At 31.5% G+C, this 60,948-nt stretch overlaps 1 protein-coding gene across 4 annotated transcripts; it reads left to right on the top strand.

The window, feature by feature from the left end:
* Window positions 1-3,922: 3,922 nt before the first annotated feature.
* LOC101888335 (uncharacterized) lies at window positions 3,923-40,939 on the top strand. 4 transcript variants are annotated; one of them, XM_059129930.1, is made up of 6 exons: window positions 3,923-5,246; window positions 19,207-19,645; window positions 23,225-23,340; window positions 23,407-23,928; window positions 37,767-37,926; window positions 40,801-40,939. In XM_059129930.1, exons 1-6 carry the CDS (start codon window positions 4,767-4,769, stop codon window positions 40,860-40,862), a joined length of 1,779 nt encoding a protein of 592 aa, XP_058985913.1. In that variant the 5' UTR covers window positions 3,923-4,766; the 3' UTR covers window positions 40,863-40,939. The 4 variants fall into 4 exon arrangements, 3 of the variants coding, with proteins under 3 accessions (XP_058985913.1, XP_058985912.1, XP_058985911.1); XR_009343938.1 differs by lacking the exon at window positions 40,801-40,939 and adding an exon at window positions 40,354-40,553 and having other exon boundaries at window positions 3,924-5,246; window positions 37,767-38,074; XM_059129929.1 differs by lacking the exon at window positions 40,801-40,939 and adding an exon at window positions 40,354-40,553 and having other exon boundaries at window positions 3,924-5,246.
* The last annotated feature ends 20,009 nt before the right edge of the window (window positions 40,940-60,948 follow it).

The raw sequence follows: 60,948 nt of genomic DNA, 5'->3' as shown, positions 1-60,948 counted from the left end.
CGCACGAATTATGTACATAGCAGATAAAAAAGACAAACAAATTTTTAATTTTCGTTAAAATTTCGTTTAACAACCTTAAAAGGCACAACAAAGAGACAAATTACTGAGCACAAAAGTGTTAACTGAGAAATCCGAAAAAAATTCAATTTACCCTGAGACAAAAATGAACAGTTATTAAAGAATTCTCAGAGAAATCACCAATTAATGAGAAAGAACATAATTAAATGTATGGTTTAATGAGAGGCTTTTGTTTGAACTGAGAATGAGAGAGAGAGCTAGGGCCAACTGTTATTTATGTGACAAACCACAAAAAATTGTTAAGATAACCGAAAGTGGATAAACCGCCGCAATGTCGTAAAAACGTCAACGCTTAACGTTGCCGACAACGAACGAATCGAAACACAAGATGGAATTACAAAAAAGGTAAATAAATATTGACTGTGTTTTTCGGTAGTCGTACTCACAAAAAATAGAAAATAAAAAATCACATTAATTGAGAAGAATATAAACAACAACACTCACCGAAATTTAACTTGAATGAATAATAGAGTTAACGCTGCTACTTTTTCATCTAAAACATGGAGGTATATGGGATTTTTTGAATTTGGTGATATTTGAAGCTTTGCGCTAAACAAGGAAATACAGTAGCTCCAAGGAAAATTAGCAAACTATTATTTTTTATGCTATATATGATTGTCATCAAATTCACTACCAGAAGAAACCTATGTTTTTTTATAAGTGTAATAGAAGGAGCCGTAGATAATAGAACTAGCCTACGGTAACCTGTTTCGAACTGAATCTAACTTCACGCGATTGTTGGAAAATGTATTCGGGGAAGTCCCTTAAAGCTAATTTATCACAAATTTAAACGTGTTGTGTAATTTACTGTCGTAAATAGCAAAAAAAAAAAAAAAATAAAAATGGGAAGACACTTAGGACAAGCCACTGTTGAAGTGAGAAATGTAGTATTTAAATATTACAAAAACCATAAATCGTTGAGTGAGATATCTGAGATTGTTAATAGAAGCCGATCTACAGTTCAGCATATCATAAAACGGTTCAAAACAGATGGATGTGTAGAAGATAAGTAAACAAAAAACGGCAAATAATAAAATATTTACCTTGAATGATGAGAAATATGTTTTCGGTATTTCAAAAAGGATCCATTTTTGAGTGCACCGCAGCTAGCAAAAATTGCTGAAAAGGATTTGGGAAAAATATGTTGCCCTCAAACAATAAGAAATACTCGTATACTGCATATGTCGAATAACAAGAGAAGAAGAACTAGACATAAATCAGCAAGCGAAATCAAGAAGTAAAATTGCGATTTGCCAAGGAGCACATATCAAAAGATCTTTAATTTTGGAAGAATGTGCTGTTCACAGAAGAGAGCAAATTCCATCTTTTTGGTTCAGATGGCAGATGGAGAAAGGCAAATGAAGCGCTCCTTGCCAAAAATATGAAGCCTACAGGAAAGCGCGGTGGTGGGTCAGCAATGGTGTGGGGTTCATTTTCAGCCTCTGGGTCTGGTGTATTGGATTTTATTGAGGGCATTATGGATCAGACTATGTACCTTAAGATTTTGAAAGAAAGTTTGCCACTCTGTAAGGAAATGCTCGGCCTTGGCGGAGATTGTTATTTTTGCTATCAAGACAATGCTCCGAAACACAAGGCTTATAAAGTGCGGTCATGGCTGCTATATAATTGTCCCCTCATCCTGGATACACCAGACCAGGGTCCAGACATATGCTTTATAGGGGATTTATGGAGCTATCTCGATGGAAAAATCGGCCAGCATACTATATCTTGCAAAGAAGATTTGAAAAAGAAGATTTGTTGAAAGATTGGCAAAAAATTGAACCCAGCTTTTTCATTCAGTTACACTAAATTTGACGGAGACATTTTTTCTTTAATACCAACTAACAATGCTATAGAGTGCATGATACTGCTTCGAGAAGGATTATATTTAAAAAATATGTATCGGATCCGAGATCCGCTAAATGGAAATGTACGCTGCAAAATTCAATTCATTTGGACTGATATTAGCCACTATTTGCACAGTAAACCCGAAATCGGATTAAGGATATATATGGGAGCTATATCCAAATCTTAGCCGATCTCGATAAAATTTGGCAAATGTATTTACGAGCTCTAAAAGATATCTGGTACTATTGTTGTCGAATGCATATTACGAATGTGAGGGACTTAAACACCATATCGGATGAAACATATATATGGGAGCTATAGCTATATCTGAACAGATTTTCAACAAATTTGATGTACGAGCTTATAGACTGATTTCCGTCAGATGTGCCAACATTTAAGTCATGTGGACTGATATTGGCCATTTGGTGCACAATTAGCCCGATGTCGGTTGAAGATATATAGGGGAGCTATATCTAAATCTGAACCGATCTTGATACAATTTGGCAGAGGTATTTCTGGGCTGTATCCAAACACCATTTTTGTGAGGTACATATTACGAATGTAAGGGACTTAATGAAACACACGTATGAGAGCTACGGCTATATCTGAGTCGATTCTCATAAAATTTGAAGAACTTGTTTGTAAGATGAATTCAGTCGGATGTCCCAAACCGAAATCGATTGAAGATAAATATGGGAGCTATATCTAAATTTGAACCGATTCTCACCAATTTCAATAGGTTTCGGGCCCAACAAATATTGTTTGAAAACTTTCATCTCAATCGGATAATAAATGTGACTTGAATCGGATAATAAATGAAGGACGGACGGGCAGAAGAAGATCCTCAAAAGTAACAATGGGTCTATCTCGCTTCCTTCTCCATGTTACCAATAAATCCACAAAGACATAATACCCTTACCACTATGTGGTGTTGGGTATAAATACAAATCAGATAAAACAATTGAAAGTAAGTTCAGGAGTGGACGTTCCCTGAAACTTATAGATGCACATGAGAGCAAAATTGTTAGAAAGTTAAGAAAAATCTACGAGTTAATGTATCAACCTTAACTATCCAGGAATATGCAAGCGATGCAGACAATAAAAATTATTTTATGAAAAAAAAACACCAATTTCCTGAACGATCAGCTAGGAAAAAGAATCGAAATACGCGATTAGAGTTCGTAAAAATGTTTGCAAATAGGCCACTAAAGTGGTGGATGAATGTAATTTTTGCCGATGAGAGCAAAAATATAATCCTTTTGGATGTGATGTCAAGGTAATGGTATATCGAAAGCCAAGTACAGAGTTAGAGGAGAGAAATATGGTCTGGGGATGTATAGCGGCATAAGAAGTGGGTAATTTATCATTCGTTGATGGAATTATTGATCATTTGAAATATATTGACCTTCTAAAGGCAAATTTACTGACTAGCGCAGAAAAGTTTGGACTTGTGGGAAAATTTAAATATTATAAATGTAATGACGCTTAAAAATCTGCAATAAATACAAAACTGCCCTAAAGTGATTAAAATACCGCCACAATTTCCAAATCTATCCTGGAGACAATACAAGTGTTTACAAATAAAAACCAAATGAAAGATATCCTTCAGTAAGAATGGTGCAAGATTGATCCAGGATACACAATGTCATTGGTAAAATCTATTTCTGAACGTTTGAAAGAAGTTGAGCGACGTAAAGGTAAAACAACTGGTTTTTAAATTTAAGCTGTAAATATTAGTTTTTTTTTTTTAAGATCTTACTTTTTTGTACTGAATTGACATTGTTGTTCCTTAATAAAAAAGTATGTTAATATTAACACTAAACAAAATCTAATTATTTTTATTATTATTTTTTGAAAATATAGTAATGTTATCTAGATGTTCCCTAAAGAACAAATTAAAAAAAAAAAAAACTCGGCAACCCTATTCACATTTTAACTCATATTTTGTTCCATGAAAACGTATGCAAAGTATCAACACTTGTATGATAAAGGTCGACCATTTAACAGTCTAGCCAAAAGAGAAACAGACAGAGAAATAAATTGAGCTAGACACACAGGTAAAATAAATGTTTAACGGTTTACTCACCTTTAAGACGGCCACCAGCCCGTATGGGGAGAGTGAGAGAACTTATAAAGCGAAGAAAACAAAAACAACCCACCGTTGAACCAATTGAACAGAGTCAAGCAAGTAAATACCAAAGCCGAGACCATTGAGTGTGTATGGGTTTTGGCCACAAAGCTTGAGTTAGGTAACTGGTGCTAACAAAATATAAAAAAACAACAACGACAGCGACAGACAAAAGGTCCAACAAAAACAGAAACAAAAAAATAAAATATAAAAATTCAAGCTGCCTCTAAAGCTGGGTGTGACTTTAAAATACAAATTCAGTTGCTGTTCGACACTTAAAAAAAGTAGGCAAAAAACAGAATACGGCTAAATTTCGAATTGAAACGGAAAAACGGTGGATGAAGCAGAAGTGGAAACGGGCCAAAAAAATATTTTGTTAATAATAGAAATAAAAAAAATAGAAAATAGAGAATTAAGTGTGGCAGAATATAATGGAAAAATTATATAACTGCAATGAAAATGTGTTGATATAAAGCTGGAAAACTAAAAAAAGAAAAACAAAAATTCTCCACCAAGTGCCTAAAAAATAATTTTTATAAAAAAATCTGTTACAAATTAAAAAAAGAACCATAAAACGGAACACATCACAACATATTTCACACGTACTTCCCCCTCTCTTTAAGTTCTCACACTCTCTCTCTCTCTCTGTTTGGTCATAAGTAAAGTAAACTAAACTCCCTCTCCTTGCTGTGTTCGCTTCGTATTTGTGATCATGTCCACCAGTGATTTAAATCATACCGTTACTCAACATCCTTTGCAGGATGTTGATTTATCGGAACCCCCAACAAACACATCTCCCTTTGCAAGCAATGAAAATATTTCTCCAGCAACAACAACAACTGCCACAGCAGCACCTACAAAAAATGTGAATAAAGAAAATTGGGTTAAATTCGATGACGACGTCAATGAAGGTATTTTAGGTACCAACAATAAGAACACAAAACATGATAACGAGAATGCAGGCAGCACTGCAACGACTGCAGTTGACGCTGCGTCAACGGCAAACAGGTTAACACCATCACCCCTACCACCACCAACCAATGCTAAGAGAAATTCAGCTAACGTGGTTGCCGCTGCGGGGCCCGCGGCACGTCCACGAACTCCAACTCAATTGGAGAGCGGCCCGATACAACAGCTGCATGTGGCTCAATTGGATGCGTCAACATCACCTGTGCAGCAACAACAACAACAGGTAAGAGGAATTACAAAAAAAAAAAAAGAAAAGAAACACAAAATGTTGAGAATATGAATGAAAAGAATTGAAATGATTAAAAAAAAAACAACGCAAATGGAAAGATAAACAATAAATTGTTTTGTTGTTTTCGTAGAGAAATATTTCTATTATCTCTCTCTCTTCTTCATTGGGAGAGTTGGCAGAAGATCATCATGAGAAATAATACAGATACCATAACAGTGGAAATGTTGTTCTGTTTTTGTGAGGGGCAGATAATAAAAACATGTGCTTCTCGAAATAAAAAATAGGATTGGGAAAATTTGTATAATAATTTTTATTTTCTTGATTGCAACTAATTTATCTACAAGGTGGCGCAAAGGTAAACTTCCGATGTTTTTGGCTGTAAAAAAAAAATTAAAAACGTTAATTCTTCTTGTGGTTTATTTTATTTGGACTTTTAGTTTTTTTTCACCTCAAGTCCAGATAAATGGCGCTGCCACAGTTTATTGTCATTTGAGCAGTTTTTATGGAATTTTCCATCACTTTGGCCAAAACTTCCGACGATAAGTTCTCACATTCTTGACGGATATTGTCTTTAAGAGCTAAAAGAGTCTGAGGCTTGTTGACATAAACCTGCGACTTCAAAAAGCCCCATAAAAAGAAGTCTACAGCGGTCAAATCAGGTGATTTTGCTGGCCAGTGCAAATCGCCAAAACGGGAGATTCACCATTCACAGTAATCATTTCGCCCGTGACTTCTTCAAAGAAAATGACTCCTCCAGCGAAAACAACACATCATATATTAATTTTGAGCAGCTGTAATGGCTCTTTGTGGGTTCCTCGCCGATTTTTAGTGCCCTAGAAGCGAAAATTTTGCTTATTTACGAACCCGCTAAGATGGAAATGGGCCTCATCACTCATGATTATTTTTGATAAAAATGAATCATCGTTTTCTTGGTGGTGATTAAAGATGGCTTGAGCGTATGTTAGACGCGATTGGCAGTCAACAGCTGATGCACCATCTGGACCTTGTACGGAAACATCTTCAAATCTTGCGCCAAAAATTCGCTAAAGACAGTCGACTGTCGATAGCCATTTCAAAACAGAACTGACATTAGTTGCCAATCGTAAAATATGTATATAGCATTCCTGATAGCAGAATTACTTTTGCGCCATCTTATATAAAGTTCGTCGCTGTATTCATTTTCACTCGGCGGAGATGTTTTGAAAAAAACGTATATCAATCGTCCAGATGTCTAGTTGGTTATTAATACCAATCTAGCTTGAGGTTGTTACAGTGTATGTTTTTGTCGTATATATTTAGTATTCTTAGTGTGCTTTCGAGTTCCGGTCCCTTTACTATACAAAATATTTCGTCCAGGTATTTCGTTAATAATCTCGGTTTCGTCGCCATCTTTTCTACGGATACGTTCAATAATAATAATCCATTACTACGTCAGCTATGATCGGCGACATTGGGGAACCCATTGGAAGTCTTTTTGGTTGTTCGTACACCTTGTCTTGATATACAAAGTATCTGGGGTTTTTTATACAAAAAGAGTCAATATTTCCAAAAATAATTTTTTTTGGAATTTTTGGATAGTATTTGTTTATATTCCATTTTCAGCGACTGTTTTTAGTGCTAAATTTATTGGGATGCTGTGGAACAACGACACTACGTGAAATGATATTAATTTTTTGTTTTTTTTTTCTATTTTGACATTGTTAATTTTAGATTTAAAATCTGCACTGCATCCTTAAGGTTTTATCTTTCTTATATATAAAATACTCTTCATAAGTATAAAATACTCTTCTTAAATATAAAATACTCCTCTTAAGTATAAAATGCTCTTCCTTAATATAAAAAAACTCTTTTTAATAGAAAATATTAATTTGTCGTTCTCAAATTAAATAAATTTCTTCTGGAAGAGAATTGTTATAAATAAAATCGTGGCATTTCTTGTCAGCTAACATTTTTCGTGGATCCATACAAATGTCGCTATCGCGGTTTAAGGAACACATATTTTCGTGTTTTACAACTCTGGCTACATTGAGTGTAGCAACGTTTTGGTCATTGCCACGAATTCTTCCTCTTCTACCGGACATTCCATTTCGCTACGAAGAATGATTAATTCTGACTGTATGTCATGTTCATATTGCGTGGTAGGGGTTTTGGTAGATGTCCAGGAACAAGGGTTTCCAGCTTTCCATGGAAACCCTTGTTCCATGTTATGCAAAATGTCTTCTATCATAAAAACATACTCGCATATTTAAAAGTTGTCATCATCTTCCATATAAATTATTTCGATTTAGGGAAAATTTGAGAAATTTCTGGACTTCAACTGCTCTGTTTCAAGAAATATTTTTATACCCTCCACCATGGGTAGGAGGGTATATTAACTTTGTCATTCCGTTTGTAACACCTCTAAATATTCGTCGTAGACCCCATAAAGTATATATATTCATAATCAGCATAAAATTCTAAGACGATTTAGCGATGTCCGTCTGTCTGTCCGTCTGTCTGTCTGTTGAAATCACGATAGAGCACACATTATTTGACGTAGACCTTTGAAATTTGGCACAAGTGTGTGTATTGTCCCTAGGATGGTTGGTATTGAAAATGAGATATATCGGTCCACGTTCTGGTATAGTCCCCATATAACGGTACCTCCCGATATTCGGTATTTTGATGATTTATGCCACATTTTTTCACGGATTTATCTGAAAATTGGTATTTGTAGGTCATGACGGGTCCCTGAGCGTGTGGCAAAACATTGCATGTATAGGTCCACGTTCTGGTATAGTCCCCATATAACGGTACCTCCCGATATTCGGTATTTTGATGATTTATGCCATATTTTTTCACTGATTTGTGTAAAAGTTGGTATTTGTGGGTCATAATGGGTCCTAGGTCGTGTGGCGAAACATTGTAATTATAGGTGCACGTGTTGGTGTAGCCCCTATATAACGGTACCTCCCGATATTCGCATTTTAATGTTTTTTGCAACATTTTTTCTAATGTTCTTTTACCCTAGGGTGGAGGGTATTAAAAGTTTGGCCCGGCCGAACTTAATGTTTTTTTACTTGTTTTATTTAAATACCACAATGGTTTTCCATACAGGACTTACATTCTTTCCTTTGCCCTGAACTTCTATATTTAAATTATTCAATATAATTGAAATATCTGTTAAGAATGCCAGTTTCAATAAAAACTCTTGATCTTTCATTATTAGGCATTCTTCAACATTTTTCAATTCTAAAAATGTATGCCTGAGTTCAAAGAAGCGGTTAAGACACTGTCCGCGACTAAGCCACCTCACTCCTGTGAAAAGTTTCAGATCCGTATGTGTGGCACCCTTTCGTTTTAAGAAACTAACGAATTTTCTATGATTTAATAAGTTATATCCTATACGGATTTTATTTAGAATTTTTCGCCTAGCTTCATTGAGGGGTGTTCTGATATAAATTTGGCAGCAAGTGTAAATTGGTGAATTAGGCAATGAAAACTATTAAAGTCATAATAATTTGTTAAAAGTTGTACAATTACCACCCATGACTTGCTCCGTCTATACAAACTCCAGCTAGAGACAAAAGTTTTTCACTTTTACATTGGCATGCATAGGCTCTATCTTAAATACTGTTTCAAATATGTTATATTCGGCATCTACGCATCTAATACAAATAGCTAGATGAAAAACGTCATATGTATGAAAAAAAGATCACAGATATTTTTTTTGAATTATAGATCCTTGAATTTATGACCCGAGCAACAGTATGCCGACACAGGGGCAGAGATTCAGCAAAACTTATACCATGCTTGATTTTAACCATCATATTATGAGCAATATCCTTTGTTTATGGACCACCCGAAAATGGGTTCAATTGACGTACAATATATAGGCTTATTATCTTAGAAAGGTTTTTTTAATGCCTTATCAACCTGAAATATGAAACACAATATTGGTGTTGACGGTGGGATACTTATGACCCTGAAGATATTTTGTAGATTCTTCAAATAACTCGAAAAATTTTAAAAATTCTTCCGTTCATTTTTTCCATTTCATTTATTACAAATGCAGATTTTCCAATTTCCTTGATGTTTTTGTGGAAACTTTTAAACATAGTGCACAGTGTATTCCATTGAGTATCATTAGAATTTTGTAAAGTTCACAGAGATTGTGTTCGGAAGAGTGTTTCATCTGCATCATCAATGTCGATTAGAAATTGTTGTTCCGTTTCCATTATATCACGCATTTCCGCGGCTTCATTAAAAAAAGTATAGAAGTGTTTCATTTTCATATGCATTTTGGATTATATTTTCAGAATAATAATTATATCACTCTTCAATTTGCCTACCATATTTGCAAAAATGGAAAAATCTTTATTGTTAAATACGTCGTGGACTATAAACCTATGTAAGGAATGTACCGAACATTGCAATCGGTTCATATTTCTAAGTTTTAAATAGGCCACAATGTTGCTTCCTCCGTCACTAACAACAACAATCTCCTTTTAATTCTAATGCAAACTTTTCAAAAAATTCATATATATTACGACAAATGGTTTGCCTATTATGAGGATGGTTTTTTTGTTTTTTTTTTATGTCTTTTATATATCCAAAAGATCCTGTTCGTTCCAATATATTAAAAGGTCTTAAATTTCTGCGGAACCTATGTACGAGCAGACGTGCGTTATCAAATTTTTCGATATCTGATTTTTCCAAAAATTGTGATTTTCGAAATAAAGCAATTTTTTGTTTTTTCTTATTAAAAAAAGACACGTGCTATTAAAAGTGTAACCGCATTCGCCAAAAACAGAAAATGTATTTCAGTATTGCCACATTGCAAAAATATGTGGAATGCATTTTTCAACAGATTTTACAAAATTCCATAATTTTTTTGAACATTTTCAATTCCAAATTTGGTTGAACAGCTTGGTCGATTTGATTACCTGTATTCTTCTTCCATGGTTTATAATGTTACAAACTTAAACGGTGGTTGCATCTAAGCCGATTGGAGCCGAGAAAATTGTCGGCGGCAGCTGTGAAGTTTTTTTCGGCGGCTCGGCTTCATTGCGGATTAAAGTGTCACTACTCGGTTCATTGACTGGAGGATTCAAATTATTGCAATTTTCATTTTCCAAACGGGTTTTAAAATTATGAATTGAAGAATTTTGTCTTTAAACACAAACTAAAACAATGTTGAAGTGTTCCTAACATAACTGTTTTTTTTTTCGTTATGACATCGATAAAATAGCAAAACAAGTTGGTTTTTGGAGGTTCTGGAAAATAACATTTGTTTTTTTCGCCGCCTGTTTCCAGGTCGGCTTTTATCATATGCCATTAAAAATTTTCCACTTTTTAAACGCCAGATATTATTTCGTGCCATTACTTTGTGGACAATTTTGTATATGGAATCATTTTTGTTCATTCAACATTTTTTCAGTTTTGCCATCAAAAAGAAACAGGAACGAATTTTATATCCATTCATTATATGACACTTAATGAAAACATAACAAGCAAATGTCAGCGATAAGAAAACCATGATATTTTTCATCCGTATCGTCGAAACGGAAACTAAAAAACATATTTTTGAAAAACATTTCTTTTTTAGTTTTTTTTTTTTATCGTGATGCTAGGTCAAATGTTTGAACAGATAGTATACAGCTGACAACTCCTCAAATATTACTAAAAAACCTCTCTCTGAGGAGACAGGTGTTTACTGAGTTCTCCAAAAAATAATTAACTAAAAGTTATCGTTTAAATAGAAATTAGACAATTGAAATTAAAAATTAGAATATAGACTGCATGTAAGATTAATTCTAATTTCGAAACTGGAAGGTTAATCACTTTAGCCTTTTGAAGTCATATTTCATTTCATGAGATATTATACAGTGAAGGAATGAAGTCAACATACACCTTACGATTTTAAGATTTTGGCCAATAGGCAACTATAATTAAACAAGCTTATACAAAAATATCAAATATATACTTTGTTGGGTCTAAAATTATTATTTCGATGAGTTGCAAACCGAATGACGAACTTAATATACACTCCATACTATGTATGTTGGGAAGTATAAAAATATGTGAAATAATATTAAAAATATGATTCAAAATTGGCGGGGAAAAGGTCTACCTACAAAAATGAAACAATGCAAACGTTGTAAAAGGGGAGCACCATTTATTTTTCGGCGTTTTTAGTTTAGATGTCTTTGGAAGCAAAAAAAAAAAATAATGGAAAATCGCAAAGAAGCTCATACTTCAGTTAGAAATATAAGAAAAAAGCTACATAAAAAAACATAAATCATACGGAGAAATCGCCAAAACTTGTATTTTAAGCTATCCAACTGCGCAAACTGTAATACGAAAAAGTGGAACAACTGAAATGAAAACGCGATCTGGTAGACCGAAAAAGTTGTCCACACGAGATGTTAGCAGTATTATCTGGAAAGAAACGTTCAGACAAGATCTTACATCCCAGAAGCAGAGTAGCCCATAAGAAACCGCTAATTTTGGGGGGAAACATTGAAAAACATTTTCGTATTTTATGAGAATAACATCTGGTTTTCTATGATAAGACCTTCTGGTCTTCTATTAAGAAGACCTTCTAGCCTTCTGTATAGAAGACATTCTTGGGCGTCAATGAGAAGACCTTCTAGCCTTCTATGAAGAAGTCTTTCTTTGTCGTCAATGGAAAGACCTTCTGGCCTTCTATAAATACCTTCTGGACATCTATGAAGAAGACCTTCTTGGCCTTCTATGAGCATATCTAAAGTCTTTTGTCTTATCCTACAGTCATAATTCATTTATCTTATTCTCATTTGTTTCCCACCAATGTATCTTAATCCTTAGTCCTTCCTTATGTTCTCGTTGTTCCATAGGGATGTGTGAACATTTTTCGCCCAAATCTTAACATCTAGTCGTTATTGGGTTTTCATATTCTAGATTTATTCCTCTTAAATTTCTGACATGTTCCGACAGTGAGTTTTGCCGCACGTTACCTCTACTCCCTTTATGACCTGGTACCCACATGATGAGTATTGATCCTTCTTTAGAATAATTGGTGATCGCCGTTCTACAGTTCATGACTTAACTTTCTTGACTTGGTGGTTGCGCCAAATAATATCCTACTGTCCGTTAGGATATTTATCATACCATTTCAGAGCCTCTGTAATAGCTTGGTTTTCCGCCTGGAGAACCATAGTGTGGTTCGGTAGGCTGAGAAAGATTTCGGTCTCCAGGTCTTCTATATAAAGGATCCTAGACCCATCGACTCCCATAATTTTGGCCCGTCCCTGAAGTAGCAACTTGAGAATTGCATACCGTTAAGTATCCTTTGTTTCACAAGTCTCTACCCGGTATTGGTGTTTTACACAGTGCAACTAATTTTTTGGTACTCTGTCAGAAAATGTCTCCCATAGTGAAATGAAAAACTGTAAAAAAACTAATAATTCATCATTTTAAATCAGGTAAATCTGAAAATTCTATATCAAAAATCGATGGAAGACCAAGAACTACTGTCCATTATATAATTAAAAAAAATTCAAAGCAGATAAAACAATTGAAAATAAGTGAAAATAATGAGATGTGTAAAATATGAAGAGAACCGGATGTTTTTTATGATATTCTGATTATTTTGGTTATTCAAAATTTTGACCCTTGGTGAGGAAGGTACCGGAAGGAATGGACCGATATATTCTATCTTCAATTGTTTAAGGAAAATCGACTTTTGATGATGATTATTTACCACTACCAAAAGTCGACTTTGACTGTAGAATCAGATAAATCCGACATCAGCACAAGCTGCCACAACCACGTATCTACATCAATTTATATTCAAAGGCCGATTTTAATGAAATGTTTTGTATGCAGCCGAATGACTACAGCAATGCCTAAACAATTATTGCTTCAACTCCCCCTGATCTTCATCTCCCTCGACATCAGCCACTTTGAAAACACTTGAAAATTGAGTCATTTAATAAACAAACTGTAGAGAGAGAAAAACACGCAGAACGCGAAGAAAATATTAAAAAAACACATGCTGGTCGATCTGTCTCCTTAAATCATTTCAAGTTTTTGTTTTTTTTTTTCTGCCTGAAATTGTTTGTATTTTCGTAGCTGTTATCTTGGTTATTTTTTTGTTAAAATATTTACTTTATTGTTGTTGTTGGTTTTTATATTGTTATTTGTTACTGTTTTTCTTCTAGGATTGTGGTAGTAGTGTTTTGAAAAAATCAAACACACACTGCAATTATCTTGGCAGCCTAACAGCCGGTTTGTTTTGAGCTGAACTTGACTTCTGTTGTGTGTGTTTTTTTTATTTTTCTAATTTTCTGTTGTTGTTATTTTTGTATTTTGTTGTAAGCTGCTCTTACTTCTGATGTGAATAACAAATTATTGAACGAATGAATGAATTGGAAATATTGTCAAATCAAATTTGCGGTTTTGCATAAAAAATGTGGTTATAACTCTCAAAGTCCAATATATGAGAGTTTGGAATTTTATTGAAATAGCATTGAATTTGTTTAGGATTGAATTGGGATTGAACCAGTGCAGGAATACTTCTTCGATTCATTGAGGTTTAAATAATCTTTTATATAAACATTTTTGTTATTGGGTTGTTGTATTCGCAATATCTCTTCGTTGTCTTAGTTCATTGGCGGATATGAAGCATATAAACGACGTTAGCAGGTATGTCGTCCGATTTATATGAGGTATAATCTTTTACCAAATACAAGTCAGATAAAATCAATAAGAGCTCAGACTGAGAGAAGAATCCAATTTTCCTCGCCGAAACATCAAAATATCATTATGACGGTCTCCAAAATGTTCATTGGATTCGACATTATATCTATCACGCACTTAAAATGGTTAAACTAGAAAAAGAAAGAATTGTTAAATTTGCTCTGAGATAAATGATTTTTCAAAAAATACGGGAACGAAAAACTAGCAAGAATGTCGAAGGTAGGTGGCAATCCCTCAAGATCAATATGAGATCGAATTAGAAGCTGGCAACTCAGCTACATTTTTTAACACTACCAAACATGGCCTATGAACAGAAAGCCCAAATGGCTACTAATTTCGTTGCGAAAATACTTTTTTGGGAATAGATTTCTAATTAAAAAATTAAAAATGTTGTAGGACGTCATAAAAATAATTTTCATTTTGGATAGTAAAATTAAATAAAAAATCAGAAAAAAATTTGTGTCGATTTTGCCGACAGATGTATAGCCCTTAGCCAATGTTCGATGATTATTCAAACTGTTGACCCTCTATGGAGTAGGTTCCAAAAGAATTGGCCAATATTGTCCATTTCGTATCGGACATAAATAAATATGATATAAATATTGCGACGTGCCAGGTTTGGACTATATTCGATACTTCCTTCACTTTATGTGATATATGCGATAATTATTACCAACCTTTGACTTCCAATATCCCCACAAGAAGAAGTCAGGCGGCGTCAAATCGGGCGAACGCGGTGGCCAGTCCAAATCACCACTTTTCGACATCAAACGGCCCGGAAACAAATTCTTCAGAAAATCGATTGTTATGCGACTTGTGTGCGGTGGAGCGCCGTCTTGTTGAAACCAGAACTGCCTCATACGATTTCGACGAATAATTGGTATTACAAAATTGATCGCGACATGATGACCAATAACGCTCCTTATTGATGGTAACAGCATGGCCATTTTCATTTTGGAAGAAAAACGGCCCAATGACCGTTTTCGCACTAACGCCGCACCAAACTGTGACTTTTTCGTCATGAAGAGGCACTTCTTGAATCTCCTGAGGCTTCATCGGACATGATAATTTGTTCCAAAATTGCTCGTTATCTTCGGCCATTTCGATGACTCTTTGGGCCCATTCCAATCGACGAGGTTTGTCCGCAGGCAACATTCTTTGCGTCAATTGAATTTTGTACGGGAACAAATGCAAATCAATGCGAATAATCCGTTGTAAAGTGGACCGAGCCATGCCCAACTGCTGAGAACGGCGTTTTTGGGATGTTCTTGGGGACCTCTCAACACTGGCTCGTACGGCAGCGATATTCTCGTCCGATCGCCTTGGTCGACTTTTATATGGCCTCTTCGGATTAGAAAGAGCCTTACTAGTCGAAAATTTTTCGTATAAACGCTTAATGGTGTTCTTAGAAGGCGCACTTCTCACATTTTTTAATGTTTTAAAAGCACGTTGAGTTTTCACAATTGACTTCTTCTGTTGAATGTAAATTTCAACTATTTCGCGTGGCGTGTATTGGTTCATGGTAAAAATCTGCTTGGACTGACGCTTCAAACGCGGTATGTCATTAAGCGATGCGTTGCTAGATGGGTCCGTCGAATATGGGCAACCCTGTACTGTAATCTTACGAAATGTACTAAAGTTAATATTTGGTGAAGGAATAGAGCTGTTATCCTGAAAGTTGATATAGATGAAACAGTTAGTGTCTGTGGTTAAGATATGAGGTGGTTTTGGAAATGTGTATTGTAATTGTTCAAAAAGTACTAAATGGTACAATATTTGGTACAATTGAACAGATTGTGCTTGAAATTTGAAATTTTGTATTAGGATCGCTGTTCATGTGTAACCTCGACATATGGAGGTAGTTTCGGAATTGTGTACTATAATTGTTCGAAAAGTACTAAGTGGTAGTTAATTGGGTATCGGTTGAAGGGATAGGACTGAAATCCTCAGATTTGATATTGAGCTCTATGTTGGTATCTGGGATTGAGATATGGAGGTAATATTAGAAAAGTACTAAATAGTACTACATGTGGTATTTTGTATTATTAGGTATAGGGCTGGAATCCTCAAATTTGATATTGAGGTCTCTCTTGATATTTGGAATTAAGGTATGGAGGTGACTTTGGAAATGTGTACTATAATTGTACGAAAAGTTATAAATGGTACTAAAATTGGTTTTGGGTAAAGGGATAAAGCTGGGTTCCTCCAATTTTATATTGAGCCCTCTGTTGTATCTGGAATTAAGATATGGGGGTGGTCTTACCATAATTGTATGAAAAGTACTAAATAGTTCTAAATCTGTATCATTGTTTGTGTCAAGGATGGAAAGATGTAGATTGCTTCGGATATGCGAACTAAATGTTACTAAATTTGATATTAGGTGAAGGAATAGAGCTGCAATACGGAAATTAGATATTGATTGCGCTGTTGGTTTCTGTTGGGTTTACATTTGGAGACGTTGAAATAGTTTGGGACACAAAATATTGGATATGGGTCCATTTTGCAGTGGTTTTGCTAAATTCCTCCTGAAAAAAAAAAACTTCAAAATGAAAGATTTTGAAGACTTTTTGATTTAAATGCTGAACATTTTCCATGATTCCAAACTGGAATCTTGAAAATCTGAAAATTTAGTACGATTTATGAAATTTTGAAAAAAAGGACTTTACTGAAAAGAGAACCGACATTAGTGACACCAATAATTCTTGAAGTAAGCCTAAACTCTATATAAATTTTTCAAACTTTATGGTAAGTGATGTGAAATATATCTCAAATTTTGGCACTCCTTTGTATATGTCCCTGGTGAAGACTATTTTTGTCTTTGAGGTGATCAATGTGATGCTTTGCAGGAGAATTTTGCCAAAAATCACCTGACGTTTGATTTTAACCCTCAAATGTGATATTTTTTATACCAAAAGTTAATGAAAATTTTTGTATGATATATATTAGGTTTACATATTTGTTTTGATCAGAGACTCATAATGAAATTTGATTTAGAATATTTCTTTCTTTGAAATTGTTCCAAAAAATTGAAGTCTTAAAGAAGATTTTGCCTTAAAATGGAAACGTCTTACATTAACAGTAAAAACCTAAAAACACATAATTTTCGATTTTAGTATTTAAATTTCGAATGTAATTTTCTTAAAAACTATTGGGCCTGGATTTGTAGTTTATTCTGATATGTATAGTGAAATTTGGTGTAGAATATTTTCTTTTTCAACACTTTTTGTTTAAAACTACATTTTATGTTATTTTATGCCTTAAATCCGAAAAAGGCCAACGGAAAATTGAACAAAGAATTTGGTAATATTTTCGACTTTTTTTTGCCAATATTGATGGAAATATCTTCTTGACATATAATGGAAATGGAGATTTCTTTTGTTTCGAAACTTATAGTGAAATTTGATGAAGAATATTTTTGTCTTTGAGGTGATCCTTTAAAGTGATGTTTTGTAAGATAATTTTGCATAAATACACATGATTTTCGATTGTAATACAAACATGTGTTTTTTGTGTATATACCAAAAGTTAGTGATATTTTTTTATGATATATATTAGGTTTTCACCTTACTTTTGTTCAGAGACTCATAATGAAATTTGATTTAAAATATTTCTTTCTTTGAAAATTTTCCCAATAAGTGAAGTTTTAAGGTAGATTTTGACTTGGAATGAAAACGTCTTACATTAACAGTAAAAACCTAAAAACACATAATTTTCAATTTTAGTATTTTAATTTCGAATGTAATTTTCTTAAAAACTATTGAGCCTAGATTTATGGTTTATTCTGAGATTTATAGTGAAATTTGGTGTATAATATTTTCTCTTTTAACATTTTCTGTCTAAAACTACTTTTTATGTTACTTTCATGCCTCAACTCGAAAAACAACCAAAGAAGATTCTATCAAAAAAGGAAGCATTGTTGCGTTTTTTTGCTAACATTGGTGCAGATCTTTTCATGATATTTTATGGAAATAGAGATTTCTTGTCTTTGGTGACTTATAGTGGAATTTGATGGAGATTATTTTTTCCTTTGAGGTAATCTTTCTAAAATGAGGCTTTATAGGAGAATTTTCCATAAACTCACACTAAGATCGAATTTAACCCTAAAATGCGATTTTTTAATATTTATGAATTCCTGGCGTTTAGGTAAGATGTAGACTTTTGATGTATTCCGGGACCCATAGTAGAATTTTATGACAAATAATTTTGTAGAATATTTTGACTTGCTACGATGCCGTTTAAGAGGAGTTTTTAAGCATATTTTGAAAAAAGACCCATTTGGTGACTAGATAGAGGAGTTAAAATGTCTTGACAAAAGAATCCTGGTATTGTTGGCAGTAATATTGCTGGAGACATTCTGTAAGGATTCCGAAAAATCTTAATTCTTCATTTCTTTCATTTCATTTCTTCATTTTTAAAAATTTTCAAAAATGTAGAAGGGAGGTCAACTTTTTCCCTCTATTTAGATTACTTTGCTATGTAAACTTTTACAAAGCCGATACATGTACCTTCAATTATTAGCTCTTTTTTTAATAATCTTTTGGATATTTCTTGGCATTATCGAAAAACAAATAATTTTATCTCGAAGGATTCATTCAAAAGAGTTTTTGGTCTCCAGCAACTCCCCTTCCCACCACATAAGTGTAAGACTTCAATATGTTTGGTCCCGCCCGTCTATTGGCCTTGCTTTACTTGTTTCATATATTTTTTTCGTCACAATCTTCTTTAACAGCCATTATTTGAGTCTAGACGTGTGGTTGAAAAAGCTTAAAATTCTCTATGAAAATTGAACCGTAAAAGGTAGACTGAAATCATGTCGTTTTTTATTTTTTCCCTCCGGCCATACATGGTCACGTTCTTTATGCACTTTTTTCGCTTTTTGTAGTGATTCATAATATTGACGAGTATGTCATGCATTTCGTAGGAAGGTCTAGTCAATGGGAAATCAATAATATTGATTCGAAGAGAAATCGGTTGCATTCCCTTTAAAGGGCCATAAGAAATGACAAAAACGAAAATAAACAAAAAAACTCAACCAAATATGACTACCATAGTTCAAGGTAGAAATCAATGCATTTAGGTTGCATTTATGAATTTATGGGGATTCCGGTGGCAATCAATTTTACTAAGGGCTTTCAAAACTGTTCTCAACATTTTGGGTTTCATATCACATTTATTCGAATCGTTTTATAACTTTCGCTTATTTTCCATTTTTTTTTTTCAATTTCCTGTGTAGCTGCACTCCACACGCTCTCCGTCGTCACATTCCATACCGGATGTTGATGCCCCGGCTGTATTGACTACGGAAAGTACGCATGTTGATTTGAATGCTTCCGTCAAAACATCACCGCAACAACAACATTACCAAAATAATAACCAACAACATCACCACTACCAAAAATCCACAATTCCTAATGCAGCTAATATCCAGGGGAATGCATCAGCTTCGTCTTCCAGTAACAATGTTGTTGTTGCCAACAACAATAACAGCCATCACAATCAACAACCAAATTATAGTAATAAGCTTGGACCATTGGGCGCCGGGGCACCCACACCCTCATCATCCTCGTCAGCAGCAGCATCTGCGGTGGCCAATAATGTCACAATCCCAGTAGAATCTCAGCCACCAATGCGGACAATTGAGTTGTCAACTGGGCGGATACGAGAAGGATTTGGTAAGTTAAGGAAATTCAACTTAAATTCTTTCCGATCCTTGGAAAAATATTTTTTAGAAAATCCATGTTTCGTGGATCCTTGGAAAAACCTTTTAAAATATCCACGTTCCTGGATCCTTAAAAAATATTATTTTTAAAAAATCCACGTTTGTTGTAACTTTGGAAAAATATATATTTTTTTAAATTCACATACCTCGGATCCTTGAAAAAATATTTTTTAAAAAATCCTCGTTTGTTGGATGTATGGAAAAATATTTTTTAAAAAATCCACGTTTGTTGGATCTATTGAAAAATATTTTTTAAAAAATCCACGTTTGTTGGATCTATTGAAAAATATTTTTTAAAAAATCCACGTTTGTTGGATCTATTGAAAAATATTTTTTAAAAAATCCACGTTTGTTGGATCTATTGAAAAATATTTTTTAAAAAATCCACGTTTGTTGGATCTATTGAAAAATATTTTTTAAAAAATCCACGTTTGTTGGATCTATTGAAAAATATTTTTTAAAAAATCCACGTTTGTTGGATCTATTGAAAAATATTTTTTAAAAAATCCACATTTGATGGATCTATTGAAAAATATTTTTTAAAAAATCCACATTTGTTGGATCTATTGAAAAATATTTTTTAAAAAATCCACGTTTGTTGGATCTATTGAAAAATATTTTTTAAAAAATCCACTTTTGTTGGATCTTTGGAAAAATATTTTTTAAAAAATCCACGTTTGTTGGACCTATGGAAAAATATTTTTTAAAAAATCCACGTTTGTTGGATCTATGGAAAAATATTTTTTAAAAAATCCACGTTTGTTGGATCTATGGAAAAATATTTTTTAAAAAATCCACGTTTGTTGGATCTATGGAAAAATATTTTTTAAAAAATCCACGTTTGTTGGATCTATGGAAAGATATTTTTTAAGAAATCCACGTTTGTTGGATGTATGGAAAAATATTTTTTAAAAAATCCACGTTTTTTGGATCTATGGAAAAATATTTTTTAAAAAATTCACGATTGTTGGATCTATGGAAAAATATTTTTTAAAAAATCCACGTTTGTTGGATGTATGGAAAAATATTTTTTAAAAAATACACGTTTGTTGGATCTATGGAAAAATATTTTTTAAAAAATCCACGTTTGTTGGATCTTCCAAAAAATATTTTTTAAAAAATTCACGTTTGTTGGATCTTCCAAAAAATATTTTTTAAAAAATCCACGTTCGTTGGATCTTACAAAAAATATTTTTTAAAAAATCCACGTTCGTTGGATCTTACAAAAAATATTTTTTAAAAAATCCACGTTCGTTGGATCTTACAAAAAATATTTTTTAAAAAATCCACGTTTATTGGATCTTTCAAAAAATATATTTTTAAAAATCCACGTTTGTTGGATCTTTCAAAAAATATTTTTTAAAAAATCCACGTTTGTTGGATCTATTGAAAAATATTTTATAAAAAATCCACGTTTGTTGGATCTATTGAAAAATATTTTATAAAAAATCCACGATTGTTGGATCTATTGAAAAATATTTTTTAAAAAATCGACGTTTGTTGGATCTATTGAAAAATATTTTTTAAAAAATCCACGTTTGTTGGATCTATTGAAAAATATTTTTTAAAAAATCCACGTTTGTTGGATCTATTGAAAAATATTTTTTAAAAAATCCACGTTTGTTGGATCTATTGAAAAATATTTTTTAAAAAATCCACGTTTGTTGGATCTATTGAAAAATATTTTTTAAAAAAATCCACGTTTGTTGGATCTATTGAAAAATATTTTTTAAAAAAATCCACGTTTGTTGGATCTATTGAAAAATATTTTTTAAAAAAATCCACGTTTGTTGGATCTATTGAAAAATATTTTTTAAAAAAATCCACGTTTGTTGGATCTATTGAAAAATATTTTTTAAAAAATCCACGTTTGTTGGATCTATTGAAAAATATTTTTTAAAAAATCCACGTTTGTTGGATCTGTTGAAAAATATTTTTTAAAAAATCCACGTTTGTTGGATCTATTGAAAAATATTTTTTAAAAAATCCACGTTTGTTGGATCTATTGAAAAATATTTTTTAAAAAATCCACGTTTGTTGGATCTATTGAAAAATATTTTTTAAAAAATCCACGTTTGTTGGATCTATTGAAAAATATTTTTTAAAAAATCCACGTTTGTTGGATCTATTGAAAAATATTTTTAAAAAATCCACGTTTGTTGGATCTATTGAAAAATATTTTTTAAAAAATCCACGTTTGTTGGATCTATTGAAAATATTTTTTAAAAAATCCACGTTTGTTGGATCTATTGAAAAATATTTTTTAAAAAATCCACGTTTGTTGGATCTATTGAAAAATATTTTTAAAAATCCACGTTTGTTGGATCTATTGAAAAATATTTTTTTAAAAAATCCACGTTTGTTGGATCTATTGAAAAATATTTTTTAAAAAATCCACGTTTGTTGGATCTATTGAAAAATATTTTTTAAAAAATCCACGTTTGTTGGATCTATTGAAAAATATTTTTTAAAAAATCCACGTTTGTTGGATCTATTGAAAAATATTTTTTAAAAAATCCACGTTTTATTGGATCTATTGAAAAATATTTTTTAAAAAATCCATGTTTGTTGGATCTATTGAAAAATATTTTTTAAAAAGTCCACGTTTGTTGGATCTATTGAAAAATATTTTTTAAAAAATCCACATTTGTTGGATCTATTGAAAAATATTTTTTAAAAAATCCACGTTTGTTGGATCTATTGAAAAATATTTTTTAAAAAATCCACGTTTGTTGGATCTATTGAAAAATATTTTTTAAAAAATCCACACATTCTATTGAAAAATATTTTTTTTGAAGATTCAAGTTTACTTGAATCCCTGAAAAAATATTTTATAAAAAATCCACGCTTTACGGTTCCTTGAAAAAAAAATGTTTTTTTTAAATCTACGTTTGTTGGATTTTTCCAAAAAATTTTATGAAAAATTCACGTTTTAGGGGTCCTTGAAAAAATATTTTTCTCAAATCCACGTTTTTTTGGATCTTTCAAAAAATTTAAATCCACGTTTCTTGTATCCTACGGGTCTTTGAAGAAATATTTTTTAAAATATTCATGTTTTATTGATCCTTGAAAAATATACAATATTTTTTCAAGGACCTTCAGACCATGAAACTTTTTTAAGGATCTTCAGACTATGAAACGTGGATATTTTCAATAATATTTTTTCAAGGACCTTCAGACCAAGAAACGTGTACTTTTTCTAGATATTTTTTTAAGGACTTTCAGACCAAAAAACGGAGAATTTTTAGAAATTGTTTTCAATCCTTGAAAAAATATTTTTTTTTAATCCATCTTTCTGGGATCCTTAAAATTTTTTTTTTAAGCCAACGTTTCTTGGATCCTTGAAAAAACATCTTTCAAAAGATCCATGTTTCTTGAAAAAATATTTTTTTAATCCACATTTTTGAGATCCTTGAAAAAAAATATTTTTTTTTAAAAACGACATTTCTTGGATCCTTAAAAAAATATTTTTCAAAAAATCCATGTTTTTTTCAAAAAAAAATAATTTATTTTTTGTTTCTTTTTCGTTTAGCAAATGGCGATGTAATTGTCACCCTTTTACCGGCTAACACAAAATTCCCCTGGGTGACTCCGGCTATTTTCCGTCCTGAATTGGTACCTGAGGAGCTTATGGCCCAAGGATTGACCGTGAGTTTGAATTTTGAAATCTTCCAAAAGAAATAGAAATTAATCCTCTTTTGTCCTTCCCTTTAGCTCACCGTTGAAGAATATGTCCATGCCATGGAGACCCTGGTCAACGATTATCGCTTCACCATGTACAACATTTGCTATAAACGTATCCTGGTGTGTTGGATCCTGTTTGCATTTACGGTCCTACTGACTCTACTCTTCTCAGGCCTCCAAGGGGTGGCCCTATTCTCCCTCGGAGTGGGTTGGCTTTTCCTAAATGCTGCTGCCATATTTTTGTGTATGTGGGTGAAACTGCGTCTGGCTCGTGGCCTGGAAAAGTGTCTGGCCAGGGTGAATAAACAGCTGATTAAACATAAAATCCTACTGGTTTTGGATGATCGTGGTCGAATTTCGTGTCATAAAGTGAATTTGTGTTTCTTGTATTTCGATTCGGGACCCTGTGTGAGTTTCCTCAATGAATTCCTGGAGCATACTGAGCAAAATGGTGGCGAGACCATTAAGGCGGGATGGGAGTCCAAGTTGGATATTGATTTGAATGATATTGTCATACAGGGCAATACACCCGTGAGGGTCTCAAGGAAACAGGTATGTGGGAGTTTTTCTTTACTTTTTTTTTTTTTTGCATTAAGTTTGTAAATAATATTTTCACACAAAAAACCTATCACCCCAAAAATGCAGAGCCTTTAACCCACATTTATGTTAATATTTAAAAAAATATATACCACCTACCACCTTTATTGTATTCAAACTATTATTATCAAATCTTTAGGCTGTGGCCCAAGAGCTTTACCTCAGCTATTTGCAACGTTGGGGCAAAGACTTCTTAAGACGTCGTCTCGATTGGACTGTCCAAGAGGCTGGCGTACACGAAACGCCTCGTCATCTGCAATCATCCATCTGCCCCTGCCAATATGAGGAAGAAGTTCTGCGCAATAAAATCAAAATTCATCTGCAACGCAAACAATGTTGCGGCCTTAATTGTCTGGGTTGTTGGATGTAATGACAGAGAAAAACAAAAACAAAAAACAGCAACAACTACAAACACAAACATCCCAAAAGCAAGCAACCCAAAAGCAAACAGAATCACAAACTAAAACTAAAGACCAAACACGCAAAATCGCACGGAATTGCTAAACAGAACAAAAGAAAGAAAAAAAGAACAGACACTAAAGAAAACGCAATAAGTTAAAAACAACAAAAGCTTAATTTTCTATTTTTTATTTTCCATCACTCTTTCTCTTCCATTTGTGTTTTGTTCTTATGTATTTTACTTGTTTTCTTTTATTTTTGTATTTTATTTTATTTTTGCTTCACATTTATCTTTTTATCTATTTTATCCACACATATCTTACTTTGTAGTCGTTACTATTTATGTTAAATATTTAATTGTTTAACTGAAAAATATATATAAACTACTGGACAACAAAAATAACAATAATTATGGCTTTATTTAAACATTTTCCCATCACACAAAAATTGTGACGGTTCACTCAAGGCAATGGTGGTAGAGTCTCAAGCAATGTGTGTTGCATAGTTTCAGGCGCTTGCAGTTAAACCGTTGAAAAAATATTCTTTAAAAAATCCACGTTTCTTGGATCGTTGAAAAAATATTCTTTAAAAAATTCACGTTTCTTTGGATCGTTGAAAAAATATTCTTTAAAAAATCCACGTTTCTTGGATCGTTGAAAAAATATTCTTTAAAAAATCCACGTTTCTTGGATCGTTGAAAAAATATTCTTTAAAAAATCCACGTTTCTTGGATCGTTGAAAAAATATTCTTTAAAAAATCCACGTTTCTTGGATCGTTGAAAAAATATTCTTTAAAAAATCCACGTTTCTTGGATTGTTGAAAAAATATTCTTTAAAAAATCCACGTTTCTTGGATCGTTGAAAAAATATTCTTTAAAAAATCCACGTTTCTTGGATCGTTGAAAAAATATTCTTTAAAAAATCCACGTTTCTTGGATCGTTGAAAAAATATTCTTTAAAAAATCCACGTTTCTTGGATCGTTGAAAAAATATTTTTTAAAAAATCCACGTTTCATGGATCGTTGAAAAAATATTTTTTAAAAAATCCACGTTTAATGGATCGTTGAAAAAATATTTTTTAAAAAATCCACGTTTAATGGATCGTTGAAAAAATATTCTTTAAAAAATCCACGTTTCTTGGATCGTTGAAAAATATTCTTTAAAAAATCCACGTTTCTTGGATCGTTGAAAAAATATTCTTTAAAAAATCCACGTTTCTTGGATCGTTGAAAAAATATTCTTTAAAAAATCCACGTTTCTTGGATCGTTGAAAAAATATTCTTTAAAAAATCCACGTTTCTTGGATCGTTGAAAAAATATTCTTTAAAAAATCCACGTTTCTTGGATCGTTGAAAAAATATTCTTTAAAAAATCCACGTTTCTTGGATCGTTGAAAAAATATTCTTTAAAAAATCCACGTTTCTTGGATCGTTGAAAAAATATTCTTTAAAAAATCCCCGTTTCTTGGATCGTTGAAAAAATATTCTTTAAAAAATCCACGTTTCTTGGATCGTTGAAAAAATATTCTTTAAAAAATCCACGTTTCTTGGATCGTTGAAAAAATATTCTTTAAAAAATCCACGTTTCTTGGATCGTTGAAAAATATTCTTTAAAAAATCCACGTTTCTTGGATCGTTGAAAAAATATTCTTTAAAAAATCCACGTTTCTTGGATCGTTGAAAAAATATTCTTTAAAAAATCCACGTTTCTTGGATCGTTGAAAAAATATTCTTTAAAAAATCCACGTTTCTTGGATCGTTGAAAAAATATTCTTTAAAAAATCCACGTTTCTTGGATCGTTGAAAAAATATTCTTTAAAAAATCCACGTTTCTTGGATCGTTGAAAAAATATTCTTTAAAAAATCCACGTTTCTTGGATCGTTGAAAAAATATTCTTTAAAAATCCACGTTTCTTGGATCGTTGAAAAATATTCTTTAAAAAATCCACGTTTCTTGGATCGTTGAAAAAATATTCTTTAAAAAATCCACGTTTCTTGGATCGTTGAAAAAATATTCTTTAAAAAATCCACGTTTCTTGGATCGTTGAAAAAATATTCTTTAAAAAATCCACGTTTCTTGGATCGTTGAAAAAATATTCTTTAAAAAATCCACGTTTCTTGGATCGTTGAAAAATATTCTTTAAAAAATCCACGTTTCTTGGATCGTTGAAAAAATATTCTTTAAAAAATCCACGTTTCTTGGATAGTTGAAAAAATATTCTTTAAAAAATCCACGTTTCTTGGATCGTTGAATAAATATTCTTTAAAAAATCCACGTTTCTTGGATCGTTGAAAAAATATTCTTTAAAAAATCCACGTTTCTTGGATCGTTGAAAAAATATTCTTTAAAAAATCCACGTTTCTTGGATCGTTGAAAAAATATTCTTTAAAAAATCCACGTTTCTTGGATCGTTGAAAAAATATTCTTTAAAAAATCCACGTTTCTTGGATCGTTGCAAAAATATTCTTTAAAAAATCCACGTTTCTTGGATCGTTGAAAAAATATTCTTTAAAAAATCCACGTTTCTTGGATCGTTAAAAAAATATTCTTTAAAAAATCCACGTTTCTTGGATCGTTGAAAAAATATTCTTTAAAAAATCCACGTTTCTTGGATCGTTAAAAAAATATTCTTTAAAAAATCCACGTTTCTTGGATCGTTGAAAAAATATTCTTTAAAAATCCACGTTTCTTGGATCGTTAAAAAAATATTCTTTAAAAAATCCACGTTTCTTTGATCGTTGAAAAAATATTCTTTAAAAAATCCACGTTTCTTGGATCGTTGAAAAAATATTCTTTAAAAAATCCACGTTTCTTGGATCGTTGAAAAAATATTCTTTAAAAAATCCACGTTTCTTGGATCGTTAAAAAAATATTCTTTAAAAAATCCACGTTTCTTGGATCGTTGAAAAAATATTCTTTAAAAAATCCACGTTTCTTGGATCGTTGAAAAAATATTCTTTAAAAAATCCACGTTTCTTGGATCGTTGAAAAAATATTCTTTAAAAAATCCACGTTTCTTGGATCGTTGAAAAAATATTCTTTAAAAAATCCACGTTTCTTGGGTCGTTGAAAAAATATTCTTTAAAAAATCCACGTTTCTTGGATCGTTGAAAAAATATTCTTTAAAAAATCCACGTTTCTTGGATCGTTGAAAAAATATTCTTTAAAAAATCCACGTTTCTTGGATCGTTGAAAAAATATTCTTTAAAAAATCCACGTTTCTTGGATCGTTGAAAAAATATTCTTTAAAAAATCCACGTTTCTTGGATCGTTGAAAAAATATTCTTTAAAAAATCCACGTTTCTTGGATCGTTGAAAAAATATTCTTTAAAAAAATCCACGTTTCTTGGATCGTTGAAAAAATATTCTTTAAAAAATCCACGTTTCTTGGATCGTTGAAAAAATATTCTTTAAAAAATCCACGTTTCTTGGATCGTTGAAAAAATATTCTTTAAAAATCCACGTTTCTTGGATCGTTGAAAAAATATTCTTTAAAAAATCCACGTTTCTTGGATCGTTGAAAAAATATTCTTTAAAAAATCCACGTTTCTTGGATCGTTGAAAAATATTCTTTAAAAAATCCACGTTTCTTGGATCGTTGAAAAAATATTCTTTAAAAAATCCACGTTTCTTGGATCGTTGAAAAAATATTCTTTAAAAAATCCACGTTTCTTGGATCGTTGAAAAAATATTCTTTAAAAAATCCACGTTTCTTGGATCGTTGAAAAAATATTCTTTAAAAAATCCACGTTTCTTGGATCGTTGAAAAAATATTCTTTAAAAAATCCACGTTTCTTGGATCGTTGAAAAAATATTCTTTAAAAAATCCACGTTTCTTGGATCGTTGAAAAAATATTCTTTAAAAAATCCACGTTTCTTGGATCGTTGAAAAAATATTCTTTAAAAAATCCACGTTTCTTGGATCGTTGAAAAAATATTCTTTAAAAAATCCACGTTTCTTGGATCGTTGAAAAAATATTCTTTAAAAAATCCACGTTTCTTGGATCGTTGAAAAAATATTCTTTAAAAAATCCACGTTTCTTGGATCGTTGAAAAAATATTCTTAAAAAATCCACGTTTCTTGGATCGTTGAAAAAATATTCTTTAAAAAATCCACGTTTCTTGGATCGTTGAAAAAATATTCTTTAAAAAATCCACGTTTCTTGGATCGTTGAAAAAATATTCTTTAAAAAATCCACGTTTCTTGGATCGTTGAAAAATATTCTTTAAAAAATCCACGTTTCTTGGATCGTTGAAAAAATATTCTTTAAAAAATCCACGTTTCTTGGATCGTTGAAAAAATATTCTTTAAAAAATCCACGTTTCTTGGATCGTTGAAAAAATATTCTTTAAAAAATCCACGTTTCTTGGATCGTTGAAAAAATATTCTTTAAAAAATCCACGTTTCTTGGATCGTTGAAAAAATATTCTTTAAAAAATCCACGTTTCTTGGATCGTTGAAAAAATATTCTTTAAAAAATCCACGTTTCTTGGATCGTTGAAAAAATATTCTTTAAAAAATCCACGTTTCTTGGATCGTTGAAAAAATATTCTTTAAAAAATCCACGTTTCTTGGATCGTTGAAAAAATATTCTTTAAAAAATCCACGTTTCTTGGATCGTTGAAAAAATATTCTTTAAAAAATCCACGTTTCTTGGATCGTTGAAAAAATATTCTTTAAAAAATCCACGTTTCTTGGATCGTTGAAAAAATATTCTTTAAAAAATCCACGTTTCTTGGATCGTTGAAAAAATATTCTTTAAAAAATCCACGTTTCTTGGATCGTTGAAAAAATATTCTTTAAAAAATCCACGTTTCTTGGATCGTTGAAAAAATATTCTTTAAAAAATCCACGTTTCTTGGATCGTTGAAAAAATATTCTTTAAAAAATCCACGTTTCTTGGATAGTTGAAAAAATATTCTTTAAAAAATCCACGTTTCTTGGATCGTTGAATAAATATTCTTTAAAAAATCCACGTTTCTTGGATCGTTGAAAAAATATTCTTTAAAAAATCCACGTTTCTTGGATCGTTGAAAAAATATTCTTTAAAAAATCCACGTTTCTTGGATCGTTGAAAAAATATTCTTTAAAAAATCCACGTTTCTTGGATCGTTGAAAAAATATTCTTTAAAAAATCCACGTTTCTTGGATCGTTGAAAAAATATTCTTTAAAAAATCCACGTTTCTTGGACAGTTGAAAAAATATTCTTTAAAAAATCCACGTTTCTTGGATCGTTGAAAAAATATTCTTTAAAAATCCACGTTTCTTGGATCGTTGAAAAAATATTCTTTAAAAAATCCACGTTTCTTGGATCGTTAAAAAAATATTCTTTAAAAAATCCACGTTTCTTGGATCGTTGAAAAAATATTCTTTAAAAAATCCACGTTTCTTGGATCGTTAAAAAATATTCTTTAAAAAATCCACGTTTCTTGGATCGTTGAAAAAATATTCTTTAAAAAATCCACGTTTCTTGGATCGTTAAAAAATATTCTTTAAAAATCCACGTTTCTTGGATCGTTGAAAAAATATTCTTTAAAAAATCCACGTTTCTTGGATCGTTGAAAAAATATTCTTTAAAAAATCCACGTTTCTTGGATCGTTGAAAAAATATTCTTTAAAAAATCCACGTTTCTTGGATCGTTGAAAAAATATTCTTTAAAAAATCCACGTTTCTTGGATCGTTGAAAAAATATTCTTTAAAAAATCCACGTTTCTTGGATCGTTGAAAAAATATTCTTTAAAAAATCCACGTTTCTTGGATCGTTGAAAAAATATTCTTTAAAAAATCCACGTTTCTTGGATCGTTGAAAAAATATTCTTTAAAAAATCCACGTTTCTTGGATCGTTGAAAAATATTCTTTAAAAAATCCACGTTTCTTGGATCGTTGAAAAAATATTCTTTAAAAAATCCACGTTTCTTGGATCGTTGAAAAAATATTCTTTAAAAAATCCACGTTTCTTGGATCGTTGAAAAATATTCTTTAAAAAATCCACGTTTCTTGGATCGTTGAAAAATATTCTTTAAAAAATCCACGTTTCTTGGATCGTTGAAAAAATATTCTTTAAAAAATCCACGTTTCTTGGATCGTTGAAAAAATATTCTTTAAAAAATCCACGTTTCTTGGATCGTTGAAAAAATATTCTTTAAAAAATCCACGTTTCTTGGATCGTTGAAAAAATATTCTTTAAAAAATCCACGTTTCTTGGATCGTTGAAAAAATATTCTTTAAAAAATCCACGTTTCTTGGATCGTTGAAAAAATATTCTTTAAAAAATCCACGTTTCTTGGATCGTTGAAAAAATATTCTTTAAAAAATCCACGTTTCTTGGATCGTTGAAAAAATATTCTTTAAAAAATCCACGTTTCTTGGATCGTTGAAAAAATATTCTTTAAAAAATCCACGTTTCTTGGATCGTTGAAAAAATATTCTTTAAAAAATCCACGTTTCTTGGATCGTTGAAAAAATATTCTTTAAAAAATCCACGTTTCTTGGATCGTTGAAAAAATATTCTTTAAAAAATCCACGTTTCTTGGATCGTTGAAAAATATTCTTTAAAAAATCCACGTTTCTTGGATCGTTGAAAAAATATTCTTTAAAAAATCCACGTTTCTTGGATCGTTGAAAAAATATTCTTTAAAAAATCCACGTTTCTTGGATCGTTGAAAAATATTCTTTAAAAAATCCACGTTTCTTGGATCGTTGAAAAATATTCTTTAAAAAATCCACGTTTCTTGGATCGTTGAAAAAATATTCTTTAAAAAATCCACGTTTCTTGGATAGTTGAAAAAATATTCTTTAAAAAATCCACGTTTCTTGGATCGTTGAATAAATATTCTTTAAAAAATCCACGTTTCTTGGATCGTTGAAAAAATATTCTTTAAAAAATCCACGTTTCTTGGATCCTTGAAAAAATATTCTTTAAAAAATCCACGTTTCTTGGATCGTTGAAAAAATATTCTTTAAAAAATCCACGTTTCTTGGATCGTTGAAAAAATATTCTTTAAAAAATCCACGTTTCTTGGATCGTTGAAAAAATATTCTTTAAAAAATCCACGTTTCTTGGACAGTTGAAAAAATATTCTTTAAAAAATCCACGTTTCTTGGATCGTTGAAAAATATTCTTTAAAAAATCCACGTTTCTTGGATCGTTGAAAAAATATTCTTTAAAAAATCCACGTTTCTTGGATCGTTAAAAAATATTCTTTAAAAAATCCACGTTTCTTGGATCGTTGAAAAAATATTCTTTAAAAAATCCACGTTTCTTGGATCGTTAAAAAATATTCTTTAAAAAATCCACGTTTCTTTGATCGTTGAAAAAATATTCTTTAAAAAATCCACGTTTCTTGGATCGTTGAAAAAATATTCTTTAAAAAATCCACGTTTCTTGGATCGTTGAAAAAATATTCTTTAAAAAATCCACGTTTCTTGGATCGTTGAAAAAATATTCTTTAAAAAATCCACGTTTCTTGGATCGTTGAAAAAATATTCTTTAAAAAATCCACGTTTCTTGGATCGTTGAAAAATATTCTTTAAAAAATCCACGTTTCTTGGATCGTTGAAAAAATATTCTTTAAAAAATCCACGTTTCTTGGGTCGTTGAAAAAATATTCTTTAAAAAATCCACGTTTCTTGGATCCTTGAAAAAATATTCTTTAAAAATCCACGTTTCTTGAATCGTTGAAAAAATATTCTTTAAAAAATCCACGTTTCTTGGATCGTTGAAAAAATATTCTTTAAAAAATCCACGTTTCTTGGATCGTTGAAAAAATATTCTTTAAAAAATCCACGTTTCTTGGATCGTTGAAAAAATATTCTTTAAAAAATCCACGTTTCTTGGATCGTTGAAAAAATATTCTTTAAAAAATCCACGTTTCTTGGATCGTTGAAAAAATATTCTTTAAAAAATCCACGTTTCTTGGATCGTTGAAAAATATTCTTTAAAAATCCACGTTTCTTGGATCGTTGAAAAATATTTTTTAAAAAATCCACGTTTCTTGGATCGTTGAAAAAATATTCTTTAAAAAATCCACGTTTCTTGGATCGTTGAAAAAATATTCTTTAAAAAATCCACGTTTCTTGGATCGTTGAAAAAATATTCTTTAAAAAATCCACGTTTCTTGGATCGTTGAAAAAATATTCTTTAAAAAATCCACGTTTCTTGGATCGTTGAAAAAATATTCTTTAAAAAATCCACGTTTCTTGGATCGTTGAAAAAATATTCTTTAAAAAATCCACGTTTCTTGGATCGTTGAAAAAATTTTTTTTTAAAAAATCCCCGTTTCTTGGATCGTTGAAAAAATATTCTTTAAAAAATCCACGTTTCTTGGATCGTTGAAAAAATATTCTTTAAAAAATCCACGTTTCTTGGATCGTTGAAAAAATATTCTTTAAAAAATCCACGTTTCTTGGATCGTTGAAAAAATATTCTTTAAAAAATCCACGTTTCTTGGATCGTTGAAAAAATATTCTTTAAAAAATCCACGTTTCTTGGATCGTTGAAAAAATATTCTTTAAAAATCCACGTTTCTTGGATCGTTGAAAAAATATTCTTTAAAAAATCCACGTTTCTTGGATCGTTTGAAAAAATATTCTTTAAAAAATCCACGTTTCTTGGATCGTTGAAAAATATTCTTTAAAAAATCCACGTTTCTTGGATCGTTGAAAAAATATTCTTTAAAAAATCCACGTTTCTTGGATCGTTGAAAAAATATTCTTTAAAAAATCCACGTTTCTTGGATCGTTGAAAAATATTCTTTAAAAAATCCACGTTTCTTGGATCGTTGAAAAATATTCTTTAAAAAATCCACGTTTCTTGGATCGTTGAAAAATATTCTTTAAAAAATCCACGTTTCTTGGATCGTTGAAAAAATATTATTTAAAAAATCCACGTTTCTTGGATAGTTGAAAAAATATTCTTTAAAAAATCCACGTTTCTTGGATCGTTGAAAAAATATTCTTTAAAAAATCCACGTTTCTTGGATCGTTGAAAAAATATTCTTTAAAAAATCCACGTTTCTTGGATCATTGAAAAAATATTCTTTAAAAAATCCACGTTTCTTGAATCGTTGAAAAAATATTCTTTAAAAAATCCACGTTTCTTGGATCGTTGAAAAAATATTCTTTAAAAAATCCACGTTTCTTGGATCGTTGAAAAAATATTCTTTAAAAAATCCACGTTTCTTGGATCGTTGAAAAAATATTCTTTAAAAAATCCACGTTTCTTGGATCGTTGAAAAAATATTCTTTAAAAAATCCACGTTTCTTGGATTCTTGAAAAAGGATTTTTTAAAAATATAGCGTTTTTTTTTTAAATTCAAGTTTCTTGGATAGTTGAAAAAATAATTTTTAAATAAATTCACGTTTTTTGGATGCTTGAAAAGATTATTTTTAAAAATCCGCGTTTCTTGGATACTTGAAAAATGTTTTATTTTAAAAACCTATTTTCCTTGGATGGCTGAAAAGCATATTTAAAAAAAAAACAAATTTCTTATATGATTGAAAAAATATTCTTTAAAACAATTCACGTTTCCTGGGTCCATGAAAAAATATTTCTGATAAAAAAATCCACGTGGTTATATCCTTGAAAAAATATTTTTGATAAAAAATCCACATTTCTTGGATGCTTGAAAAAATATTTTTGATAAAAATTTCACGAAGTATTCTTAAGAAAATCAACGTTTCTTTGATCCTTGAAGAATTATTTTTTTTTTTAAATCTAAGTCTTTGGATCTGTAAAAAAATATTTCTTTTTGTCTCTTGAATGTTTGAAAAAATACCTTTTAAAAAATGCATGGCTCTTGGATCCTTGAAAAAATAACTTTTAAAAAATGCATGTCTTTTGGATCCTTCAAAAAATAATTTTTAAATATCCATGTTTCTTGAATACTTGATTTTTTTAAATCCACGTTTTTTTGGATCCTTGGAAAAAATATTTTTTAAATTTTTTTAAATCCACGTTTTTTTGGATCCTCGAAAAAAATATTTTTAAAATTTTTTAAATCCACGTTTTTTTGGATCCTTGAAAAAATATTTTTTAAATATCCACGTTTCTTGAATATTTGATTTTTTTTTTTAAATCCACGTTTTTTTGGATCCTTGGAAAATTTTTTTTTAAATCCACGTTTTTTTGGATCCTTGGAAAAAATTGTTTTTAAATCCACGTTTTTTTGGATCCTTGAAAAAAATATTTTTTAAATTTTTTTAAATCCACTTTTTTTGGATCCTTGAAAAAAATATTTTTTAAATATTCACGTTTCTTGAATATTTGATTTTTTTTAAATCCACGTTTTTTTTTTGGATCCTTTAAAAAATATTTTTTAAATATCCGCGTTTCTTGAATATTTGCATTTTTTTAAATCCACGTTTTTTTGGATCCTTAAAACAATATTTTTTAAATATCCACGTTTCTCAAATATTTGATTTTTTTTAAATCCACGTTTTTTTTTTTTTTAAATCACGTTCTTGATTGCTTGAAAAAATATTTTTTTTTAAATCCACGTTACTTGAATTCTAAAATAAATATTTTGTTTTTAAATTTACGTTTCTTGAATGCTTATTTATTTATTTTTAAATCCAGGTGTCTCGGATGCTTGAAAATTATTTTTTAAGAAATCCAAGTTTCTTGGATCCTTGAAAAAATATTATTAAAAAAACACGTTTTTTTGGACCCTGAGAAAACTATTTTTCAAATAATCCGAGTTTCCTGAATTTTCTTTAAAAAATCCACGTTTCTTGCATCCCTGAAAAAATATTTTTTAAAAGTTCCACGTTTCTTGGATCCTTGCATTTTTTTCAAATCTACGTTTTTTGGATTCTTAAAATAATATTCTTTAAAAAAATCCACATTTTTGGATTCTTGAAAAAAAAAAAATAAAAAAATATATAAAATAAAAAAATATTAAAAATATAAATAAAATATTTTTAACTCAAGCCTAGGGCTAGAAGACGGACTACGGATACTATTTATTCCCTAAGTGTACGGAAAGTACTACGAGTTTCTAAAAGTTTAATCTATTTTATAGGTCTAACGGGTAAAGGTAGAATTCTGACATATGGCATTAAGATCGCTGTAGGATAGATTCAGCTTTGTCCGTATGGCTAAAAATGTGGTAAGGAGGTTTCCTAGAGCCAGGAGACGTACATAGGATACTATTTATTCCGAAGGTGTACTAAAAGTACTAAAATTAAATCCATTGTTTTAATCAAACGTATAGAGGTAGAATTCTGAATTTTGGGATGAAGGTAGCTGATCGGATGTAGGATAGATATACTAAAGTTTTTTTTGGAAATTCGAACGAAGAAATTTCTAAAAGCCCTCTATTTGGTGCTATTTGGTATTATGAGAGCGGATAGAGCTGAAGTATAGAATTGGAGGTGCACATCTGATCTTAATGTGGGGAACTAGTGTAGATATAAGGAGGTGGTTTTTGAAATATGTACTAAGCGTAAGGACTGTACTAAGTGTTACTAAACTTGGTACAATTTGAATTTGGTTAAAGAGATGGAGCTGGATATTGGGGGTCAAAATTAGTGTTCATGGTCTAGATTTGAAGGCGGTTTTGGACAAATGTACCAAAAAGTAAGAAAAGCATTAGATGGTACCAATTTTTTTTTGGATGAGGAAGGGGTAGTGTCGAAAATCTCAAATTAAGTTGTGGAACTAGGGTTGGTTTAAGAAGGTGTTTTTTTTGAAATATATACTAAATTTAAGGACTATTAAGGAATGATACTTATTTTGGTACAAATTAGAATTTGGTGAATGGATGGAGCTGGAAATTTAAAATTTTGATATTGGTTAGTGTGCTGGTTTCAAATTTGATGGTGATTTTAGAAATATATACTGAAAAGTACGAAAAGTACTACATTTGTTATATGAGGAATGGATGTCGCTGGAAATCTGAAATTATGTTTGGGACCAAGGGTTGATAAAATGAGGTGGTTTTTAAAAAATGTGTCCTAAGTGTAATAATTGCACCAAATAGTACTAAAATTGGTACAATTTGGATTTGTGTGAACGGATGGAGATAGAAACTTTAAATGTTGATATTGGGCTCACTGTTAGTGTGTAGGGTTGAGATTTAAAATGTGGTTTTCGAAATATGTACTAAAATGATTGAAAAGAATTAAATTGTACTAAATATGACACACGAGAAAGGGATAGTGCTGAAAAAAAAAAAATGAATTTGGGTGAACGAATGGAGCTGGAAAGTTGAAACGTTAGTGTGTAGGGTTGAGATTTGAGTTTGATTTTTTAAATATGTAGCAAAAAGTACGAAATGTGCTGAATTGTACTAAGGCAGGGATAGAGCGGGAAATCTGAAATTAAGGGTTGATCTACCTACATAGATTTTAATGTGTACTAAGTGTAAGAACTGTACTAAATGATACTTATTTTTGTAGAATTTGCATTCGGCTGAACGGGTAAAGCTGGATATTTGGAATGTTGATATTGTGGTCTCTTATGTGTGTAGGTTTGAGATTTAAAATGTGGGTTTGGAAATATGTACTAATATGATTGAAAAGTACTAAATGGTACTAAAAATGGCTTATGAGTAAAAATGGGAAAAATAGGGATTTCGGTGAATGGATAAAAAATAAAATGTTGATTGTAAGGTCACTCTTAGTGCGTGCGGTTGAGATTTGAAGGAGGTTTTGGAAAAATGTACTAAAAAGATCGAAAAGTACTAAACGGTACTAAATGTTTTATATGAGGAAAGGATAGGAGCTGGAAATCCAAAATTAATTTGGGAAATTAGGGTTGATCTGCGGAGGTATTTTGTTAATGTGTACTTAGTGTAAGAACTGTACTAAATGGTACTTAATTTTAGTACAATTCCGATTTGGGTGAACGTATGGAGCTGAAAATGGGATATGTTGATATTAGGGTCTCTTTTTGTGAGGTGTACCAAAATGTTCGAAAAGTATCGAGTGATACCAACTTTGTTATATGAGGACGGGATAGAACTGGAAATCCGAAATTTGGTTTTAGGGTCACTTTTTTTAGGTGAGGTTGAATAATGGATGTGGTATAAAGAGTCTCAAAAAGTACAAAATGGTATTTTGGTAATTTGCTATTAGGGTCACTTTTTGTGAGGTTATTGACAATGTAGACTTCCGAACTACCTGTAGAGTTCTCTTCTATTTTTAGCTCCACTTTAATATTCTACTTAAGGTTTTGTTCTATAAAACAGCCATTGCTTGACGATTCTACTACCCAAAGAAAAAAATCTACATCACAAGCAACATTTTTTTTATCACATTTACTATTTCTCCCTCACCCCTCTCATCACATTTTTATTCCTCCCCCCATTATTTTCTGTTTTTTTTTTCATATTATTTTTTTTCTCTTACAATCAAACCACAAAACCTATATAAATCACTGAATTTCCAGGAACGAGCCGTCCAAGTTTTTCTACGCTATGCATCACGCTGGGGCCGGGAAGCGATAAGGGGTTTAGTGGATGTCACCCCGCTGGAGCCGGGACGTCATTGCGGACAATTCCAGTGCCCGTGCCAATACATCAAAGATCATTTGCAGTGCAAGCCGAGAGGCAAGTTGAAATTTTTGGATTGTGTTTATTGGGTGTTGGCCTCAGAACGTTATGAATAAGTGGAAAGTTGAAAGAGAAGGCAGGAGGGAAGAAAGAAGGAAGAAAATGAGGGATAATCACCAGCAAGAGAGGGGGACTTTATGTGTGTGTATGTAGCATTGTCACCAACATCATAATGACACATTTACATATTTTTGTTTTTCATTTTTCTTAAGAAAATGATTTTCACGCAACAACAACAACACTCACCGTTAATTTGCATATTTTAATGTTTTTGTAATACTGGTTATAACGAAGAGGTGCGGAGAAAACCTATGAGAAGACCCTTTGGAAGTCTTCTTCTAAGAGAAGAAACTTTGGTCTTCTAAGAGAAGAAAATTTGGTCTTCTATGAGAAGACCCTCTCTCTGGTCTTCTATAAGAAGACCCTCTCTCTGGTCTTCTATGAGAAGACCGTCTGGTCTTCTATGAGAAGACCGTCTGGTCTTCTATGAGAAGACCCTTTGGTCTTCTATGAGAAGAATACCCTCTGGTCTTCTGTGAGAAGAAGACCCTCTGGTCTTCTATGAGAAGAGGACCCTCTGGTCTTCTGTGAGAAGAAGACCCTCTGGTCTTCTATGAGAAAAAGACCTTCTGGTCTTCTGTGAGAAGACCCCTTGGACTTCTATGAAAAAACCCTTTGATCTTTTGTGAGAAGACCCTTTGGTCTTCTCTGAGAACATCTTTAGTCTTCTATGGGAAGACCCTTTGACCTTCTTGGTATGAGAAAACTCTTTGGTCTTCTGTTAGAAGACCCTCTGGTCTTCCATGAGAAGATACTTTGGTCTTCTATGAGAAGACCCTTCAGTATTCTATGAGAAGACCCTTCAGTATTCTATGAGAAGACCCTCCGGTCTTCTATGAGAAGACCCTCCGGTCTTCTATGAGAAGACCCTTCTGTCTTCTATGAGAAGACCCTTTGGTCTTCTATGAGAAGACTCTTTGGTCTTCTATGAGAAGACCCTTTGGTCTTCTATTAGAAGACCCCTTGGTCCTCTGTGAGAAGACCCTTCGGTCTTCTATGAGAAGACCCTTCGGTCTTCTATGAGAAGACCCTTTGGTCTTCTATGAGAAGACCCTCTGGTTTTCTATGAGAAGACCCTCTGGTCTTCTATGAGAAGACCCTCTGGTCTTCTATGAGAAGACCCTCTGGTCTTCCATGAGAAGATCCTTTGGTCTTCTATGAGAAGACCCTTCAGTATTCTATGAGAAGACCCTCCGGTCTTCTATGAGAAGGTCCTCTGGTCTTCTATGAGAAGACCCTGTGGTCTTCTATGAGAAGACCCTCTGGTCTTCTATGAGAAGACCCTCTGGTCTTCTATGAGAAGACCCTCTGGTCTTCCATGAGAAGATCCTTTGGTCTTCTATGAGAAGACCCTTCGGTCTTCTATGAGAAGACCCTCCGGTCTTCTATGAGAAGGTCCTCTGGTCTTCTGTGAGAAGACCCTCTGGTCTTCTGTGAGAAGACCCTTTGGTCTTCTATGAGAAGACCCTCTGGTCTTCCATGAGAAGATCCTTTGGTCTTCTATGAGAAGACCCTTCAGTATTCTATGAGAAGACCCTCCGGTCTTCTATGAGAAGGTCCTCTGGTCTTCTATGAGAAGACCCTTTGCTCTTCTATGAGAAGACCCTTTTTTGGTCTTCTATGAGAAGACCCGTTGGTCTTCTATGAGAAGACCCGTTGGTCTTCTATGAGAAGACCCGTTGGTCTTCTATGAGAAGACCCGATGTTCTTCTATGAGAAGACCCGTTGGTCTTCTATGAGAAGACCCTTTGGTCCTCCGTGAGAAGACCCTTTGGTCTTCTATGGGAAGACCCGTTGGTCTTCTATGAGAAGACCCTTTTGTCCTCTGTGAGAAGACCATTTGCTCTTCTATGAGAAGACCCTTTTTTGGTCTTCTATGAGAAGACCCGTTGGTCTTCTATGAGAAGACCCGTTGGTCTTCTATGAGAAGACCCGTTGGTCTTCTATGAGAAGACCCTTCTTTGGTCTTCTATGGGAAGACCCCTTGGTCTTTTGTGAGGAGATCCTTTAGCCTCCCTATGGAAGACCCGTTGGTCTTCTATAAGAAGACCCTTTGGTCTTCTATGAGAAGACCCTTTGGTCTTCTATGAGGAGACCCTTTGTTCTCCTATGAGACTACCCTTTGATCTTGTCGTCCGCCAATCTGTCGTTATAACCATTCTCCCTATTTGTTTAATATTTATAATTGTACAGTTAGCTCAATGTGCTCACTCCTCACTCATTGCTTTTGTTAACTGCATCATCACCTTATCACAAATGTGTAAACTTCCTTCGATTCATGTTATTTATAAAATTTTTAATTTTTTCCAAAATTTCCCATTTATATTTCAATAATAATTTCCTATTATATATTTCCATTCACAGTTGTTGTGAATAGTTTAGGTCAAGTAGTTTGGACTCGAGCCCCGGGAACCATTTACAATTGAAATTTAGAGGATACTGTGCAATTATGAATTTTTTGTTTTAGAGAAAAGAAAAATTCGAACCCCTTTCGTAACCCCCCCCCCACCAACACTCACACATTATTTAAAAAAACACCTACACTCGAATACACAGAAAGAAAACTGACACTAATTTTAAGAATTTTAAAACATTAAATTTTTATCCAGTGATTTATTTGATTTTTTTGCAATATTTCCAATGATATTATAATTTTAGATTTAGATTTCTAAAAATAATTGTCCTTGTATTTTTTTCTGATTTTTTCAATATTTAAACACAATAAAATATTTTATAAAAATACTACATATTTACCATTTGTTTGTTTTATTTCCGGCTTCATTGATTTTCTTTTCCTCCTCCCCCAACCAGGTTATCCCTGCAGTTGTGTTGCCTATGGTTCTAATCCACAATTTCGAGATCCTTATTATTAATTATTATGTGTTCTTCTTTTTATTCTTGTATTGTATATGTTTGCATTTAATATTTCACAATAAATTTTGAATTTTTTGGCAATTTTTTTTTTATTTTAATTTGATTTGCTCACGGTGAGTTTATTAATTATTTTTTTTTAATAATGTATAAATAATTGTAAATATAAAAAATTCTGTCTGAATTTCTTATATACTAACACAAATACATTTAAAACTCAATTTAAATGGAGCACACTTTATCTTCTGGGCGAGTTTGTGTCGGAAAGCTGTAAATTTTGAAATGTTGCAAATAAAAAAGGCCGAGGAAAAATTGATCTAAAAACAAAAAAAAAAAAAAAAAAAAAAATTAAAAAAATAAAAAAAACTGTAAATTCGAACGGGTCGAACTTTTAAAACCCTCCACCATTTGATACAAATTTGGCAATTTCCAAAAAAAAAAAAAAAAAAAAAAAAAAAATAATAATAAAATAAAATCCGTTAAAAATTCTGTTAAAATCTTAAAAATATCGAATGCCTATACGACGACGTAGACCTGCATAGGCAACTTTTGTCATAAGTTATTACAATATTTAAATGCGAAACTTGAAGAAAAATCTGTTTATAATGTAGCTAAAATCATCAACATACCGAATATAGGGGGTACCGTTATATGGGGGCTATACAAAGGCGTGGATCTGCACAGACAATTTTCTGGCATGGGCTGAAGTATCCATTACGAACATCAAATACCAAATTTTAAAGAATTCCGGTGAATATTGTCGCAAAAATCATCAAAATACCGAATATCCGGAGGTACCCTTATATGGGGGCTATACCAAAATGTGGACCTACATGGTCCATTTTCAATACCTAAAGTCCTGCAGACATAGTATACATTTGAGTAAAATTTTATCAATCTACGTCAATTCGTTCGGAAGCTAGAATGATTTCCACAGACGGATAGACGACAGACAGTCGGACATCGTTAAATCGACTTAGAATTTTATGCTGATTATGAATATATATATATACCTTATGGGGTCTACGACGAATATTTAAGGATGTTACAAACGGAATGACAAAGTTAATATACCCTCCTTTCCAAGGTGGAGGGTATAATTAGTAGTCAGTGACCGGTAGTTAAATTTCGTAGACCTGGCTAAAGTTCTCGGTTTGGCGTTGGAGACTTGGAAAAGTACTCCCAGGATCATGAGCTTCAGATCGATAACTGAGTAATTACTCCTGGGCGGCAGAAGTGCTGGGGACCTAGTATGTGGAGTTCGTTGGAGAGTAAAAATATGTGGGTTAGAATTCAAGTTTGGGGACAAGGGCTTACGGCTCAGTGGGTTAGACGCGGGGGAGACCTTAGATCTGCGTACACCAATGAGGTCCAAGTAAGGATACTCACAATTGAATACCAAGGGCTACGAACACCATAGAGGTTCTATTGGGACAACATCACTCTGAGTTACTTAGATATTTACGATCTAACTTCACTTGTTGATGCCTGCGGGCTACTTCTCTGACTTATGCCTTGTTTAATGACCTCCGGCCTTTTAAAGGAAAAATCATGCCAATGGTGTACATATTCCGTGATACCTATTCCGAGGTACCTGTAAAATTAGCGAAGACACTATATACCCAAAATACATGGATTCCAAGGAATCTTAACTCAAATGGAGGGCTCCTAAACAACAATATGTTTGGAAATTCGTAGAAAGAAGTAAAAAAAGCAGCTTAGTTCGGCCGGGCCGCAATTTTTATACCCTCCACCATTTGGAAGGAACTTGAAAAACTTAAAAAAAAAATCCTTCCACCTTGACTATACAAATACGTAGTCCCGTCATAGTACGTGTAGTAACGATTTCGAACTTTAAATATGAAATTCGAAACAATTCCGGTGAATAATGTCGCTAATATCATTAAAATTCCGAATAAAGGGAGGTGCCGTTGTATGGGGGCAATACTAAGACGTGGACGTGCACAGACAATTTTCCGTCATAGATTTCAGTATCTATTACAAACTTCAAATACAAAATTTGAAGTAATTTCGTTGAATAATGTCGAGAAAATCCTGGAAATAACGAATGTCTCGGGGTAGCGTTATATGGGTGCTATACTATAGCGTAGACCTATATAGACAATTCCCTTTCAGGGGGTAACGTATTCAGAGGGAACTCCTTGTGTGGATTTTCAGACTATTGCATTGAAAAAAAAAAAGGATATATTGAGATGTACTAAGTCTGAATGGAATCGGATGTTAAGTGCGCGATTTACGAGCTTCATGTTTCTTCATATTTTAAAATTTTGACCCTTTTTGGGGGAGGTACAAGAAGGAGTGGACCGATATATACCATCTTCGTTGCAGATTTTGTGTTAGTTGAATTAATGGGATGTATGAAGTATGAAGACAACCGGATGCTCATTTTGGATTGTATAATCGCTTTGGTTATTCAAAACGTTTACCATTTATAGGGAAGGTACCAGAAGGAATGGTCCGATCCCCATCATCTTTACAACAGATCTTGTGTTGATAGAAATAGTTAGATATGCCAAATCTGAATAGATTCGGATTTAATTTCACGTTTTATGAGTTTCATGGATATTCAAAATTTTGATATATTGTGAGGAGGCACCAGAAGAGGTGGTCCGATATTGCTCATTTCCGAACTCGATTTGTGTTTGACAAAAATATTACGATGTACCAAGTTTAGACCAAATCGGATGCTCCATTCAAGAGTTATCGTGCGCATCAGCCAGACAGACAGAGAGATGGAAGGACATCGCTATATCGACTCCGTATGTCCTGAAACGGATTTGGTCCAATGAGACCTAGTTTCTAAAACCGTAATTTCGTTGTGGATATATTCGGGGACACCTGTCCAGGTCTTCCTACACAGACTGGGATTCGGATTCGAGTTTTGCAGCACTCGGTGGATATTTTTGGGGGCCGATGTCAAGGACTTCGTAGATGAATGGGGATCGATCGTGTGCGGCAGCCGATTTGGGTCCTCTACAATGGCTAGGAATGTATTCCATCTAGCACTACGGTCTATGGCTACATCTTTTCCAATACCAATGCTTGGGCTATGCTACGGAATAGCGAGTCGAAGCTTCTGCGGAACAGCGAGTTGAAGGTTTTGCGGAACAGCGACCCGAAGCATATTCTCTATTGTTGATCCAGACTTATGTCTTATATGTATCTGACCATTTAAACTGAAGCTCGTTGAAAAAAAAATTCTTTAAAAAATAGACGTTTCTTGAACTGGTGATCCTTGAAAAAATATTCTTTGAAGAATCCACGTTTCTTGAACTGAAGGTTCTTGAAAAAATATTCTACCCACGTTTCATGAACTGAAATTCGTTGAAATACTTTTTGAAAAATCCACGTTTCTTGAACTGAAGGTCCTTGAAAAAATATTCTTTGAAAAATCCACGTTTCTTGAACTGAAGGTCCTTGAAAAAATATTCTTTGAAAAATCCACGTTTCTTGAACTGAAGGTCCTTGAAAAAATATTCTTTAAAAATCCACGTTTCTTGAACTGAAGGTCCTTGAAAAAATATTCTTTAAAAATCCACGTTTCTTGAACTGAAGGTCCTTGAAAAAATATTCTTTAAAAATCCACGTTTCTTGAACTGAAGGTCCTTGAAAAAATATTCTTTAAAAATCCACGTTTCTTGAACTGAAGGTCCTTGAAAAAATATTCTTTGAAAAATCTACGTTTCTTGAACTGAAGGTCCTTGAAAAAATATTCTATAAAAATCCACGTTTCTTGAACTGAAGGTCCTTGAAAAAATATTCTTTAAAAATCCACGTTTCTTGAACTGAAGGTCCTTGAAAAAATATTCTTTAAAAATCCACGTTTCTTGAACTGAAGGTCCTTGAAAAAATATTCTTTGAAAAATCTACGTTTCTTGAACTGAAGGTCCTTGAAAAAATATTCTATAAAAATCCACGTTTCTTGAACTGAAGGTCCTTGAAAAAATATTCTTTAAAAATCCACGTTTCTTGAACTGAAGGTCCTTGAAAAAATATTCTTTAAAAATCCACGTTTCTTGAACTGAAGGTCCTTGAAAAAATATTCTTTAAAAATCCACGTTTCTTGAACTGAAGGTCCTTGAAAAAATATTCTTTAAAAATCCACGTTTCTTGAACTGAAGGTCCTTGAAAAAATATTCTTTAAAAATCCACGTTTCTTGAACTGAAGGTCCTTGAAAAAATATTCTTTAAAAATCCACGTTTCTTGAACTGAAGGTCCTTGAAAAAATATTCTTTAAAAATCCACGTTTCTTGAACTGAAGGTCCTTGAAAAAATATTCTTTAAAAATCCACGTTTCTTGAACTGGAGGTCCTTGAAAAAATATTCTATAAAAATCCACGTTTCTTGAACTGAAGGTCCTTGAAAAAATATTCTTTAAAAATCCACGTTTCTTGAACTGAAGGTCCTTGAAAAAATATTCTTTAAAAATCCACGTTTCTTGAACTGAAGGTCCTTGAAAAAATATTCTTTAAAAATCCACGTTTCTTGAACTGAAGGTCCTTGAAAAATATTCTTTAAAAATCCACGTTTCTTGAACTGAAGGTCCTTGAAAAAATATTCTTTAAAAATCCACGTTTCTTGAACTGAAGGTCCTTGAAAAAATATTCTTTAAAAATCCACGTTTCTTGAACTGAAGGTCCTTGAAAAAATATTCTTTAAAAATCCACGTTCTTGAACTGAAGGTCCTTGAAAAAATATTCTTTAAAAATCCACGTTTCTTGAACTGAAGGTCCTTGAAAAAATATTCTTTAAAAATCCACGTTTCTTGAACTGAAGGTCCTTGAAAAAATATTCTTTAAAAATCCACGTTTCTTGAACTGAAGGTCCTTGAAAAAATATTCTTTAAAAATCCACGTTTCTTGAACTGAAGGTCCTTGAAAAAATATTCTTTAAAAATCCACGTTTCTTGAACTGAAGGTCCTTGAAAAAATATTCTTTAAAAATCCACGTTTCTTGAACTGAAGGTCCTTGAAAAAATATTCTTTAAAAATCCACGTTTCTTGAACTGAAGGTCCTTGAAAAAATATTCTTTAAAAATCCACGTTTCTTGAACTGAAGGTCCTTGAAAAAATATTCTTTAAAAATCCACGTTTCTTGAACTGAAGGTCCTTGAAAAAATATTCTTTAAAAATCCACGTTTCTTGAACTGAAGGTCCTTGAAAAAATATTCTTTAAAAATCCACGTTTCTTGAACTGAAGGTCCTTGAAAAAATATTCTTTAAAAATCCACGTTTCTTGAACTGAAGGTCCTTGAAAAAATATTCTTTAAAAATCCACGTTTCTTGAACTGAAGGTCCTTGAAAAAAATATTCTTTAAAAATCCACGTTTCTTGAACTGAAGGTCCTTGAAAAAATATTCTTTAAAAATCCACGTTTCTTGAACTGAAGGTCCTTGAAAAAATATTCTTTAAAAATCCACGTTTCTTGAACTGAAGGTCCTTGAAAAAATATTCTTTAAAAATCCACGTTTCTTGAACTGAAGGTCCTTGAAAAAATATTCTTTAAAAATCCACGTTTCTTGAACTGAAGGTCCTTGAAAAAATATTCTTTAAAAATCCACGTTTCTTGAACTGAAGGTCCTTGAAAAAATATTCTTTAAAAATCCACGTTTCTTGAACTGAAGGTCCTTGAAAAAATATTCTTTAAAAATCCACGTTTCTTGAACTGAAGGTCCTTGAAAAATATTCTTTAAAAATCCACGTTTCTTGAACTGAAGGTCCTTGAAAAAATATTCTTTAAAAATCCACGTTTCTTGAACTGAAGGTCCTTGAAAAAATATTCTTTAAAAATCCACGTTTCTTGAACTGAAGGTCCTTGAAAAAATATTCTTTAAAAATCCACGTTTCTTGAACTGAAGGTCCTTGAAAAAATATTCTTTAAAAATCCACGTTTCTTGAACTGAAGGTCCTTGAAAAATATTCTTTAAAAATCCACGTTTCTTGAACTGAAGGTCCTTGAAAAAATATTCTTTAAAAATCCACGTTTCTTGAACTGAAGGTCCTTGAAAAAATATTCTTTAAAAATCCACGTTTCTTGAACTGAAGGTCCTTGAAAAAATATTCTTTAAAAATCCACGTTTCTTGAACTGAAGGTCCTTGAAAAAATATTCTTTAAAAATCCACGTTTCTTGAACTGAAGGTCCTTGAAAAAATATTCTTTAAAAATCCACGTTTCTTGAACTGAAGGTCCTTGAAAAAATATTCTTTAAAAATCCACGTTTCTTGAACTGAAGGTCCTTGAAAAAATATTCTTTAAAAATCCACGTTTCTTGAACTGAAGGTCCTTGAAAAAATATTCTTTAAAAATCCACGTTTCTTGAACTGAAGGTCCTTGAAAAAATATTCTTTAAAAATCCACGTTTCTTGAACTGAAGGTCCTTGAAAAAATATTCTTTAAAAATCCACGTTTCTTGAACTGAAGGTCCTTGAAAAAATATTCTTTAAAAATCCACGTTTCTTGAACTGAAGGTCCTTGAAAAAATATTCTTTAAAAATCCACGTTTCTTGAACTGAAGGTCCTTGAAAAAATATTCTTTAAAAATCCACGTTTCTTGAACTGAAGGTCCTTGAAAAAATATTCTTTAAAAATCCACGTTTCTTGAACTGAAGGTCCTTGAAAAAATATTCTTTAAAAATCCACGTTTCTTGAACTGAAGGTCCTTGAAAAAATATTCTTTAAAAATCCACGTTTCTTGAACTGAAGGTCCTTGAAAAAATATTCTTTAAAAATCCACGTTTCTTGAACTGAAGGTCCTTGAAAAAATATTCTTTAAAAATCCACGTTTCTTGAACTGAAGGTCCTTGAAAAAATATTCTTTAAAAATCCACGTTTCTTGAACTGAAGGTCCTTGAAAAAATATTCTTTAAAAATCCACGTTTCTTGAACTGAAGGTCCTTGAAAAAATATTCTTTAAAAATCCACGTTTCTTGAACTGAAGGTCCTTGAAAAAATATTCTTTAAAAATCCACGTTTCTTGAACTGAAGGTCCTTGAAAAAATATTCTTTAAAAATCCACGTTTCTTGAACTGAAGGTCCTTGAAAAATATTCTTTAAAAATCCACGTTTCTTGAACTGAAGGTCCTTGAAAAATATTCTTTAAAAATCCACGTTTCTTGAACTGAAGGTCCTTGAAAAAATATTCTTTAAAAATCCACGTTTCTTGAACTGAAGGTCCTTGAAAAAATATTCTTTAAAAATCCACGTTTCTTGAACTGAAGGTCCTTGAAAAAATATTCTTTAAAAATCCACGTTTCTTGAACTGAAGGTCCTTGAAAAAATATTCTTTAAAAATCCACGTTTCTTGAACTGAAGGTCCTTGAAAAAATATTCTTTAAAATCCACGTTCTTGAACTGAAGGTCCTTGAAAAAATATTCTTTAAAAATCCACGTTTCTTGAACTGAAGGTCCTTGAAAAAATATTCTTTAAAAATCCACGTTTCTTGAACTGAAGGTCCTTGAAAAAATATTCTTTAAAAATCCACGTTTCTTGAACTGAAGGTCCTTGAAAAAATATTCTTTAAAAATCCACGTTTCTTGAACTGAAGGTCCTTGAAAAATATTCTTTAAAATCCACGTTTCTTGAACTGAAGGTCCTTGAAAAAATATTCTTTAAAAATCCACGTTTCTTGAACTGAAGGTCCTTGAAAAAATATTCTTTAAAAATCCACGTTTCTTGAACTGAAGGTCCTTGAAAAAATATTCTTTAAAAATCCACGTTTCTTGAACTGAAGGTCCTTGAAAAAATATTCTTTAAAAATCCACGTTTCTTGAACTGAAGGTCCTTGAAAAAATATTCTTTAAAAATCCACGTTTCTTGAACTGAAGGTCCTTGAAAAAATATTCTTTAAAAATCCACGTTTCTTGAACTGAAGGTCCTTGAAAAAATATTCTTTAAAAATCCACGTTTCTTGAACTGAAGGTCCTTGAAAAAATATTCTTTAAAAATCCACGTTTCTTGAACTGAAGGTCCTTGAAAAAATATTCTTTAAAAATCCACGTTTCTTGAACTGAAGGTCCTTGAAAAAATATTCTTTAAAAATCCACGTTTCTTGAACTGAAGGTCCTTGAAAAAATATTCTTTAAAAATCCACGTTTCTTGAACTGAAGGTCCTTGAAAAAATATTCTTTAAAAATCCACGTTTCTTGAACTGAAGGTCCTTGAAAAATATTCTTTAAAAATCCACGTTTCTTGAACTGAAGGTCCTTGAAAAAATATTCTTTAAAAATCCACGTTTCTTGAACTGAAGGTCCTTGAAAAAATATTCTTTAAAAATCCACGTTTCTTGAACTGAAGGTCCTTGAAAAAATATTCTTTAAAAATCCACGTTTCTTGAACTGAAGGTCCTTGAAAAAATATTCTTTAAAAATCCACGTTTCTTGAACTGAAGGTCCTTGAAAAAATATTCTTTAAAAATCCACGTTTCTTGAACTGAAGGTCCTTGAAAAAATATTCTTTAAAAATCCACGTTTCTTGAACTGAAGGTCCTTGAAAAAATATTCTTTAAAAATCCACGTTTCTTGAACTGAAGGTCCTTGAAAAAATATTCTTTAAAAATCCACGTTTCTTGAACTGAAGGTCCTTGAAAAAATATTCTTTAAAAATCCACGTTTCTTGAACTGAAGGTCCTTGAAAAAATATTCTTTAAAAATCCACGTTTCTTGAACTGAAGGTCCTTGAAAAAATATTCTTTAAAAATCCACGTTTCTTGAACTGAAGGTCCTTGAAAAAATATTCTTTAAAAATCCACGTTTCTTGAACTGAAGGTCCTTGAAAAAATATTCTTTAAAAATCCACGTTTCTTGAACTGAAGGTCCTTGAAAAAATATTCTTTAAAAATCCACGTTTCTTGAACTGAAGGTCCTTGAAAAAATATTCTTTAAAAATCCACGTTTCTTGAACTGAAGGTCCTTGAAAAAATATTCTTTAAAAATCCACGTTTCTTGAACTGAAGGTCCTTGAAAAAATATTCTTTAAAAATCCACGTTTCTTGAACTGAAGGTCCTTGAAAAAATATTCTTTAAAAATCCACGTTTCTTGAACTGAAGGTCCTTGAAAAAATATTCTTTAAAAATCCACGTTTCTTGAACTGAAGGTCCTTGAAAAAATATTCTTTAAAAATCCACGTTTCTTGAACTGAAGGTCCTTGAAAAAATATTCTTTAAAAATCCACGTTTCTTGAACTGAAGGTCCTTGAAAAAATATTCTTTAAAAATCCACGTTTCTTGAACTGAAGGTCCTTGAAAAAATATTCTTTAAAAATCCACGTTTCTTGAACTGAAGGTCCTTGAAAAAATATTCTTTAAAAATCCACGTTTCTTGAACTGAAGGTCCTTGAAAAAATATTCTTTAAAAATCCACGTTTCTTGAACTGAAGGTCCTTGAAAAAATATTCTTTAAAAATCCACGTTTCTTGAACTGAAGGTCCTTGAAAAAATATTCTTTAAAAATCCACGTTTCTGAACTGAAGGTCCTTGAAAAAATATTCTTTAAAAATCCACGTTTCTGAACTGAAGGTCCTTGAAAAATATTCTTTAAAAATCCACGTTTCTTGAACTGAAGGTCCTTGAAAAAATATTCTTTAAAAATCCACGTTTCTTGAACTGAAGGTCCTTGAAAAAATATTCTTTAAAAATCCACGTTTCTTGAACTGAAGGTCCTTGAAAAAATATTCTTTAAAAATCCACGTTTCTTGAACTGAAGGTCCTTGAAAAAATATTCTTTAAAAATCCACGTTTCTTGAACTGAAGGTCCTTGAAAAAATATTCTTTAAAAATCCACGTTTCTTGAACTGAAGGTCCTTGAAAAAATATTCTTTAAAAATCCACGTTTCTTGAACTGAAGGTCCTTGAAAAATATTCTTTAAAAATCCACGTTTCTTGAACTGAAGGTCCTTGAAAAATATTCTTTAAAAATCCACGTTTCTTGAACTGAAGGTCCTTGAAAAAATATTCTTTAAAAATCCACGTTTCTTGAACTGAAGGTCCTTGAAAAAATATTCTTTAAAAATCCACGTTTCTTGAACTGAAGGTCCTTGAAAAAATATTCTTAAAAATCCACGTTTCTTGAACTGAAGGTCCTTGAAAAAATATTCTTTAAAAATCCACGTTTCTTGAACTGAAGGTCCTTGAAAAAATATTCTTTAAAAATCCACGTTTCTTGAACTGAAGGTCCTTGAAAAAATATTCTTTAAAAATCCACGTTTCTTGAACTGAAGGTCCTTGAAAAAATATTCTTTAAAAATCCACGTTTCTTGAACTGAAGGTCCTTGAAAAAATATTCTTTAAAAATCCACGTTTCTTGAACTGAAGGTCCTTGAAAAAATATTCTTTAAAAATCCACGTTTCTTGAACTGAAGGTCCTTGAAAAAATATTCTTTAAAAATCCACGTTTCTTGAACTGAAGGTCCTTGAAAAAATATTCTTTAAAAATCCACGTTTCTTGAACTGAAGGTCCTTGAAAAAATATTCTTTAAAAATCCACGTTTCTTGAACTGAAGGTCCTTGAAAAAATATTCTTTAAAAATCCACGTTTCTTGAACTGAAGGTCCTTGAAAAAATATTCTTTAAAAAATCCACGTTTCTTGAACTGAAGGTCCTTGAAAAAATATTCTTTAAAAATCCACGTTTCTTGAACTGAAGGTCCTTGAAAAATATTCTTTAAAAATCCACGTTTCTTGAACTGAAGGTCCTTGAAAAAATATTCTTTAAAAATCCACGTTTCTTGAACTGAAGGTCCTTGAAAAAATATTCTTTAAAAATCCACGTTTCTTGAACTGAAGGTCCTTGAAAAAATATTCTTTAAAAATCCACGTTTCTTGAACTGAAGGTCCTTGAAAAAATATTCTTTAAAAATCCACGTTTCTTGAACTGAAGGTCCTTGAAAAAATATTCTTTAAAAATCCACGTTTCTTGAACTGAAGGTCCTTGAAAAAATATTCTTTAAAAATCCACGTTTCTTGAACTGAAGGTCCTTGAAAAAATATTCTTTAAAAATCCACGTTTCTTGAACTGAAGGTCCTTGAAAAAATATTCTTTAAAAATCCACGTTTCTTGAACTGAAGGTCCTTGAAAAATATTCTTTAAAAATCCACGTTTCTTGAACTGAAGGTCCTTGAAAAAATATTCTTTAAAATCCACGTTTCTTGAACTGAAGGTCCTTGAAAAAATATTCTTTAAAAATCCACGTTTCTTGAACTGAAGGTCCTTGAAAAAATATTCTTTAAAAATCCACGTTTCTTGAACTGAAGGTCCTTGAAAAAATATTCTTTAAAAATCCACGTTTCTTGAACTGAAGGTCCTTGAAAAAATATTCTTTAAAAATCCACGTTTCTTGAACTGAAGGTCCTTGAAAAATATTCTTTAAAAATCCACGTTTCTTGAACTGAAGGTCCTTGAAAAAATATTCTTTAAAAATCCACGTTTCTTGAACTGAAGGTCCTTGAAAAAATATTCTTTAAAAATCCACGTTTCTTGAACTGAAGGTCCTTGAAAAAATATTCTTTAAAAATCCACGTTTCTTGAACTGAAGGTCCTTGAAAAAATATTCTTTAAAAATCCACGTTTCTTGAACTGAAGGTCCTTGAAAAAATATTCTTTAAAAATCCACGTTTCTTGAACTGAAGGTCCTTGAAAAAATATTCTTTAAAAATCCACGTTTCTTGAACTGAAGGTCCTTGAAAAATATTCTTTAAAAATCCACGTTTCTTGAACTGAAGGTCCTTGAAAAAATATTCTTTAAAAATCCACGTTTCTTGAACTGAAGGTCCTTGAAAAAATATTCTTTAAAAATCCACGTTTCTTGAACTGAAGGTCCTTGAAAAAATATTCTTTAAAAATCCACGTTTCTTGAACTGAAGGTCCTTGAAAAAATATTCTTTAAAAATCCACGTTTCTTGAACTGAAGGTCCTTGAAAAAATATTCTTTAAAAATCCACGTTTCTTGAACTGAAGGTCCTTGAAAAAATATTCTTTAAAAATCCACGTTTCTTGAACTGAAGGTCCTTGAAAAAATATTCTTTAAAAATCCACGTTTCTTGAACTGAAGGTCCTTGAAAAAATATTCTTTAAAAATCCACGTTTCTTGAACTGAAGGTCCTTGAAAAAATATTCTTTAAAAATCCACGTTTCTTGAACTGAAGGTCCTTGAAAAAATATTCTTTAAAAAATCCACGTTTCTTGAACTGAAGGTCCTTGAAAAAATATTCTTTAAAAATCCACGTTTCTTGAACTGAAGGTCCTTGAAAAAATATTCTTTAAAAATCCACGTTTCTTGAACTGAAGGTCCTTGAAAAAATATTCTTTAAAAATCCACGTTTCTTGAACTGAAGGTCCTTGAAAAAATATTCTTTAAAAATCCACGTTTCTTGAACTGAAGGTCCTTGAAAAAATATTCTTTAAAAATCCACGTTTCTTGAACTGAAGGTCCTTGAAAAAATATTCTTTAAAAATCCACGTTTCTTGAACTGAAGGTCCTTGAAAAAAATATTCTTTAAAAATCCACGTTTCTTGAACTGAAGGTCCTTGAAAAAATATTCTTAAAAATCCACGTTTCTTGAACTGAAGGTCCTTGAAAAAATATTCTTTAAAAATCCACGTTTCTTGAACTGAAGGTCCTTGAAAAAATATTCTTTAAAAATCCACGTTTCTTGAACTGAAGGTCCTTGAAAAAATATTCTTTAAAAATCCACGTTTCTTGAACTGAAGGTCCTTGAAAAAATATTCTTAAAAATCCACGTTTCTTGAACTGAAGGTCCTTGAAAAATATTCTTAAAAATCCACGTTTCTTGAACTGAAGGTCCTTGAAAAATATTCTTTAAAATCCACGTTTCTTGAACTGAAGGTCCTTGAAAAAATATTCTTTAAAAATCCACGTTTCTTGAACTGAAGGTCCTTGAAAAATATTCTTTAAAAATCCACGTTTCTTGAACTGAAGGTCCTTGAAAAAATATTCTTTAAAAATCCACGTTTCTTGAACTGAAGGTCCTTGAAAAAATATCTTTAAAATCCACGTTTCTTGAACTGAAGGTCCTTGAAAAATATTCTTTAAAAATCCACGTTTCTTGAACTGAAGGTCCTTGAAAAATATTCTTTAAAAATCCACGTTTCTTGAACTGAAGGTCCTTGAAAAAATATTCTTTAAAAATCCACGTTTCTTGAACTGAAGGTCCTTGAAAAAATATTCTTTAAAAATCCACGTTTCTTGAACTGAAGGTCCTTGAAAAAATATTCTTTAAAAATCCACGTTTCTTGAACTGAAGGTCCTTGAAAAAATATTCTTTAAAAATCCACGTTTCTTGAACTGAAGGTCCTTGAAAAAATATTCTTTAAAAATCCACGTTTCTTGAACTGAAGGTCCTTGAAAAAATATTCTTTAAAAATCCACGTTTCTTGAACTGAAGGTCCTTGAAAAAATATTCTTTAAAAATCCACGTTTCTTGAACTGAAGGTCCTTGAAAAAATATTCTTTAAAAACCCACGTTTCTTGAACTGAAGGTCCTTGAAAAAATATTCTTTAAAAATCCACGTTTCTTGAACTGAAGGTCCTTGAAAAAATATTCTTTAAAAATCCACGTTTCTTGAACTGAAGGTCCTTGAAAAAATATTCTTTAAAAATCCACGTTTCTTGAACTGAAGGTCCTTGAAAAAATATTCTTTAAAAATCCACGTTTCTTGAACTGAAGGTCCTTGAAAAAATATTCTTTAAAAATCCACGTTTCTTGAACTGAAGGTCCTTGAAAAAATATTCTTTAAAAATCCACGTTTCTTGAAAAAATATTCTTTAAAAATCCACGTTTCTTGAACTGAAGGTCCTTGAAAAAATATTCTTTAAAAATCCACGTTTCTTGAACTGAAGGTCCTTGAAAAAATATTCTTTAAAAATCCACGTTTCTTGAACTGAAGGTCCTTGAAAAAATATTCTTTAAAAATCCACGTTTCTTGAACTGAAGGTCCTTGAAAAAATATTCTTTAAAAATCCACGTTTCTTGAACTGAAGGTCCTTGAAAAAATATTCTTTAAAAATCCACGTTTCTTGAACTGAAGGTCCTTGAAAAAATATTCTTTAAAAATCCACGTTCTTGAACTGAAGGTCCTTGAAAAATATTCTTTAAAAACCCACGTTTCTTGAACTGAAGGTCCTTGAAAAAATATTCTTTAAAAATCCACGTTTCTTGAACTGAAGGTCCTTGAAAAAATATTCTTTAAAAATCCACGTTTCTTGAACTGAAGGTCCTTGAAAAAATATTCTTTAAAAATCCACGTTTCTTGAACTGAAGGTCCTTGAAAAAATATTCTTTAAAAATCCACGTTTCTTGAACTGAAGGTCCTTGAAAAAATATTCTTTAAAAATCCACGTTTCTTGAACTGAAGGTCCTTGAAAAAATATTCTTTAAAAATCCACGTTTCTTGAACTGAAGGTCCTTGAAAAAATATTCTTTAAAAATCCACGTTTCTTGAAAAAATATTCTTTAAAAATCCACGTTTCTTGAACTGAAGGTCCTTGAAAAAATATTCTTTAAAAATCCACGTTTCTTGAACTGAAGGTCCTTGAAAAAATATTCTTTAAAAATCCACGTTTCTTGAACTGAAGGTCCTTGAAAAAATATTCTTTAAAAATCCACGTTTCTTGAACTGAAGGTCCTTGAAAAAATATTCTTTAAAAATCCACGTTTCTTGAACTGAAGGTCCTTGAAAAAATATTCTTTAAAAATCCACGTTTCTTGAACTAAAGGTCCTTGAAAAAATATTCTTTAAAAATCCACGTTTCTTGAACTGAAGGTCCTTGAAAAATATTCTTTAAAAACCCACGTTTCTTGAACTGAAGGTCCTTGAAAAATATTCTTTAAAAATCCACGTTTCTTGAACTGAAGGTCCTTGAAAAAATATTCTTTAAAAATCCACGTTTCTTGAACTGAAGGTCCTTGAAAAAATATTCTTTAAAAATCCACGTTTCTTGAATTGAAGGTCCTTGAAAAAATATTCTATAAAAATCCACTTTTCTTGAACTGAAGGTCCTTGAAAAAATATTTTTAAAAAATCCACGTTTCTTGAACTGAAGGTCTTTGAAAAAATATTCTTTAAAAATCCACGTTTCTTGAACTGAAGGTCCTTGAAAAAATATTCTTTAAAAATCCACGTTTCTTGAACTGGAGGTCCTTGAAAAAATATTCTTTAAAAATCCACGTTTCTTGAACTGGAGGTCCTTGAAAAAATATTCTTTAAAAATCCACGTTTCTTGAACTGAAGGTCCTTGAAAAAATATTCTTTAAAAATACACGTTTCTTGAACTGAAGGTCCTTGAAAAATATTCTTTAAAAATCCACGTTTCTTGAACTGAAGGTCCTTGAAAAAATATTCTATAAAAATCCACGTTTCTTGAACTGAAGGTCCTTGAAAAAATATTTTTAAAAAATCCACGTTTCTTGAACTGAAGGTCCTTGAAAAAATATTCTTTAAAAATCCACGTTTCTTGAACTGAAGGTCCTTGAAAAAATATTCTTTAAAAATCCACGTTTCTTGAACTGGAGGTCCTTGAAAAAATATTCTTTAAAAATCCACGTTTCTTGAACTGAAGGTCCTTGAAAAAATATTCTTTAAAAATCCACGTTTCTTGAACTGAAGGTCCTTGAAAAAATATTATTTAAAAATCCACGTTTCTTGAACTGAAGGTCCTTGAAAAAATATTCTATAAAAATCCACGTTTCTTGAACTGAAGGTCCTTGAAAAAATATTCTTTAAAAATCCACGTTCTTGAACTGAAGGTCCTTGAAAAAATATTCTTTAAAAATCCACGTTTCTTGAACTGAAGGTCCTTGAAAAAATATTATTTAAAAATCCACGTTTCTTGAACTGAAGGTCCTTGAAAAAATATTCTATAAAATCCACGTTTCTTGAACTGAAGGTCCTTGAAAAAATATTCTTTAAAAATCCACGTTTCTTGAACTGAAGGTCCTTGAAAAAATATTCTTTAAAAATCCACGTTTCTTGAACTGAAGGTCCTTGAAAAAATATTCTTTAAAAATCCACGTTTCTTGAACTGAAGGTCCTTGAAAAATATTCTTTAAAAATCCACGTTTCTTGAACTGAAGGTCCTTGAAAAAATATTCTTTAAAAATCCACGTTTCTTGAACTGAAGGTCCTTGAAAAAATATTCTTTAAAAATCCACGTTTCTTGAACTGAAGGTCCTTGAAAAAATATTCTTTAAAAATCCACGTTTCTTGAACTGAAGGTCCTTGAAAAAATATTCTTTAAAATCCACGTTTCTTGAACTGAAGGTCCTTGAAAAAATATTCTTTAAAAATCCACGTTTCTTGAACTGAAGGTCCTTGAAAAAATATTCTTTAAAAATCCACGTTTCTTGAACTGAAGGTCCTTGAAAAAATATTCTTTAAAAATCCACGTTTCTTGAACTGAAGGTCCTTGAAAAAATATTCTTTAAAAATCCACGTTTCTTGAACTGAAGGTCCTTGAAAAAATATTCTTTAAAAATCCACGTTTCTTGAACTGAAGGTCCTTGAAAAAATATTCTTTAAAAATCCACGTTTCTTGAACTGAAGGTCCTTGAAAAAATATTCTTTAAAAATCCACGTTTCTTGAACTGAAGGTCCTTGAAAAAATATTCTATAAAAATCCATTCTATAAAAAATATTCTATAAAAAAAAAATATTCTTTAAAAATCCACGTTTCTTGAACTGAAGGTCCTTGAAAAAATATTCTTTAAAAATCCACGTTTCTTGAACTGAAGGTCCTTGAAAAAATATTCTTTAAAAATCCACGTTTCTTGAACTGAAGGTCCTTGAAAAAATATTCTTTAAAAATCCACGTTTCTTGAACTGAAGGTCCTTGAAAAAATATTCTTTAAAAATCCACGTTTCTTGAACTGAAGGTCCTTGAAAAAATATTCTTTAAAAATCCACGTTTCTTGAACTGAAGGTCCTTGAAAAAATATTCTTTAAAAATCCACGTTTCTTGAACTGAAGGTCCTTGAAAAAATATTCTTTAAAAATCCACGTTTCTTGAACTGAAGGTCCTTGAAAAAATATTCTTTAAAAATCCACGTTTCTTGAACTGAAGGTCCTTGAAAAAATATTCTTTAAAAATCCACGTTTCTTGAACTGAAGGTCCTTGAAAAAATATTCTTTAAAAATCCACGTTTCTTGAACTGAAGGTCCTTGAAAAAATATTCTTTAAAATCCACGTTTCTTGAACTGAAGGTCCTTGAAAAAATATTCTTTAAAAATCCACGTTTCTTGAACTGAAGGTCCTTGAAAAATATTCTTTAAAAATCCACGTTTCTTGAACTGAAGGTCCTTGAAAAAATATTCTTTAAAAATCCACGTTTCTTGAACTGAAGGTCCTTGAAAAAATATTCTTTAAAAATCCACGTTTCTTGAACTGAAGGTCCTTGAAAAAATATTCTTTAAAAATCCACGTTTCTTGAACTGAAGGTCCTTGAAAAAATATTCTTTAAAAATCCACGTTTCTTGAACTGAAGGTCCTTGAAAAAATATTCTTTAAAAATCCACGTTTCTTGAACTGAAGGTCCTTGAAAAAATATTCTTTAAAATCCACGTTTCTTGAACTGAAGGTCCTTGAAAAAATATTCTTTAAAAATCCACGTTTCTTGAACTGAAGGTCCTTGAAAAAATATTCTTTAAAAATCCACGTTTCTTGAACTGAAGGTCCTTGAAAAAATATTCTTTAAAAATCCACGTTTCTTGAACTGAAGGTCCTTGAAAAAATATTCTTTAAAAATCCACGTTTCTTGAACTGAAGGTCCTTGAAAAAATATTCTTTAAAAATCCACGTTTCTTGAACTGAAGGTCCTTGAAAAAATATTCTTTAAAAATCCACGTTTCTTGAACTGAAGGTCCTTGAAATAAAATCACGTTTCTTGAACTAGGTCCTTGAAAATATTAAATCCACGTTTCTTGAACTGAAGGTCCTTGAAAAAATATTCTTTAAAAATCCACGTTTCTTGAACTGAAGGTCCTTGAAAAAATATTCTTTAAAAATCCACGTTTCTTGAACTGAAGGTCCTTGAAAAAATATTCTTTAAAAATCCACGTTTCTTGAACTGAAGGTCCTTGAAAAAATATTCTTTAAAAATCCACGTTTCTTGAACTGAAGGTCCTTGAAAAATATTCTTTAAAAATCCACGTTTCTTGAACTGAAGGTCCTTGAAAAAATATTCTTTAAAAATCCACGTTTCTTGAACTGAAGGTCCTTGAAAAAATATTCTTTAAAAATCCACGTTTCTTGAACTGAAGGTCCTTGAAAAAATATTCTTTAAAAATCCACGTTTCTTGAACTGAAGGTCCTTGAAAAAATATTCTTTAAAAATCCACGTTTCTTGAACTGAAGGTCCTTGAAAAAATATTCTTTAAAAATCCACGTTTCTTGAACTGAAGGTCCATGAAAAATATTCTTTAAAATCCACGTTTCTTGAACTGAAGGTCCTTGAAAAAATATTCTTTAAAATCCACGTTTCTTGAACTGAAGGTCCTTGAAAAAATATTCTTTAAAAATCCACGTTTCTTGAACTGAAGGTCCTTGAAAAAATATTCTTTAAAAATCCACGTTTCTTGAACTGAAGGTCCTTGAAAAAATATTCTTTAAAATCCACGTTTCTTGAACTGAAGGTCCTTGAAAAAATATTCTTTAAAAATCCACGTTTCTTGAACTGAAGGTCCTTGAAAAAATATTCTTTAAAAATCCACGTTTCTTGAACTGAAGGTCCTTGAAAAAATATTCTTTAAAAATCCACGTTTCTTGAACTGAAGGTCCTTGAAAAAATATTCTTTAAAAATCCACGTTTCTTGAACTGAAGGTCCTTGAAAAAATATTCTTTAAAAATCCACGTTTCTTGAACTGAAGGTCCTTGAAAAAATATTCTTTAAAAATCCACGTTTCTTGAACTGAAGGTCCTTGAAAAAATATTCTTTAAAAATCCACGTTTCTTGAAAAATATTCTTTAAAAACCCACGTTTCTTGAACTGAAGGTCCTTGAAAAAATATTCTTTAAAAACCCACGTTTCTTGAACTGAAGGTCCTTGAAAAAATATTCTTTAAAAACCCACGATTCTTGAACTGAAGGTCCTTGAAAAAATATTCTTTAAAAATCCACGTTTCTTGAACTGAAGGTCCTTGAAAAAATATTCTTTAAAAATCCACGTTTCTTGAACTGAAGGTCCTTGAAAAAATATTCTTTAAAAACCCACGTTTCTTGAACTGAAGGTCCTTGAAAAAATATTCTTTAAAAATCCACGTTTCTTGAACTGAAGGTCCTTGAAAAAATATTCTTTAAAAATCCACGTTTCTTGAACTGAAGGTCCTTGAAAAAATATTCTTTAAAAATCCACGTTTCTTGAACTGAAGGTCCTTGAAAAAATATTCTATAAAAATCCACTTTTCTTGAACTGAAGGTCCTTGAAAAAATATTTTTAAAAAATCCACGTTTCTTGAACTGAAGGTCTTTGAAAAAATATTCTTTAAAAATCCACGTTTCTTGAACTGAAGGTCCTTGAAAAAATATTCTTTAAAAATCCACGTTTCTTGAACTGGAGGTCCTTGAAAAAATATTCTTTAAAAATCCACGTTTCTTGAACTGGAGGTCCTTGAAAAAATATTCTTTAAAAATCCACGTTTCTTGAACTGAAGGTCCTTGAAAAAATATTCTTTAAAAATCCACGTTTCTTGAACTGAAGGTCCTTGAAAAAATATTCTTTAAAAATCCACGTTTCTTGAACTGAAGGTCCTTGAAAAAATATTCTATAAAAATCCACGTTTCGTGAACTGAAGGTCCTTGAAAAAATATTTTTAAAAATCCACGTTTCTTGAACTGAAGGTCCTTGAAAAAATATTCTTTAAAAATCCACGTTTCTTGAACTGAAGGTCCTTGAAAAAATATTCTTTAAAAATCCACGTTTCTTGAACTGGAGGTCCTTGAAAAAATATTCTTTAAAAATCCACGTTTCTTGAACTGAAGGTCCTTGAAAAAATATTCTTTAAAAATCCACGTTTCTTGAACTGAAGGTCCTTGAAAAAATATTATTTAAAAATCCACGTT

Source organism: Musca domestica, unplaced genomic scaffold (assembly GCF_030504385.1).
Source record: "Musca domestica strain aabys unplaced genomic scaffold, Musca_domestica.polishedcontigs.V.1.1 7, whole genome shotgun sequence".
In the NCBI taxonomy this organism is placed as follows: domain Eukaryota; kingdom Metazoa; phylum Arthropoda; class Insecta; order Diptera; family Muscidae; genus Musca; species Musca domestica.
This window is presented reverse-complemented; position numbering and strand designations above follow the sequence as displayed.

Bases quoted from the DNA above. Each gene is read 5' to 3' on its own strand.
- LOC101888335 (XM_059129928.1), top strand. From the start codon at position 4,767: ATGTCCACCAGTGATTTAAATCATACCGTTACTCAACATCCTTTGCAG. The intron at 5,247-19,206 runs GTAAGAGGAATT...TTTCCTGTGTAG, and splicing joins TGCAGCAACAACAACAACAG to CTGCACTCCACACGCTCTCC. The intron at 23,341-23,406 runs GTGAGTTTGAAT...CCTTCCCTTTAG, and splicing joins TTATGGCCCAAGGATTGACC to CTCACCGTTGAAGAATATGT.